Source organism: Dreissena polymorpha, chromosome 7, assembly GCF_020536995.1.
Source record: "Dreissena polymorpha isolate Duluth1 chromosome 7, UMN_Dpol_1.0, whole genome shotgun sequence".
In the NCBI taxonomy this organism is placed as follows: Eukaryota; Metazoa; Mollusca; class Bivalvia; order Myida; family Dreissenidae; genus Dreissena; species Dreissena polymorpha.
In genome coordinates, this window is record NC_068361.1 from 55,525,656 (window position 1) to 55,597,744 (window position 72,089).

General features: G+C 34.5%; 1 protein-coding gene across 1 annotated transcript; it reads left to right on the top strand.

Moving 5' to 3' along the window:
• The first annotated feature begins 2,474 nt into the window (after positions 1-2,474).
• LOC127839716 (uncharacterized) lies at positions 2,475-24,628 on the top strand. The gene is made up of 8 exons (XM_052368100.1): positions 2,475-2,630; positions 7,515-7,998; positions 8,210-8,368; positions 9,793-11,032; positions 13,244-15,004; positions 17,680-18,705; positions 19,219-19,289; positions 24,128-24,628. The coding sequence occupies exons 2-8, from the start codon at positions 7,516-7,518 to the stop codon at positions 24,626-24,628; spliced, it is 5,241 nt and encodes a 1,746-aa protein (XP_052224060.1). The 5' UTR covers positions 2,475-2,630; position 7,515.
• Positions 24,629-72,089: the final 47,461 nt, after the last annotated feature.

The following is a 72,089-nucleotide window of genomic DNA, read 5'->3' on the forward strand; positions in this document are numbered from 1 at the left end:
AAATACGTTTGACTTGTATTTATATTTTTAAACGTACTTGTTCAATAAAAGCAATATTAGATAATTATCATTTTAGAAATACAATTGTTATCATTAAATTTTAAATCAGATTATGTGTTTTGTTTTGTTTTCACTTAAAAATTGTAATGGTAATAATGCACGGACCTACAGGACTTACTGATATACTAATATGACTTGTCGGAGTTTAAAACAGTGTGACTAGCTTCAAAAGAACATTAATAATGAAAAACAATTAAACATTTGATAATAAACAAAAAGATTTCTTAAAACTCAAAAAATCTTATAAAGATTGTTCTGAAAATCTTAAAAGAGGTAAACATTATTATGTCGACGAACATGGCCATTTAGATTAATTGCGTATATACGAAATCATGATTCAACACAGACACTTGTTATGATAAATAAGGCACTAGTAAACATTTAAAGTTCATACCGCATCATTATAATAAATATCAAATACAGTGTATGCCACTGTGATGTATGGTCACATATATTTTTAACATATGGTCATAATCCTTTGTTCAGTAGCCGTGACGACCCGTTTTCTCATTCAGTTCCAGCTCCCTGTACTTAATGGTTAAAGATTCGTGGTGTTCTATGAGGTTGTGTACAATTTTTTTGTTGACATCAAACTCAAGAGTCACAGTAATAACACCTGAACCTCTTCATGGTGACGGTTTTCTACAAAAAAACACCCTCATTATATTATATTATAGCCTCGTTATATATATTATATAGGTATTACAATCAAGTTTATTGAACAGAATATTCATACACAACATAACCTACATACATAACCTTCTTTTCTTGAGAATATATTACAAAGGACAGTTTCGCTTCTCAATTGTGTATAAAAGTACAAAAAGAAGAGAAAAATAAACGAAATAGTTATTTTGACAATCTGTCATCTAAGTTAGCATTTTCTACAGCGTTTCTGCCATCAGCGGCATCATTTAAAATACATATCTGCCAACTACGGCACCAATTTTTTTTCGACGGGGTCAGTTTGGACGCCTGTAACATGTTCATTAAACAACTCAAAGGGCGGATATTTGGCTTACGTATCCCTAAGAGATAAATGCGTATGTGTATAACACGAAATCATGTCATTTATTTCAAATTTGAGATATTTTCAACAAAAATCAGTCATTTTTAATGATTTTTCGGAAACTGTCACTTTTAACTCGTTCACATTTCTTTAAAAACTTGAACTACGAGTCCAAAATTACCTGGTGGCGTCCTCAGTCAATGGACAATATGTTCGTAGCAACGATTTTGGCCTTACTTGCTTTATATAATTATATCGAACGAATTTGTAACCTACCTGTTTACGCGGTCGAGTAAAGCTATCTGTCATCGACGGAACATTCTGCTATCGACGTGACGCGTAATACGGTGTGGGTATACATATACGAATTGTATTCATTTACAAAGAGAGAATCAATGTTATTAAATATATACTAGAAAACTATTATGACTCGATGCAATATTCATACTGACATTTAAATCATTGTCCGACAATCGCACAGCTCACAACTGGCAACTTTACCAATTCATGCGCTACAATAGTCTAGAACAACTGTTAAAGAATAACATGCTTATGTCGATACAATACTTAAGGGGTGTTGCTGCAGTACGTTTTGCTGATTGTTTCCATGTAATAGATTTTGTCCAAAATTAAGATATATATACAAATACTATATGAAAAATGAAATAAAAACATAGGGTCACCGGCCTTGTTTTGATTTTATTCACCATTATATAATATGATCTTTTTCAATAAAACTGAAAAATCTCTAACTGCGTGAAAATAATTAATAACCTATGAAATTGGAAACATGTAGATATTATATAAGCTAAGATACATCATATACCATTTAATTAAACCACACACTACCAATAAAATCTAGTACACACGTTAAATTTTAAGAATTTTTTTTAATTTTTTTTTATGTCACCCCAAAAAACGTCATTTTTTACTATTGTAACCACAAAAAGGGAATCAATTTTTTCTGTCTAATATAATTCTGCGAAACTGCTCAAATATGTTCATCTACGTATTGTCATCATAAAACACAAATAAAAAAAGGGAGTCACCGCACTTTTAACAGAGATTTTTTGTTTTAACAATCCCTACCGTCTACGTCAAATTTCATAAAATACAGCACTTAGACAAAACCCAAGTACCGGTACATAGATTGTTAGAAATATGCATAAACATTAAAAATTGTTCACAATCTTAACTGTTATCACAACAGCTTACCAAAAGACATAAATAAAAAACAGTATTTAATCACAAACATAATACCATACAGTATCAAACATGTACTTGTTCACAGATTTCGGCATGTTTTTAAGTTTGTAGTTAAATGCTTTAACTTAATAAATGTAAACAACAGGAATGAAATTAAAGAAATAACAAAAAAGTAAAAAAAAGTTAACCCCACCTGGGATCGAACCACTGACAATTGTGTTATGAACCAACTCAGTCATTTCTGATGATACTGATAACAAAAATATTGAGTTGTGATAATAGCATCATCGGTGTTGCTATAAATATATCCTTGGTTAAATAAACTGCCGCAACGCCCCTTAAAAGACGTTGACAGGTTATTATTATTTTTGTCATATAAGTGCCATGGATTCAGTTACATGTTCTGTTAAGTGTACAGTCTATAATATTGCTAGATAGCTCGGCTGAATAAATTTGGATGATGTTAACGAATGTTGACGTTCTAAATGTGTTTTCAGGACGCTGTGTATACTGCTGTAAATTGTATTGCATTTATCTAATACTATTATTATTATGACGAGACAAAACTACTATAAATGGGCAAATGAAGATAAATTGGTTTGTATTGATGCATTATGGAGAGAAAGCGTAAGTGCTATATAAAGAATTCATCGGGAAACCTTGTGTGTTTTCCCGATATGTATTTGTATAACAATGGTACTCTAATTATAGTAACATGCTGGGTTTCCAATCGGGGCACAATCGTACATATTTAGCGCCGTCTGATGTTAAATAGCTTTATCAATTTATTAATCGGTACACATTTGATCATGTGGGTAAGCTATCATTTCAGAAAACAGGTTAAACTCTTAAAATGTCTTTTATACCTAATGATAAAATGACATTTCTGCAGTGAAACAACAGCAGTGAAAATAAACAAATTGTTATTTTCACCGGTAAAAATAACACATTTTCGGAACTACTTTTTCTATTTTTGGATAATCATATTAAGATTTACTTCAAGATTCATATATATTTTTATGATCACGAGTGAATTAATTTATTTTATGCTTTTTTCACCGTTTAGTTACATTGTAAAAGTGTTTGACCGGAGAATTTCGCTGGTATAATGACGTCATTTTGTGTATTGAAATTTATTGAGGCACGCCACGGGAGACAGGGTAACTTTTCAGCGAAAGGGAAACAGCTGTTAATTATTTTCTTGAAAAAGGGGCATTAAAGAAACAGAAAATGTGTTCAATGTCAGTGTAAGATCGTTTGTTATTTCACTCGTGATCATAGAAAAATAATATTTTCTATGATCGCTCGTGAAATAGCAAACGATCTTACACTGACATGAACAAATATCCTCTATGTAATCGATCAATTAATGAACAACGAAAACACAAACTCAATTAATCAACATGTTAAATGGTAGTCTATATTTAATATATGTATGTTTAATTAAAATACTTTCCATCCACCTGGAGAATACCAGTATATCTGATTTGCCTTTTTTTCGATTTATAGTCTACGGTAATGCTATTAGAATTTATGAAATGAATGTATCGGAAGTTTTCTCGATGTATCGTTGTAAGCTCTCCTTAGCACGAAGAGTTCGGAGTCAATTTTAGCTGGTAACCACTCTTGGGGTCGCATTTTTAACCCAATCTTGATGAAATATCGTCAGGCTGTATATCTGGACAATTTGTTAGCTTAGATTGAATCAGGGTCATGTGCGTTCTAAAACTAGGTCACCTGGTCAAATCTTGGAAATACATTGTACTGGTAATCATTATAGAGCCACATTGATCGCTCAGTCTTGATGAAACTTTATCATGAACATATCTAGCCAGAGTCTCAATCTGGGTCAGTTGTATCCAAAAACCAGGTATCCAGTTCAGACCCTGTTACCACTCTCAACATTTATTAATCTTGTTCAACTTTGGTCAGAATTTGCATCTGGGCAGCATCTAAGATTTGTTGGAATAAGGGTCACATGCGTCAAGAAACTTTGTCACAAAATGAAACCTCAGAAAAACCATGTTTCCACTCTAGGTGCGTCATGCTTTAATCTTGATACAACTTGATCAGAAGAATGAATATATTGGCGATATATATATATATATATATATATATATATATATATATATATATATATATATATATATATATATATATATATATATATATATATATATATATATATATATATATATATATATATATATATATATATATATATATATATATATATATATGCCAAGTTCCAATCTGAGTCACGTGTAGTAAAAAAGGAGGTCACTTGGACAAATCTTCAACAAAATTTGTTACTACTTTAGATATCACAGTTATGACTGCATATTGATGAAAATTTGTCAGGAGATTAATCTTTACAATATCAAAGCCGAGTTTGAATCATTGAATCATTGACATATGCGTAAAAATAGGTGACCAGGTCAAATCTAAAAAAACTACATTTTAACCTCTATAGGGGCCGAATGTATGACTCAGGCATGATTTATTTATATATTTAAAATATTTAGTTAAAGTTTGAATTTCTGTCAAGTGCGTCCCAAAATAAGTTCACCATATCAAATCTTAAAAAAAACTCCTCACCAATCTAGGGGTCGCATTTATGACTCTGTCTTGATTTAACTTTGTCAGAATTTTTCGGCATAGCTGTTTTAGACATTTTCACCTACATAACACAAGCAGACCCGAATGAATACCCTTCATTTATAATATAGGCTGTTTTATCATAATCACACAGAAGATTGGCAACATCACCGCGTCGTTTTAGTACAGGATGTAACACTATTCAGTGTAGGGAGATAGGGGCTCACATTTTGGCCAAGTTACAATTACTGATTCCTGTAAATTCCGTTTAACTGGCGTGGTACTTGGACACATTTTTTGTGTTTGATGGGTTTGTACCTTTCGCTTTCTAGAGCGGTGCACGAAAAGTCACGCTTTCTTTTTATAATTTTGGCATTCTCAATTTCTATAACTGGCGTCTTGTTACCTGAAAAAAGTAAGCATAGTATTCCGTTTAGTAAGCATAGTGTTATGTTTTAGGCATAGTCAAATAGAAGTATGTTAATATCTATTAAAATAAAATTGTAAAACGTACACCGTGTAAACAATACCGTCAAATGCCTGTTATTACGCACACTGGATGTTTGCGTTAAATGCGATAAAACATTCACATCAATGTATAGGTCCCCTTTGGGCTAATGACTAAAACTAAACAATTCCTCAAATATATCATACTGGGTCAACTGCACATGAACAAAAAATGTTAAACCTTGACCTCTAAGGAGAAAAAGTTCTTCAAAACATTCGCATCAGTGCGGAATTCGTTCACAACAATGATCCCGTGATAAAAAACATTCGAACATAGGTGTGCTAGTCATTTGAAAGTCACGTTTCAAAAAGAGCTTAAAAGAAAGTCAGTTCCCACAAGGGTGTCAAACCATTATAATTCGTCATTAAATGAATAAATATACTAAAACAAGCGTCAAAATAAAATAAAATAATAATATATTAAAATTATCGAGATTTATTTTATATTTTACTGTAAACATGCACAAATACTGTTTATTATACGAGAAAATTATATTCCAACATGCAAAATCTCGTAGATCAAGAATTTAAACAACACATTTAACATATTGGAAGATATATGTAGATTGAGATATGTAATGATAATATACTGTAAAAAATCATCATGATTGACTGGCATTTTTGTTTTTGGTTAAAGACACTCGTAATAATATTTTGTGTGTGTTTGACCTGTGTGCAAAGAAGGCCAAAGATATTCTACAAGAAATCTTGGTTTGACTTGATCATTTAGTCACATCATAATTTTACTTATAATCTAAGAATATACTGTGAGAAATTTGATTTTTATAATTATAACTATAGCAAAAATTCTTTTAATTGTTAAGAGGAAACTTTATTCAAAGACAACTGATGTCATGAGTATGTTTGTATGCTTAGTCCTTACACTTTAAAATGGCTTTTAATCGTTAGAGTTTATACCTTTCCTATTATTATTTTATCAGTTTCCTTTAATTTAAAATTTGTTTTTGATATTGAATTTCTACAAGTACTCTAACATATTAAACATTAACTCAATATAACTTTTAATATTGTTCTTGAAATATGAGAAAGGTTTGCTTCAAACTTAAACTTTAAGAAGGTTTATAGAAAATGTGTTTTTGTGTTGGTTGAAAACATCCGGTATCAATTCATAACACGTAAGTTTATTTAACGAAAACTGATATATGTTCAATTAACGTAATCTTTTAGAAACATTAATATTTCTTTTTCATTAAAGAATCATATTTAAGGTTAGATTTCATGTTGTGTTCAAGATAATATGATTTAAGGTCGGGTTTCAAGCTATTTTAAGCAAACCTTATTTAAGATCGGATTGCATGCTCTTTTGAAGACAAACCTTTTTGTTATTGCAAAAACTAAGATATTCATAAATCGTATAAAAATGTTGAATTCTGATTTAAAAATAGTCTTAGAAATGTTAAGAATACCACCACATGAAAGTTTGTGAACATAAACGCTTAAACTTAATTTTTGTAGATTGTATGTAATATAAATGTGAAAATATCACATTAATACTAACGTGTCAAAATATCTAGTTGACATTTTTAAACTGTTGAAACCAATTGTTTTACTGATAATTACACACTTACATTAAATCTTGGTTTTACAAGAGTTAGTTGAAATAATCTTTCCAAACACAAAGTCTGACGTAAAACAAATATTTGCGAAATCCGAAATTAATATTCTACTTCAAGTTCCGTTAATTTAGTGCATCCTTTACATCATTGTGTACTTACATTGTTTTCAAATAGAAAACCAAAATGTTTATTATAGATCGGTTAGTCTCAAATCAACATGGTTTGCTGAGCGTCTCAATTGAAGATATAATATTATATGTGCCATCAAAAATGCAACTATATCGACGACATAATCGAACTGTCATTAATACTGGATTTTCTGGAGTACGGATCATATGTATACATTCAGCCATAACTCCGTGAATTGATTAAGGTTTTGTTTATGAGCAATTACAATTATGTAAACACTATATGTAAAACGCCTATTAGTTGTGTACAGGCAAACGGTTTTATTGTAGATGGCGTATGAATACCACTTCCATATAAGGGAATTAATGTCTTTGTTTTTCATGTCCATCAACGAATTCACCATTGAGCGGTGCATATTATTTTTGCAGGATGGCCGCCAACACCAACCTGCTCACCGACAAGGAGACCATTAACTGGTTCAAGGCGTCCATAGCACTCAATGTGACGAAGCAAGGACTTACTCACTTTCTGGACACAGAATTACAGAATGTACACTGTGTTGTTGGTAGAATTTGTGGAAACTGCCCAATTGAAAATCTTTTACCAGGTCACAAATCACAGAAACCACAGCCGTGCCCAACATGTGATAAAGTTAAACAGAATATCATATCACAGCACAGATATGGTAGACCTTCCTGGAGGAACACTCGTGCGGAGAAATGGGCACTCGACTATTGGGAAATAGGCAAATGTTACCTCCCTCCGGATGGATATAGTAGTGTTTCATCGGTTCAGGAATCGGACTTCAACGGCGTGATAAGCATCATGTTAAATTGCCTTCATTTCCAGACTTGTCTCTCCTCCTCATGTCTATCACCTCCACCGCCTGATAAGCAATGTCTTCTAGAAAAGGTAAAAGCAAAAGTTAAATATGCAGTGTTGTGTCAATTTATATACGAAAAGTAAATAGAAGCTGTACAGCTGTAGTATATTCAATGTAATAATTTTATAGCGGATGAGTTTCTTAACTAACACGCATTCATTAGCGTGTCGTGTATTTGTTAAATATTTGAAAATATCAAAACATACCGCTTGTTAATTTACTAGGATGTAATGTTTGTAGGTCCGACAGATCGGCCGAGATGTACGTCACACAGCCAACTGCAACGTTACAGATGCTGACCTGCAGGACTATTTCAAGACACTGTCCACGCTACTGGCTGATCCAAATGGCTTACAAAATGATCATGCAGCAACTGCAGCATGCACGAGACTAAGTGATGTAAGTCTTAGGGATCTGTTTACATCTTAAAATGTAAAAAACGGTGCGTTACTTCATTTAAAAAATAAACCATATTTCAAAGTATTACAAATTATTATAGATGAGCAGAAATAAGACTAGGTTGCAATACAATGTTTTATGAAATACTGTTGTTTCCCTGAAGAGAAGATATGTCTCCACGTACGTGTGTATATACGTAAGGCTTATCAAACTCGCCTCCTGTTTATTTAATAATGTTGCTTTACTATTCATATCTAAATGCTCTAAATGTGGAGAAGAGGTTATTATGGCTGCGACTTTGTTTGACCGAATTATGGCCCCTGTCGGCTTCTTCTATAGATTGTATGAGCCCCCTAATTTGTCGACTCTGGTTCTATTTAACTAATCGATTAATTTCGCTCTAACATTCACGGCTAAATTACCGTAATGTGTCAGTTGTTTTAAAGGACGGAATTTAGCTGCAACACATTTATTTATCATAATAAAATTGATAAATGTGTAGACGCCATTTGCATGATGCACATGAGCAACATTTAATAAAACAAAATGTTTGTTTTCTGTTAAACATGGTGGACAAAGCTTTTTAGTTAGAATACATGATCAAAGAGCCAAATTATCTGAGAATTGGGCAAAAGAGCTTGTATTTACATTTATAGCTAATCGTATTACGGATACAAACATATATTCAGACTTGTATTTTGGACATTGATTAATACTATACAACATGCAAAAACTGATATACATTGTAGTAAGCTGGAACAAAAAAATGTTTTGTGTTTCATGTTTGCATCGAATGTGTTTGTTTTGAACACCGGTGGATTATCAAATATTATCAAGTTTACTGTAGTTAGAGTGTTATCATGGATAACGTTTGATCAGTTCACTCTGACTTGTTGCATTGATTTCTTTGGATAATTCTATACCTCATTGTAAATGTAAAATTAGACCTGTAAACAAATAGAAAACGTAAAACAAAATTCAATAAAATAATATGATTTAGCGACAAAGATGCAAAAACTTAAGCAATATTTTACAGGTACATCTCTATGCATTATTTATGTTATAAAATATGAGGTGGTATTTATTATGTCAAAATCCGAAATTCTTGTTACGCTCAAGAGAATATCGCATTATTGATAAATGTATCGTACATGAACATGCGATTAAAAGTTAAATACAATTATATTGTATTAAATTAATATTTCTGTATTCCAATGCAGAATGTTTTTTGATTTCATTGTAGTTACTGTAAAGAGATATTTTTACTCGGGGTTCTGCGACTCGGGAAAGCTAATATGACAAATAATGTTATGATAATACGATCTCGAACGTAAATAAACACTTATCCATCAAAAAGTAATTGGATATTTTTAATATTTGTTTTGGCAAAAAACAACACTATTACATTTTGGATTTGTATGCAGTTGCAGAATAATCGAATGTTCATGAAAGAATTACGTGAGTTGTTGCAAGAGGCCTATCAAACGCTCAAACATGCGAAAGAGGCGGGCGAACGTATTTCTGAGGAGGCAGAAAGGACCTTGGCAAAAGTTCTTGATGATGCTATTCAGTTTGGGGAGCAACGCATTCGAAAGAAGACTCAGGCTGGGGAACATCGCCTAAAAAGCCAGACCCATGCTGGACAACAACGTCTTATAAACAGGACAAAAGTAGCGGAACAGCGCCTTGAAAGCAAGGTACACTTTGGAGAAGAACGCCTTGAAAGGAAGGCACAAAGTGGCGAAGACTGCATTGAAAGCAAGATACAACGTGGAGAAGAACGCCTTAAAAGCAAGGCAAAAAGTGGAAAAGAGCGAATTGAAAGCAAGGCAAACATTGGAGAAGACCGTATTGAAAGCAAAACAAAACGTGGAGAAGAACGCATTGAAGGCAAAAGACAATGTGGAGAAGAATGCATTGAAAGCAAGGCAAAAATTGGAGAAGAACGAATTGAAAGCAAGGCACAACGTGGAGAAGAACGCATTGAAAGCAGGGCGAACATTGGAGAAGAACGCCTTGAAAGCAAAACGCAACGTGGAGAAGAACGCATTGAAAGCAAGGCACACATTATAGAAGAAAACATAGAAAAAAAGGCACAACGTGGAGAAGAACGCATTGAAAGCAAGACACAACATGGAGAAGAACGCATTGAAAGCAAAACAAAACGTGGAGAAGAACGCATTGAAAGCAAGGCAAACATTGAAGAAGAACGACTTCAAAGCAAGGCACAACGTGGAGAAGAACGCCTTGTAAGCAAAACACAACGTGGAGAAGAACGCCTTGAAAGCAAGGGAAACATTGAAGAAGAGCGACTTGAAAGCAAGGCACAACGTGGAGAAGAGCGCCTTGAAAGCAAAACACAACGTGGAGAAGAACGCCTTGAAAGCAAGGCAAACATTGGCGAAGTGCGATTTGAAAGCAAGGCAAACATTAGAGAAGAGCGACTTGAAAGAATGTTGCAACGTGGAGAAGAACGCACAGAAATTCAGACGCAGTTTGGAGAACAACGCATTGAAAGCAAGATACACGATGCGGAACAATGCCTTGAACACAAGATACAGGACGGGGCACAGCGCATTGAAAACAGTGTACAGGATGGCATTATTCGCATGCAACATGCAACAAACACAACTGCACAAGTAGACTACGAAAGAGGCAAAAAAGGTTCGTAAACAGGCTTGTTTTGCACTCGTCAGGCTGTATATATAATACTAACCTATATACATATGTACCGTGTTTGTTCTCAAATTTTGACAGATATTCTTTCAAGTATGTATACGAAGGCGTGTTCCGTTACAAATGTATTATCAAAATCTGAGTTGCAGGAGATACACTTCTCACTATTGTTTCAGATTTATATTTGGTTAAGCCTTTGTGTGCTTTTATTTCAATGTGTATGTTACTACGGATGGTATTCACGTATGGCTTATGTTTGGTCACCGAAAAATGTTCATAACTTGCTTCTGCAAATAGACATAATACAACAATTTCTTCAACTTCAAGTAATCCACATACAATTTTAAGTACTAAACCGTCTTATTGCTTTATGTATCTGTACTTAAAAAATACTAGATGTTACCCTTCCACCTATTTTGGGTGTATTTATTTAAGATCACTGAAAAATGCTTGGGTAAAATTTCCAATGCTAAATGTACATGTAATGTATCAATAAAAAAACAAACAAAACACAACTTTATATGAGTACATATTATTACGACTTTTCACATAAAACTATTGCAGATTACGAGTTGAAATCTCGCCTCTATGACTTCGGGGCCCTAATTTAGGTTTGATGACACATCATTTATATTGTATTATACAATTGTAATTAGAATAATACTCGATCGCGTTATTTAGAAACGCTTGATTTTCCGACAAGTTTAGCCCACCATCGTTCATCTGAACAGCACACTGCTTCATAGGTATTGGTGAAAAGATTAGTTTGAGGTTTGCAAGCAGCAACTCCAAATATCTGCTAACACTTTGTCTATTCAATTAAAACTTCGCACTCTAAGTTTTAGTTATTATAATTGGTCCCCGTCAATTAAGAAGAATTACAAACATGGTTGCCCCATTTCGTATAAAGAAATGTCATATCAACGTTTCGTGTGCACGATGAAATTAAGATTAAGGTTTACGTAAAACAAGCAGATTTAAAATACTTCAAATACATAGTTGAAAATAAGAAAAAATACATGTCACACAAGCCAAGGCTAATCACTCCGACTTGCTATTTTGCTGGCGATGCCGCTTTTGACACTTTCAAGTTTATAGTGATGTTTATGTGTGCGAGTACATACTGATAACATTGTAACGGATACTCATTGGAACTTTATTTGTACAAATTATATCCCGTTCAAACTCAATACATGTTTATGTTTTTGTAGATTTTATTTAAGTACTTGTATCAACGCCCATAATTCTGACAAGCATTTGAACAGTATTACTATTTGATTAGTTTATACGAATGTCCGGTTAAGGTGTGCGTGCAACACCATTATATGTGTGTAACTATTATGTTCTAATAGGCAACTGCTCCCTATCTTCCAGGTAACTGACCAATATATCTGATCTACAACTAGACCGAATAATATAAATTATGTGCATTTAAAATTACGGTTAATGTCTACTACAGGCATTACTTTCAAACTCTCCACGCGGCTTTCTGTCTCCTTATAACATTCACTTCAACGTATTATATAAATATTAAAAAGCGCTCTTTTCGCAAAGCTTATTCCATTTCTTTCTTAGTTGCGTTTAACTGTCAACAATTATATCCTTCAATATCTTGTTATATTTAGTTCGTTTGATCTCATATACGGCAATTACTAAAGACTCATAAAGAGGTCATAAAAAGGCAATATTATCATATTAATTAACTTGTTCAGCTGAAACGCGGCTCTTGTATTGATGTTGCATTATTTTGATGACGGCAATAGCCATATTTTAGATAAATATGACCGATACCTTTTTTAAGTCCGTGTTTATTTCTTCATGTATACAGTGTAACATAGCTTTGAAATTACCGATGGTTATATTTTATTGAAGTGGATGCATTCATTACACAAGATGTTATACATATTTAATTATCAAATTTTGTTATAAATCCTGCAAGTATAACAACACAAATTGATGTAAGTTACCAAACCGTACCTATTAAGGCAATTTAATTAAGGTCACACCATGTTTGTATTATTGATGATTACGATGATACAATACAGTAGCGTGCCTTCATTTATAATAACGGCCCTGTTGGGTACTTTAGACTGTATCGAACGACTTTGATTTCAAGTATCGCCATCGTGTTTTTTCTAAAAAGCTTAATAGCGCACTTAACTTGTATTAATGGAACGCATTGCTGTATTATCATTACAGATCTTCGTGGACGTTTGGTGGAACATTACAATGACCATTCGAGCAATGTGCCTATTTCAATATTGGATCAGAGTCTTGATAAACGTATTACAGATATATATGCAACGCCAAAAATACACCGAATCGAAATAGCAAAGGACGGGAAACGCGAAAAAAAGGAGCAAGTATGGACATACAAAGAAATCTTTTACACAGACGATAATAAGTCAAATCGACGTATATTCGTACAAGGCGAGCCCGGTAGCGGCAAGTCTACGTTTGCAGCCAAGTTAGTTCATGATTGGTGCGACGGAAATCCGCCTTCAGTGGACGCTTCTACCAAAAATAAAGCGTTTGATGACGTTATAATCATACGTAATTTCAAGTTCATTTTTTTCATCTCTTTGAGAGAATCTAGAGGTCAGACCGACGTAACGCATATGATACAGAAACAATTAATTGATACAATGTATTCTGGACAGAAACGTGATGCTCTGTACAAACTTTTACACCAGATAATAGAGACGGAATTCTGCCTTGTGGTACGAGACGGTCTAGATGAATGGGTGGCTCCTGACGGTAGTAACATGGCTGAACCTTCCATGGCGGGATTTCCAAATGACAAGTGCACGGTTCTTACAACTTCTCGACCATGGAAACTTGCTAATGAACGTATCAAGAATTCACAAGTCGACATCCTCCTAGAGATGGATGGGATTGACGATCCAGATGCATTTAGTGAAAGAATACTGCGGTGTATACTTGACGATAGCAAGGATCTAAAGACAACTGCGATGGACATAAGGAACTTTATATCGGTGTGTAAACTGACGGAATTATCATATTCACCGATGTGGTACACACTTGTTATCTGCACGTGGGTAAACAAGATGGAGGAGGAGGAACATTTGAAAGGGTCTTCCTTGTGTGCATTATGGACAACTTTGCTTGAAAGTCTCTGTAAAAAGGCAAACGATACAACGGGCTATTTTAACGACTTAATCCCTCCTCCGGTGAAGTGTTTTGCTAGCACAAGTTATCTGCAGCCGATCATTCAAATCATAAATGTCATATCAAAAGCTGCGTTCCATCTGTTGTTTTCTCCTGAACAGGAAACTTCTATTGTATTCAACGACCACATATTGTCTAACTATGTTTCGAAATCTGAAAGAGAGTTCGCTCTCAAAGCAGGAATATTATCACAACGAAAAACTAAAAACATTTCAAATGCGTCTATCTCATTCCTGCACAAAAGCATGCAGGAATTCCTAGCTGCTTATTATATCGCTCGCAATGCCTATTTGATTGACGACGTCATTTCCGGACACTTTAATCGTCATAAGGAAGCATATCTTGACATATCTCTGTTGTTCATATTCCTATGTGGACTGAACATAACGGCTGCCAATAAGCTATCTGGTATGATGGATGAACAAAATGACAGAATGGTAAATGAATATTGTGGTACTTTCGATTTATATAAAGTCTTAACGTTTGATGGTATCCAGGGCATCATAGCGCCAGGATACAGAGAAGCTGTTTTAAATGAACAAACTAACATTCGTCTCAGACTCAGTTACTTCATTGTCAATGGGAACAACTTAAGAGACATTTACAACATATGGAAAGAGAACACGAGCAATGCCCTGGCCTTAGACATGACAAATGATACTGACAGTCATAGTTCACCTGCACATAGAGATCAAACATGTCCCGTTGAGTTTGACCTGTCATCGTGCATCAAACTAAAAGTATTGAGACTTGAAGGATGCTGCATTAAAGGTAATATATTCAACAAAACAATATTGTAGATTTACGATCAAATGTGAATGTATCTTGGGAGCTTTTATTTTCCCAAAATATGCAATATAGTTAAATGTGATTATTTAATTACATCAGAATTCTTAGATTCGTGATATAATACGATTAAAATTGCTTAGTGATTGTAGACATAAAAACCAACGTGCTCTTGTCTGTTTTGTCAAATAAATTTACGATGGTCCGTATCAGATAAATGCATTTTACTTAACTAGGTCCAGTTTGTGGAATTCGTGGGTGAGAATTATTTCTCTGAAAATGCTGGTCCACTTTTCATACATATTTTGCTTTTAAAACCTTTGCATCATAGCATATGCAAAATATTACTTTTTTGAGTCACATTATCACACGCTTCTGCAGCTGAAGCAGTTTGATAATGCTCTTTCATGGACATTTCTTGCATATGCACACAGAAACAACATTGTCTGCTTAACTTATGGTTATAAGTAATGGTTACCTGTTCATTATCATTTGCGCAAGAAAAAAAGCTGATTAATGTTTTGATTGATTCCTCGTTTTAAATTCAAAATGCGGGACGTATTATATATTTGATTAGAAGTATATATGGTTTTCGTTCTCCTAACCTGTTGCAAAACCAATTATTATTTGTGTCCACAGTCTATGAAACTGTGTCGTTGATGATGCCCATGCCACCTGATTAAATAAAAAAACAACAGAAACTATGATATTGGATGGGATTATGCGCGTAACGTAGGAAATATCCCATCATTATTTTACAGTGATGTACTGAAACTAATTTCAAATCATTCAGAATAACAACTAAACACACGTTTAATGTGAGCATACAGCGTGTATAAATATAATTAAATTGATGTGGCTCAACAAACATTTTTTTGATGACGAATTTCTTTCGCCGTTAACATTAAGGATTGGTATATTTAGGTCAACTTATAAATTCGCCCTTCCTACTGTCCTTTCGATAATCAGTCCGTCCCGCATCATGTGCGAAGTAGGACACAGTCATGAAAAAGTGTTTCTATTTTTATAGTTTCTAATGTGTAATAGCATCATGGAGATGCTAGCAAGGTGAAAGTGTTTATAACAGATATCATTAAAAATAAATTTAACATCATTAAATAGCAGGCAATGATCAATATAATTTATTTTCATTCAGACGACAATTAAAATACTAATCGGATGTATCTGCATGAGCTTCTCTAGTTGTATTCATGTTGCGTGTGAATTAGTTATCAGTGTGAATATTTTGTGATATAACTATACGTTACGTACGTTATACATGTACATCGTACTATCGCATTGTCGCCATCGTACTATCGAACTGTCGCCATCGTACTATCGCATTTTCGCCCTCTGGATTTTTATGTGTAACCACGATTGCACTAACGGTATTTCGTTATTTTCAGAGGTTAAATCTGCCTAGTCGATTGTATTTCCTTCTTCATGTATATTATGGAATATACACTCATTCGTTATTTTATATAGACCAATAAACGCATAATATTTGGCATTAATACTTTTTGCTATCAACACAACATCTCACGTGTTCTGCAGCGCTGCAATGCTGTGGATGTTTAACTAAATACACAATTTTTAAGACTAGACACTGGATGAACTAACTGCTCACACTACTTTTGAAAGTGTCCCTTGTTTGAATCGTGGTTCATTTAAACTGCGTTATGATAGGATTATTTGTTTTAGCAAATTCAATACCAAATTAAAAACCACGACAACGAAAAAACGAACAAACAAGTGTTATTAAGATAGAAAAGGAAACATTGCGTTATTAGTGTTATATCTAGCTAGAAATAGTCCTGCATGTTTGTACGGTACGGCAAAACGTATTTATGCGGAAGCGCATGTATACGCGCCAAATTTAAATGAAAGTTAACATCAAAACATTATCCTGATGAATTAAAATCGAATTATAAATGCACATTTTGTCTATTACGTTTATGTGGTTCAGTTATTAAGTGATTCATGTGTTGAGGATCGATATCTATCTACGTTATATGTCGATTACCACGGAATAATAATCGATTCAAATTCTCGTTCTATTACTAAGAGTGCAAATTTATTATTTATATTCTTACCTTTTACTTTTTTAAATGCACACCGCATGTATAAATTTAAATTAACCAGCTATTTGCATCGATTGCATTTGATAAGACAAGTTAATAGTCCAACGGTTGTGACGAGTTGGTTATAAAACTGTTTCAGGCTATCTCCCATTGATCATGAAATTTATTTAAAAACGAATATGTGTTTATTAACTCGTTTTCAAAGTGTTTGTGAACAGATTTAACGACAAGAATACGGGAATGACTTGATTAAAAACATAAAAAACATGCATATAATCACATGTACGTTATACTCGACTATATATATCATAGTCGAGTTTACGTATTGTAAACGTTAGAGTATGGAAAAGTTTAAGAATAAAGTAACACTTATGAAAAAAATCTAAAAAATATTCCTAGTGAACATTTAAAATCAAACCATACTACATATTATCATATGTATTGTATTTTGTTAATGGAAATTCATAAATATCAAATGCTTTAAATTTATGAAAACTCATAAAATGTGGGCTACTGTTAACCATAGTTACCGTAGTTAATATTTTCAATACGGTTATGAATTTTATTGAATGTTTACAGATTCTGCCAGTTCGGTCTCATTCGCATATCAAGTCTACATTGTTCAAAATAGTGCAGATCCATCTCAATATGACGGCCCTCTTCAAAGTTTACCCTCCATAGAATACATTAGGTTGCAATCTGTCACATGTTCCTGTACCTGGCTACGCAGTCTGTTCAGCACACTGCAGAAACTCGATCATGAGGTGGAGTGTAGGCTTATGGAATGCAACATAACATCCTATGTAGAGGGCGCAGTCAGTGGGCCAGATATCAAGACAGGGGCAATTTTAAAGTTCTTGAAGAATAAATCAAACATGCTCGAAATTAACAAAGAAAGTCTCAGTCTGTGGAAGGCTGTCCATGGTATGAACATCAAAAACCTGAGGCTTCAAGGTGTGAACGTGAATCATACAGAGTCAATGTTGCAGTCACTGTCATCATTCACTCAGCTGGAAACGCTTAGTGTTCACATGTGTCATAACAGCCCCAATCTGTGGAAGGGTATCCGTGGTCTTAATATCAAGAGCCTGAGTCTGAGTGGTTTGTTGGGATTGATGGATGTTAATCAAGTAGAGTCGCTGTCGCAGTCACTATGTTCGTTCAAACATCTGGAAACGCTTAGTATTGGCATGTGTAATAACAGCCCAAATCTGTGGAAGGGTGTCCGTGGTCTTAATATAAAGAGCCTGAGTCTGAATGGTCTTTCGGGATTGATGGATGTTAATCATGTAGAGTTGCTGTCGCAGTCACTATGTTCGTTTAAACATCTGGAAACGCTTAGTATTACCACGTTTAATGAGAGTCCTGATCTGTGGAAGGGTCTCCGATGTCTGAATATCAAGAGTCTGAATCTGACCGGTTGTCTAAGACGGATGAATTTAAATAATGTAGAGTTGTTGTTGCAGTCACTGTCATCGCTCAAACAACTTGAAACGCTAAGTATTGAGATGTATGATGACAAGCCCGGTCTGTGGGAAGGTCAGGGTCTTCAGGGTCTGAATATCAAGAGTCTGAGTCTGAGTAGTTGGTGGGGAACTATGAAAGGTAATAGTGCAGAGTTGTTGTTGCACTCATCGCTTTTAAATGAAGCGTATAATAACAATTCTAATATATGGAAGGGTCTTCATGGTCTGAATATAAAGAATCTGAGTCTGAGTGGTGACCTTGTATGGTTGCATGTTTATCATATAGAGTCAATGTTGCAGTCACTATCATCGTTCTCACACCTGGAAACGCTAAGTATTGACTTACATTATGCCAACTCCGAACTGTGGCAGGTTCTCCGTGATCTCAATATCACGAATGATCAGTGTGGATGGTTGACTGTGAATCCTGGTGGGTCATTGTCACATTCACTATCATCGCTCAAACAGCTGGAAACGCTTACAATATATGTGCGAACATTTTTCGACATACAGCTTCCTCAATCACTGAAGTATTTGAATGTCTATTGTTTCGCATTGCTTCCATCCGAATTACGCAAACTTGTGGACACACTATCTGCACGTACTTGTACAATTGAGATTAAGCTGGAATTTGGTTGTGCTTCTTTCAAAGATTTCCGCGTAAAGCCAATTCCACCAGCGGAATATATTTCCGTCCAACAGGAACTGGAGACTCTGAAAAATGTAGCAGTGAAACGATTCCTATTATTAAACCGGATATGTGAAACCGAAATTTATGATGATTTAGATGTTTTAGAATCTGCCTGGTCTGCATGTGGCATTTGTTGTGTCGATGCCCATAATCATAATCATGCCCATGATAACGTTGCAGAAAAGGCATATAAATGCTTCATGAGAAATTATGATAATGAAATCATCAATCGAATTTCAATGCGATTTCTGATAAATCCAGCCTAAACCTCATGACTCATCCTCAAATGCGACTGCAATACAGGATTGTTATGATGTGACACATTGAATAATATATATATATATATATATATATATATATATATATATATATATATATATATATATATATATATATATATATATATATATATATATATATATATATATATATATATATATGTTTTGATCAGACATGTGAATATAATAATATGTCTCACTTGATATCATACATCGAATGATGCAGTCGATTACGTCATTAATTTTAGGAAGCACAAATTATAACTTTTTTGTGACCTTTTTGTTTTGTGCAGATATCATTGAAAAATATTTTATAAAATTCTTTCCTTTTTTTTAAGAATTAGAAATTTAGAAAAACCATAAGATTGACACATTGTTTCGAGTTTGCTTTAAAACATGTATTTATGTGTACACGTTTTATACATTCTCCCTAGCTATTTTCGGAACAATTTGCCCCGCCCATTACTCTTGGAGATTGACCAATACTTGACATTATTCATATACTATATAAGTCAAACCGCGTGTCGTGTTAGAATTCATCATATAGTAATTTGTGATACGTTTGAGTGTTGTTGATATTGCTTGTCAGTTATTTTTATCTTTAAGTTTGTCGTAACAATTCAATGAACATTTTGCTAATAGCAAGTAACCTAAAAGGATGAAACAAGAAAAAGTTGCCTACCTTTAGTTTTCACTTAGTTTCAGTTTGGCCCGTAGCTGGGGTTTTGAAAAGGGGGGTGCGAATTTTTGCCATCGATGTTTGTTATTGAGCAACGAAGTTGCGAAGGGGATATGTACGTGAAGGGATGTTTTCAATAACCATCTTCTTCTATCAGTCACGGAAATACATAATTTTATGCGGTGTTTAACCCGACACTAGTACGCGCGCACACACTTTGTTTATATATATACATGTGCAACAACAACTTTATAGAATGTAAAATAAACAATAAGAACGGTATAAAATAGCATTATTTATTTGAGTCTTGGAATCTTGATAAAATTGGTATGTTTTACCATTCTACCATTCTACCATTCATAAATCGAGCAAATAAAATGGAAATATTTGACTTTTTTTCAAATCAATTGTTTGTCTGCTACTATGGATAGTACCAGAGGTCTAGCATTTCTCTAAATGTGCTAATAGTGTATTGTACAACAAACATCGATTTACAAAATTGGGTCTTCTCTAATGTGCATCAATTTTAAAAAGGAATCAAAATTGTATAACTGGTAACTTTATGTTGTTTATTTTAAACTATTTTTAACAAATTAGTTATCTTTTTCTAAACGAATTTCAGAAACATATAACATATTAGGCTTCATTAAGACCCTTAAACCACACACTACTGGACCAGTGGTCTCAAAGTCATTGTCAATGTATACCAAGCCGTTGAAGAAAAAAGATGTGCTTATTTGCCCATGATATGCTCGATCCGGCACAGTTGATGAAAATTAAACGTTAACGTCCATCTGATCATATGTTATAACGTGTTAAATTCATTATAACAACTGTATACGAATAGGACATTCCTAGCGTCAAGTTTGACATAATTAAAACATTGTGGAAAGTTATATATGTGGAGCAGAACAGATGCCATTAAGTGTTGGTAAACTACAAAAAAAGCTTCATTGCTTTGTAACAATGATTTGTTTTCTTGTCATTCAACAAAACTTAATATCATGACTTGTGCGTAGCTGATAATTTTTGCTGGAAAACCCTGTAGGGGATCCGAAAATGGTTGTACGAGGATATAACAAAAACACAACTCAGTCTGTCGAAAATGCTTTGCACAATGTGTTCTTGTTATAAATCGTGGTATAATGCAAAGCTATTAACCATTGACTCATTAGTCTTCGGCAATAGTCGAAGGGTGTTCTTTGATTTCAGTCAAGTAAAGATTCAGTTGAAGGCATATAACATCAACTGGAAAAGAGACGCAGCTAATGAATACTAATAATTAATTATTTATTTGCTTTGAAGATATCTTATTTAGTTGTAACGTGGGTAATGGGATATTGGAAAGAGGCTGATTTAGAAAGCACCCATACAAGTATGCTAAAACTATGCAGTTTTAACACAATTTGTACGACGAGTGAAACCAAAAAGCTTTCTGTATCCTTAGTTTTCGGAAGCTGATATAACATTCCGTTAATTATCATCTAAAATGAATTTTCTTGTTTATAAGATTATGTATTTATTCAAGTTAATCAAATTGTTTTCCAGCCATTTAGACAATTGTCGATAAAGGTTATTGGACTGGGATTTCAACCCACAATAAGTAGGCTTCAACATTTTGATATGATATCAATTACAGTTATAGACATTAATAACGATGACAAAAGTTACGAAACAATCAATTAGTATCAAATATCTATAAATAAGTATCGATTTTATACGGATTAGAGTGCCTGTTTAATAAATTTGCATTATACAGAAAACAAATATCTATTTGTAACAAAGATTCCAATTCCATGTTGCGGGGACCAGCTTTTTAGATCTTCTCAAATTTTGCTGTCACAACTTCTGTTGATTTCAACAATTCTACGGTTAAAACGTGAAAATAAAAATCACGCGCTATCTTGGAAATGACTTAATCGAAAAATTAATTATATGGTGACCTGTCGGTTGCATATTGAATACAACATTATTTTAACGCTTAAATACGAAGGCTCACTTGGTTCCTGGAAAAAAAAAAAACCGTTTTTGCGTTCAATATAGTTGGGTTTAACTTATAGTACATTTTTTTTACTTGTCCAAAAACATTGGGTGCGAACGCACCAAACGCACTCCCCTGGCTACGGGTATGAATTTTTAAGAACTAAAATTAGTCAATGATATAATGCTAAACTGATTAATTTGGTATTTTTATTAGAATGCCTATCTATATTGCCTTTTCTTATTTAAACACATTTGGGTAATCACTCTGAGCCAAATATGACCCTTACAATACCAGACAAAACGACACGTAATTGATATATATATATATATATATATATATATATATATATATATATATATATATATATATATATATATATATATATATATATATATATATATATATATATACATGTGTGTTTGCCAATGTATATGTCTTTGAATATACATACATTTGAATTTATTAGTTGATCATATTTAACATTATTATTTACATATATAAAGACAAGTGCAAAAAAGCAGATTTTTCTTTGCCTAATATATTTTCATAATGTGATGGAAAGTGATTACTTTTTTATAAATGTGTCCAAATAAATTTACTTGAACATTGCATTGGAATTTACTTGAACATTGCATTGGACGGAATATTTATCATACCACTTCATTGAAATCTTTCTGTAATAATACTGCCTTTTTTTTAAATCACGTAAACAAGAGTTTGGTATTTCAGTCAATATTTGGAGGTAGGTCATATTACTCGTAGTCAACTATAAGGTCATCATTTTTGGTACAAAAGAATCAGATTCAACAAATCAAATTATTGATATCACGATGTATTTTAGACACAAAAGCTGCGAAAACGGCAAAATACATATTTTAAACGCAAGTGCCCATGGCGTCATTATTAACACGCCAAACGAAAAACATCATGTTCATTTCCGCTATAAAATACAGTGTCGAAGCGATCATTTTTCATTATTTCCTTTTAAAATTCTAAAATTAGAACGTAGAGATATAATAAAAAGAATAACAGGTTACTGTCCTATTTATATATATATATAAATTATTCTCTCTTGTAGTGCAACGGTAATGTCACGTATATTTTGTATACTATTTTGTTAGCCTAGTTTAGACAACATAATAGCCGTGACTATAATGCTCAGATTATTTTAATTTTATAGTAAAGTATAATAACAGCTGCGAAAACATTTTCAGTAAACATTGCCTTTAAACGTGTTGAAATGTTAAGATATATTGGAAATTGTGAGTGAATAGGCTGCACACAACGGTCTCTTCCCTCTGGTTGCTTTCAGTAAACTTCTCATTCATTATCACAACATTAATACGGGGTGGATACGACACCTGTAATACTGTAATCCATATATAATTAAACACGTCGCACAAAAAGGATCAACATTAAAAAGAAACGCTGTCAAAATAAAATATATAAAATAAACACCATGCATTTATGTTTGTGTTAACTGTATTACTTTTCATCTAATTTATGATTTTATAACTAAAATTTGAATATTTGTGTTGCATTTGAGTTTTTTATTTGTTGTACGAATATGTTTTTTTGCGTTTTGTATAAAATGCGGTCTGTTAATGTTTACTTGACTACATTGTCTGTTATTTGGTGCATGAATATGTCCTTTGATGAGTGTTGTGTAATTGTGTTGTCTGTTTTAAGTGCTTTGTTATGCGTTATGTTGTATGTCATATGTTGCATTACATTTTAAATGTAATGTATTGCATGCATATGGTTTGTGTTATGTGTTGCATGAATATGTTGTTTGTTATGTGTTGCATACATATGTTATTTTTAAGTCAGGCTTGAATAAATTGTTTGTTATTTGTTGCATGACTATGTTGTTTGTAATATGTTGCATGAATTCGTCCTTTTTAAAGAATTAATTAAAATACCAACAAGAAGGCAGTACCAACAATCAAATTCGTCAAGGAAGGACAAACTGCCAAGAAGGCAAGAACCGCAGCAACATCTATCCTTGATGAATCAGAGCGTTGGGAGATGAAGGTCGACCTAGGAAAACAGCTGGTATTCCCAGACATAGTCCATACCACACAGAGACCAGACATAGTTATATGGTCTCCCAAGGACAAGAAACTGGTGATGATAGAACTCACTGTACCCTGGGAGACTAGGTGTGATGAGGCCTACGAGCGGAAAATGGGAAAGTACACTGAGCTACAAGAACAGTGTAAAAGTCGCGGTTGGAGTGCCTGGCTGTTCCCCGTTGAAATAGGGTGCAGAGAATTTCCAGCCCAATCAGTATGGAGAATGCTCAGCAACATTGGGATCAAGGGAGGTGACAGGAAGAGGGCTGTAGGCAGACTTGGACAAGCTGCGGAAAAAGCATCCAACTGGCTGTGGATGATGCGAGAGGAGAAGAGCTGGACGCTAAACCACTGACCCGTAGTGTTTGGCCAACACTACGGATCCACTGCCCGGAGAGTGTCCTGGGATTAAAGGATAGAAACACTTGATGATAGGCAGTTCCCAGCTGATGAGTCAGTGGTTTGTGCAGTAGTATCTGTATTCTACACATCAAAGAATTAATTATATTTGTTGTGTATTGTTTGTTGATAAAATATGTTGTTTGTTTTGTGTCCCAGGAAACTGTTTCTGTTATGTGTTATGTGTTATGTATTGCACGAATATGTCCTTTGTTTAGTGTAGCTTGAATATGATATGCTTTATTTGTTGCTGGAACATTTTGTTAGTTATGTGTTGCATAAATACGTTGTTTGCTATGTGTTCATTGAATATGTTTCTTGTTATGTGTTGAGCTTGAATATCGTGTATGCTGTGTTTTGTATCAATATGTTGTTATTATTTTTATCAGCCGATGATGCACTTCGGTTTGTTTACAGGGTTTAAACGACGATGTGTATTAAAACCATACATCTTATTGTTTTGTTTTAATATCGTTTTGACTGCCGTAAGCGACCAGCCGCAAGCGACAAGCCGCTAACCTGTCTGAAATAAATTTAAAATAAATAACTACAATATTTTATGTCATTTGTTGGAATACAATATTAAATAAAAGAGTGTGAAGGCTATGCATTTCGGGATGAAAATACATTAACTTCTCACATGATATTTATTTATAACATTATTACAATATAGAAAATACAAAACTGTGTTTTCTAATAAGAAAATAAGACTTAAAACAAGTGAGGTTTACATGTTGGTACTAAACTACGATAGTTTATAAATCTATTGTTTTTTTCATATGCAAACTTTTACCAATCATTTCCAAAGTTGTAAAATAAAAGAGCACATTTTCAAAAGATATCATAACTTTTAATACTTATTTTAACACGTGCCATTTGTACGTCTTGATTTGACTTCTTTGGAACAGCTGTTGCGGTGTTCTAGTTCAGACGTCAGTTTTTAATTGTCACATTCAATCAACGCGTTGATGATTGACGTCACCTTGAAACAACATATCGCATATTTTTAATTTCATATGAGCTTAATGAACTAAATCTGAGCATTTATGTTCCACTTGCGTGGTTTGACGTTCCGAGCTGAATGTGATGTTTGGGAATTCATTTCAGCACCAATCTCTTTGCATTGACCTTTCAAATAATTGTTTATGTTAAATGTTATTTTGAACGTATATCAATATATTTTATACGCAATACGTAAATGGAGTTTTATTTTTCCAAAGTGTATACACATGGTTATAATTTATGCTTTAAGCACGAATACAAGCCGAAATGTCACGTGAATATTCTTTGAACACATATTCGCGAGATCATCTCGCGTGGATCGGTAAACAGGTTATCTGGTTAGCGCATTGTTTGGTATACGGCTTTATCACTTAGGAAACTCGGGTTCAGTCCCCGCTCCCCATGTGCATGGAAATTAGGTTGTTCGTAATCATACCAGGAAGATGGGGTTTGCTCTGGGTCCTTCGGTATCCACTCAGCACAATACCACACCATAGATTTATAATTCAGCTGTTATTCGAAATGAGTCCAAATTTTAGGGAGTCCAAAAGTTAATAAGGACGGAATGCTAGGACGCATTCCAGGTCCTCACATAATGCAGCTTCAGGCGAGGAATAATCGTATGATTATCTAAAATCTGATCTTATTGAAACAGGGAATACTTATGATAAAAATGCATGCATTTTGTACAAAGTACTTACATTACACCATACATTTAACTGGTTTTCATTGCTCATTTGGAAATACATTTTGAATATTGTTTGTCTAAATGTCTCAATCAGTCTGTACACTCAATTACTGAAAACAAACAGTTTAACTAACTGTTGATATTCACTGTCTTAAAAACTGAAAAAATACAGTTTGATAACTGTTGACATTTTCTATTAAAAAAACATCACGTTTGAACATTTACCGCTAATTTTAATTTACGATATCGATTGTGTCTTTAGCCTGGTTATGAAGACATCCATGAGAACATTCTCTGACTCAACGTTGTAATGTTGCTGTTTGATGGCTTGAACACGCGCATTGCTGATTTCAAAGGCACGTGCAAACAGCGCCCAGTCAAGCAACAGTTCGCTGCAGAGTTTGCAGACAAAGTCAACTGTAAGGGGCTCTAAAGTAGAGTGAGCAGAGACCTTTTAAATATAATGTGTCTTCATAATTTGCAACCGAACGGTATAAAAATGTATGTTTTACAATAAAGTCATGTGCATCCGTTTAGTCGTAAATAATCATTAATCTCTACATAGACAGTAAAGCAACACAGTTCTGATTAACGGCTTAAAATACAGATAAATAATAATCGATATTGCCTTCAAACCCAGAATTCACATGTCGTCCATATATGATTTACCATATCACCGAAATAGAGTCTTCATATGCTACTAGTTTGAATAAACAACATACTGCTGAATTAGCTCGCTTTATATTTGTATTAAATCGATAAAACTACAAAAGAGATAACACGTCATTTGCGACAATGGTGGAAATTATAATAGCAAATGTGAAATACTCGTAAATCCGGAAATAAGCTTGCACTTTGAAAGCGTATGGAAACGGAATTTATGTTAACAAACACCGGAGTAGTCTTTTAATATTTCGGTAGGGGTAACGGAAATTCCACTCTGGGCATCCATCCGTTCTTCGCCTTCGGTGTCAGTGAACGATCCAATGCTACGTAGCGTTAATCGGCAAACACAAACAACTTAAGAGCGCCGTGATGGAGCACTGGTTCATTGGATCTCAAAATGGCGTCTTATGCCTCTGTAGCCATGGAAATTTAATATGAGTTTTTCCTTAGAAGGCATGTCAAAATTATCTCAGAATACCAGAGCCATAACATCACCTTTTATTGAAGTCCTGTTTATGTTTATTCGCTGAAGGCGGATAAACCGATTTCTCAATTCCAGCTTGATATTGGCGGTTCGGGTGGTTCACTGCTGCTTTCACTACCCGAATACGTATGTCCTGTAGCATGCGTTTCTTCACCTTGTGTTTGACAATGCTCTCGATAAATCAACCCGTGGTCTGTTCGACATCGGAATACTAGAAGGACCCTTTCGTCTCCAAAACAATTAATTTACCAAAATATTTTTATTCGTAGAATTTCAACAAATAAATATATTTCGTATTTACCTTAAATTGCATTTGGTTAGTTACTTATTTGCGTAGTATCCATTAAAACATATTCCATAGGTATGTTCCATCATCGAAAACAATTTGTTTTGATTACACAGTAGACTGTATGTTACTCTATAAAATAGTAAATGGCCAAATAAACAAACTGTGGTGTATTTACGAAAAAAAAAGAGATAAATGAAAGAGAGTTAAAACGTTGGGACATATTCTGAAATGGTGGGGCATAAAATTGAAGGGGGCATATATTTTTAAAAGGTGGGGTAAAACAAATGAAAGAGCCCCGCTCCCACCCCTATGGGAATTGGAATAAGTGTAATCGAACCAGTATAAAAACATAGCAAAGGTACGGAAGCCCTGGAGGGACATTTTTGTTACTTGTTACAAGTTATTTGCTATTACTTATTAGTAATTACTTATTTGTTATGAGCAACTGTCTTACGCAGCAATCGGCCATTTTGATCATCGACACTCAAGACGTAGAACGTGAGTTTTCATTTATATTGTGAATGTGGTTGTATGTTAGTGGAGCTTATTTAAAATATAATTTTCAGTTTATGCATTTGAAAAGAGTGAGGAAAATGAAATTGGGAAAATGTCCGAAAGATAGCGAACAAATAACAAATTTGCTAGATCGAGCTTTGTAATGAGCTTGCTTCTGAAGTAGCCACCATTTTTATCTTTTCATTTAAGTGTGACTCTGGTCCTTCTGTTTGTAGTTTATGTATCATCGGCTGGTAAAATTGTTGAAAATGGGCATCGGCCAGTGGCTGTACGAAATCATTAAAATTTACTGTATAATTACCTTACTCAAGTGTTGGATCATGGTTACTTGTATGCAGTTTCTAGGTACGCTCAAGATGTTAAAAATGTGAAGATGTTTAAATGTGATGCATGTTTATTTTCAGAGATTATCACATAGTTGAGTGCAAGCGTATCCAAGAGGCTGAGAAACTGTTCAGTGTTGCTGCTTAAAACTAAAACCATGGCAAAAGCTATATTCATCAAGCTGTTGCTATATACATCTACAGTTTTATGCGTAGAGGGCGTAGTTCCGTCAAACACTCCACATTCTGGAAAGGGTCCCACCAGAAATGAACTAATTAAAATATACTTTATGGAAGGACTAAAATACATGGAAATAGTCCTGTTTTTGTTCTGCCACCACAACATTAAAATAAGTGTTCGTCATTTAAAGCGTATCTTACGAAGTTTAAATCTTCAGATACGCCCTACTCATTACTCGTCGGTGCACGATGCAATAAATATAGTAAAACAGGAGATGAAGGTTAGTGGAGGGTGTATAGGTTATGGGAACATGTGGAAAAGACTCACAAAGGATCATGGGCTGTCCGTAAAAAGAACTGAAATCATGCAAATAATGAAGCATCTAAGCCCACATGCCACGGAAGAACGAAAAGCACATAGGTTACAACGAAGGATATATACGGTCAAGGGGCCTAATTATTTGTGGCATGTCGACGGGTATGATAAGCTAAAGCCATTCGGCTTCTGTATCCATGGATGCATCGACGGTTACAGTCGCATGATAATGTGGCTTGAAGTAGCATCTAGCAATAACAATCCAGCAATTGTCGCAAAATACTACCTAGACTGTTTAAAACATTTTAAATTTGCTCCGCGAATTTTAAGGGCAGATAACGGAACAGAGAACAGTAGGCTGAGTTTTCTACAACCACTATTTAGATATAATTCGACAGACAGTATGGCCTGCATTAAGAGTTTTATTTCTGGAAATAGCACGGCAAACCAGAGAATAGAAGCATGGTGGGGGACACTTCGGAAGCTTGGAATTCATTGGTGGATCAATTTTTTCAAAGACATAAGGGATTCAGGACTGTTTCATATCCAGAACCCAGTGATACAAGAATGTTTGAGATTTTGTTTCATGGATGCTTTACAAACGGATTTGGATAGAATCGCTCAGAATTGGAATTCTCACAGTATCCGGTGCCAGAAACGGTACGCTGAACTGCCTTCGGGAAGACCAGATGCCATGTATTTTGTTCCTGAACTGACAAATGGGTACGACTTTAAGACACGTGTGAATCCTGAAGATGTAAACCTGTGCATTCAGTTGTATGGAAAAGAAAAAGAAGCTTGCAGCAAAGAATTTAAAGAGATTGTCAACATTATAAAACCTGGTGTTCGAATTCCTGTCCATCCCTTTGAAGCATTGCGACTATTCATTCAGCTAAACGATATTCTTGAAGGCTACGCATTTTAGAAAATTGATTAACATTAGTTAATTTGTTAGTACCGTTACGTTTGGATTTCATATGTGTTTTCGCTTTGTTCACGATTCTATTTTGTTGTGTTGATATAGCTTAGTAGTACCGTCATATAAAACGTTGAATTTTATCTAAATAAATTAGTTGTGTAAATGTTTCTATACCCAACCCAATTCATACACTTGGAACATCGTCCATGGGTAGCGTTTAACAATCCTACGAAAAGAACGCAACCAGTATGCGAATGTTATGAATGCTTTTTTTAAAAGAATTTTACTTATATTCAGTGAAAAATAGGAAACTGTTGCTGTACAGGAAAATTGCGTAATTAGTTTATCCACTTAATTGACAACACTGCAGAAAAAATATTCAAAATGCAAACTTTTTGTGAAAGCGCCCGTGCTAAACTATAAATTTTACGACTGCCGTATTATCTAGCCCTGGGATAATATAAAATCACTAACTATAGCAAAGGGTAGCTTAAAGAAATATTGTATTTGTCTAAAAAAATAGTTTTTCATCAAGTACGTACAAACTTTAAAAGCATATGACTACGTTTACTTGCCAAGTTGGAAAAAAACATTCAACCCACTACTTGCGGGCTTAATGTACGAATGCCTGACGAAGGAATGTTGTATTTTACATGATTTGGTATTATTTATAAATTAGTTCTAGGAATTATTATGAGTACGAATAAAGGCAACAGCACATTGTTATAAATCTTTATTGAGATATTTAAGGACTTCATCAATAAGCATTTAATTATCAAATACGGGTGAAGCTTGTGTTCACCTAAATTCTGAAAACAGCAGCGCCTTTTTCTCCATTTGTTGCTTTTTTTATTTCTTGAACAAATCCTTTTACAAACAAGATTATATATTAGCTTTACGCGCGGTATGATTGAAAGTTAACCAAAAAAAGATATTTTGTTTGATAATCAATTGAAACTAGTAAACAAATGAAATTATTTGTCAGCACCGGCGTGAATACGAAATATTATTTATCTTAACTGGTTTATTTATGAATCCCGTACGGCCAGGCAGTCCCCATTGAATAGTCTAGGACTACGTACGGCTCTCCCGTACGGCTAGACTGCAACACAATACACATTTTATTTAAATATACAACGAACATAAACTTTTGACCAACATAGATTCTAGCCGGGTCCGTACCTCTAACCACTCCAGACCATTGAATCATTTTAGTGCGTGTGTGTGTGGGCGGAGAAAACTTTGGAAAAAAATCACTTCACAATACCATGTGTAGCCCATGTACTTCTGCATTCTGTTCCTACATTTCATCACATGTACATGCAATTATTAACCCTGGATTACCGATGGATGATGCATGTGACCGGGTGACCTGAAACCAACTAACATGACCTCCGCGAGTCGGATGTGTCGCAAAGAACGAATATTTCTTGCATGTCATACCGGGTTATCTGCTATAGTAAATAGTAAATAACAATAGTAAAGTATGAACGTAAATTAAGGGCAATAACCTAAATTATATGAGAAGCAGAGTTCCAGTTATTGTGCACTGTTCTTCTTTTCAATAATATCTGTCCACACAATGCAAATATTATTAAATGATGTTTAAATCTAAGTTTTGAAAAGGAGGCGTGTCAAATGGTATGCACACTTTTCCTCGAACTTTGCAATATATGCACATCCGATCCAGTTGAAATATGTTTTAAACATTTGTGGAACTATTATTACATCATGGATTATGTATTATTATATATATGCATACATGTCTTTAAAAAAAGAAACAAGATAAACAAATGTGCGTTCTTCAAATATTACAGTTTATTTAACTGAATAAAACCAAAAATAATATTAAATAGCAAAAGGAATTGTACTTTGATGGTAAGATTTACAATACAAGTTTTTATCGAGAATAATACACACAAATAGATTTTTAATAAAATGTGGACTGAAAACATGTAGCTTGTGTGAGTTTTGCCAATCAAATATGAAACAATTGACCATTTATTTTGGGAATGTACCTTATTCAAGAAGTATGGACAAAACTGCACAATTTTCTGAAAGACGTGAATATTGAAATTAAATTAAGCAAAGAAATGGCATTCCTTGGTTTTATCAACAAAAAAGTATACAATCAGGTTCTGAATTCTATACTAATTATAATGAAAACTTTTATATTTTACATGAAAATAAAGAAATGCATCCCATACTTCATTATTGTTCTAAATTATCTCAAGACAAAATTACAGACAGAAGCAGAAATTGCCCTTATTCAAAACAAATATGAAAAATGGATCCACTTCTGCAACACTTTCTGAAAGACGTAAACATTGAAATAAAATTAAGCAAAGAAATGGCCTTCCTTGGTATTCAATCGACAAAAAAGTATACAATCATGTTCTGAATTCTATACTTTTTATAATGAAAACGTTTATATTTAACATGAAAATACAGAAATGCAGCCCAAATTTCAATATTTTTCTAAATTATCTCAAGACAAAAGTACAGATAGAAGCAGAAATTGCCCTTATTAAAAACAAATATGAAACACATAATAAAAAATGGATCCACTTCTACAACACTTTCTAAAAGACGTGAACATTGAAACAAGAGCACCGCATAACGGGTGCCACACTCGGCTGCGAAATCTTGTCAGATTATTTTTTTTAGAGGTCACAGTGACCTTGACCTTTGACATAGTGACCCAAAATTGGGTGTGGTGGGTAGAACTCATCAAGAGGTGCAGCTACATAACTTATGAAGTTTCAAAGCTGTAGGTGTAAGCACTTTTATTTTAACAAAATGTTAAGGTTTTAGCGGACGACGACGGACACGGACACAACGAGCTGGCTATGACAATACCTTGGGTTTTTACCGAAAACAGCCGAGCTAACAAAGTAAAATAAGTTGACGACTTAAAATGTGTAAAGGAAATATAGAAAAATTTCCTCAGACTTTAAGTATAAATGAAATTTATAAATATAATATATAGTAAAATTTTATGACCTTGACCTTTGACCCCAAAATGGGTGTGGCGTGTGGAACTCATGAAGGTGCATGTACATTTGAAGTTTCAAAGTTGTAGGTGGAAGCACTTTCATTTTAGAGCCAATGTTAAAGTTTTATATAAGAGGTGACAGTGACCTTGACCTTGACCAAAAATGGGTTTGGCGTGGGGAAGTAATCAATGTACAGCTTCATATGAAGTTTCAAAGTTGTAGGATGAAGCACTTTGATTTTAGAGCCAATGTTCAAAACCTTAACAAAATGTTAAGGTTTTAGAATTGCGGACGACACGACGGCGGACACGGACACGACGAGCTGGCTATGACAATACCTCGGGTTTTCACAGAAAACAGCCGAGCTAATAAAATTGAGAAAAGAAATTTCCGTGGTATTATCGACAAAAAAGTATACAATCATGTTCTGAATTCAATACTTATTATAATGAAAACTTTTAACATGAAAATAAAGAAATGCATCCAAATTTTCAATATTTTTCTAAATTATCTCAAGATAAAAGTCCAGACAGAAGCAGAAAATGCCCTTATTCAAAACAAATATGAAACAAATAATCAAAAATGTCCAGCTCAGTAAAATGTCTGCAATTATCAACCAACCAAGTAATGGTTATTTAAAAAAGGCATATTTTAGCTGAAGGGCACGTCAGAGTTCAGTTTATTGCCCAATGACCTTGTTGACTAACAGGTCATGAAAATAGCTAACTATTTGGAGAGCATGAGGTCTACCACCATTACTGTAGCTCAGTCCCTTATCTAAGATCTTGTAGATTTTACTCTCAACGTTTTCAGAGTCAGTATCTGCCGATGAGGCAAGTAACTCTAAAGCATCTGGTTTGGCCTTCAGTTTCATTCTACTCATTATGTACTGCACTGGATCACCAGAGCTGTTCCAGACGGGCATTTCAGTAAATACTTCCATTGTAATACATGCAAGGCTCCAAATGTCTGTCATTTCATTTGCACTTTGTCTTTCAAGAAGGATCACCGGTGCCTGATATGCAGGAGTTCCAGGCTGTAAACAAATCCCAGCCAAAGTTGTCATAATAGTGTTTGTTGTCTTTAGTTTACTGAGACCCATATCACATAATTTCACCACATGAAACTCGTTTGCAACAAGTACATTTTCAGGTTTGATGTCCCTATGTATGATCATGGGGTTTTGTGCATGCAGATATGCAACAGCTTGGGATATCTTCAAGCAAACATTTAGCTTCACAGACATGCTCATAGATGGTCCATCAATACCAAATAGACAGCTGTCTAATGTAACACCATTAATAAGTTCGGAAACCAAGTATAATCGATCACTTTCAATAGCAAATGCCATCAGCATGACAATATTGGGATGCCTTAGTTGTGAATGGACGCAGAGTTCTCGATCAATAATTGGTTTTGCGATCTTCATCCGCTTGATCTTGATCTCTTTGATAGCCACATTTGTGCCTATCCACGATCCTTCATACACAATATCAAACCCCCCTCTTCCAATTTCTTTACCTACGTTTATGTCAGCCAAATTTATTCTTGGTACTGTGCAAGATGTGACGAATGTCTGTGTCTGGGTGTTTAATGTCTGTGGCTGAGTGCTGCATTCCTGTGATTGGCTGTTCAATGTCTGTGCTGGAGTGTTCAATGACTGTGGTGGAGCGTTCCCTGTCTGGGGTGGAGTGTTCCCTGTCTGTGGATGAGTGTTCCCTGTCTGTGGTTGAGTTTTCCCTGTCTGTGGTTGAGTGTTCCCTGTCTGTGGTTGAGTGTTCCCTGTCTGTGGTTGAGTGTTCCCTGTCTGTGGTTGAGTGTTCAATGTATGTGGTGGAGTGTTCCCTGTCTGTGGTTGAGTGTTCAATGTATGTGGTTGAGTGTTCAATGTATGTGGTGGAATGTTCAATGTATATGACTGTATGTCAACTTTCTGTGAAGTGGCCAATGACTGTGTTGATGTGCAGAATCTCTGTGTTTGGGTGTTTAATGTCTGTGGCTGAGTGCTGCATTCCTGTGATTGGCTGTTCAATGTCTGTTCTGGAGTGTTTAATGATCGAGGTTGAATATTCAATGCCTGAGGTAGAGTGTCTAATGTCTGTGGTGGAGTGCTCAAAGTCTGTGGCTGAGTGTTCAATGTCTGTGTTGGAGTGTTCCCTGTCTGTGGTTGATTGTTCAATGTCTGTGTTGGAGTGTTCCCTGTCTCTGGTGGAGTGTTCAATGTATATGACTGTATATCAACTGTCTGTGAAGTAGCAAATGACTGGGTTGATTGTGTCAGTGTTTTCATTGTATCCAGCCGTTCTGTTACATTACACTCAGCCCCAAAGGTGTACAACTGCCTATCTACAATTATTCCAACAGAATATTTTCCAGGACATGTTACTTTCAAAACTGATGCATTCATCCCTTCAAGAACAAGACTGCCATCCTTATACCACTGATACTGTAAATTTCTGTTGTGCAATGGTGTTATCAATCCCAACATTAAATCACCACCATTCATTCCATGTATTTCATTTGGACCCTGCACAGGGGACAAAAATATTTATAAATTGCACTCGTCCTGCAGGACAAGTGCATTAAAATTTTCACTCGTCCTTCAAACACATGCACTTGTCCTTCAAATATGTGTGAAAGAAAGATTGCAAAGGACTGATATGACTAACAATGTTTCCTATATCACTGCTAAAATGCTGCTTACTTTGTTATTCATGCCAGCTGATCACAGAAGAAATATTAACTTACTTTATTTATGAGGAACACAAAATAAATAAATGAAGACAAATTAGTTTTTTTCTTTTTCTAATGCTTGCGTGCTTTCCATTTCGGATGGTTGAACATCGCTTGTGCCCCCTTAAAAAACGCTCGTATGTCAGACATTTTTCAGATGAAATTCAGACTGGTTTAAAACCGTACTTCGCAGTAAAATAATTCTTTAAAAAAATCAATACTTACAGTGAATGAAGTCAGATGGTTCCCTGTCAACATGGACGCGCAAAGTTTACACCAAAAAGCCAATATTTACTCGGGACACAGTCTCGCATAACAACGCGCACCTGCTGTATGAAATTTTCAATTACGATTTCTGGTTCATTATCGTTCTACTTTCGGAATAGATATGCTTTAAGAAATGATTTTATCTAATGAAAAAGAGTCTTACTGGTCAGAAAATATATATTTTAACATCAGTTTTTTTTCACTCGTCCTGTAGGACGAGAGCTTTAGGGAAATTCACTCGTCCTTCAAGATTTCACTCGTCAATAGACGAGTTAACGCGTGACGTCACACGCACCTTCAAAGTTTAGACTCCGCCCACTGGTTGGCAAAAGAGGTGCAATTTATATAATCGCATATAGAGAAGGTTGACGAAATCTTCGTTTTCAATGATAATCATGCACAATATCAAATATAATTTTACTAATTATGTCTGAATAAAACATTAGCATGCAAGGAATGCATCTTTGGAACGATTATATTGTTGTTATTTTTATTTGTTTTTACTGACAACGAACTCGGGAGTGGAACACAATCTAAGAGCTCGGTATGTGGTTAAACAAAAATCTCTCTACTTGACACTTCATCGCGACCATCTTTAGTTAAACACTTCTCAGAAATTAAATTCTTTCAGAATAAATTAAATTAAATGAACGAAAACAAATAAGGATAAAAACAAACAACGAATAGGTCAATTGTATGTACGCGACATAGGGTAACTGATTTGAACCTTTATGTGTCTGGAAAAACTTACCTTTTTACACATTCAATAAATTCTTTTGTTTAATGTAATTGTTTTATATTATTGTTTACACTATTTTTGGCACTCTTTGTTACAAAGAGTGCCAAAAATAGTGTAAACAATTATATAAAACACAGGGCTACAGCTAAGATTTCATGTCAATTAGTTTTCACTACAAGCTTTTTGAAGCAATTAGTTTTTTTCCCTCAAATTTTTTTGTCAATTAGTTTTTTACAATTTAATGAAAACTTACCTATATTTCAGGGAAAGATGAGCTCTTTGATTTACAGGTAGCCTAGGTATTGATAATTCTTAGCCAATTCTTGTTCCAGTCATTAATTCACAATTTTAAATGTTTTAAATGATTGATTGTTACTGTTAATTGTTTTTTTGAAAAATGGAAGATGAGTCATTTTATTTTAACACTCCTGCCGTTCAGTCTGATGGCACACTCTTTTAGCTCTGGTTTTGAAATCCTGTCTACCCTTTCTCCTTTTTTTCTTGCTAAGCCCCAGCTAAACTGATTTGTGTGGATTAAATGATGATATGTCACACTTGGTCATTGCAATGAATATCAGTGTGTCAAGATTTTCTGGCTTTAAAGACCCTCTGCACTTGTTCTTTATACGGTTTTGTGTACTAAAACTTCTCTCACACTCCACACTGGTAATTGAGAAGCAAAGAGCTATCTTGCATAACATAACAAATTCTGTCAAGTCTTCATGCATCAAGAAGACCCTTTTACACAGATTCTGCACTGAATAGTTTTTGTATGAGCCCTGTAGCATGCCCCTCATACTTGGCCACTGTTTTTTAAGTTTCTCTTTGTCTAACAATTTGTGCACCACTTTGGTTTCTATATCAATTCCTTCCAAAAGATTGCCATGGTATATTTGTGCATCTTTATCTTCTCCATAGAGGAAGCCAACTTTCTCCAAAGCATCTAGTGACTCTGTCTCACTGGACACAGTTACTACCAAAGGTTCCAACAACAAGCTCAAATCTTTAAATATTGCACTGTCCTCTTTCCGAAATATGTGCCTGATGTTCTTCTGCAACTTTTCTACATATCTTGTTCTCAATGATGAAAAATCATGGTTAATGTTTTCTGAATATCTTAAAAGTTTTTCTTCATCTAGATAACCACTGTCTTGGAATCTTCCTGTTTTAACTCAATGCACCGTTTCATAGCTTTCAAATTATCACCATCATTGGATTCCAAGTGTTTTAGTTGACCTAATGTGCCATCAAGAAAGGGTTGTATCTGACTAAAACAAAGATTTTGTTGCTGTAGCTGCTGGCTGAAAACAGCCACACACTCGTGCACATCTAACATCAGTGCAACAAGCAACACAGTTTTATAATCTGAAAAGTACTTGAAGAGACCTTTTGCTGTTGAAGATTCACTGGCGAAGCTCGTGAGTGTAGCTAGGAGGGAGCTGTACGATTCATATACTGCCTTAACTACATTTCTTAAACCTAACCATCTTATACTATAAGGTTCTTTTATAGTTAATTCTGGTTCTCTCAACACTGCTTGCAGATCTTTCAGGCGTTCCATTCGGATACTTGAGTTACTCATAAAGTGGTACAATGCACCAAACTTCTCTTTAAACTTTTCAAGAACTTCATCTTTCTTAATAGAGTCAATCACAGCCAGATTCAACCTGTGCGCAATACAATGAGTTTGTAACATAAATGGTGAATATTTGGATCTAAGCTGCACACCAACACCTGCCTTTCTACCAGTCATTACAGAGGCACCGTCTGTAGCTAGAGACACAATCTTACCAGGGTCAAGACCTAATCCCTCTAGACAACTTATTACTTCTTGTACTATGGTGTAGGCCTTACCATCTTTAATGTGAATGTTTCCTAAAAATTTTGTCACAGATTCCCCATTATTGACATATCTGACACAGATGGATAAGTGTTTCTGTACTGTAAGGTCAGTACTTTCATCCAGCATAACTGAGTACACATCAGAGGTTATAAGTTCTGCTACCAGATCTCTTTGAAATACAGTCTTGATGCATCCTTGAATTTCTGACACTGTATCCCAGCTTAGATTTTTATATTTAATGTCAGTCCCATTCAATCTCTGGAGTTCAAGTAGACTATTAACTTTCCACGAGGGCAGTTCCTCGCATGCAGCATAATAAACAGTGCGAAACAATTTTATATCACCATCTTCAACTTTTTCATTGGTATCTAAAGGCACTTCTTCAATACAAGAGGCCGAAGCTTCTGCTCTGGAAGTTAACATTTTTTTCTCGGCATCCCTGTGTTCGGTACAATTATTGTGCTTGACTATCGTGTCCTTTTGAATATTGCATGATCCAGCCCTAGCCCACACTGTCGTAACATTACCTTTCATACAAATGTTGCACTTAAGGCGCATTTCCAATCCCTAGCCTTCAACAACGAGCCAGTGAAAGTCAGTTTTCCACGACGCTATTTGTTTTGATGAGACAGAATCGCCGCGGTGTTTTGCGACGTCTGCTTCTGAGGTTATCACCACCTCCACTATCAAATCATGAATAACACTTTTGACAACATCTCTTCCCGATGGTTCGGACGGCGAAACAAACTTCAATATACTCGGCGCGCACGTCGTTGCTGAACTTTTACTAACCCGGCCGTGCTTAGCAGCCGACATTTTTCACGTTGTATTTACCGGAGGTAAATTGTTTATATAGACACCGGCCGAAACGGTGTCAACTATTACGGCCGCACTAAAATTACTTCGAAACCGGTTTAAGGCAGGAGTTGGCCGCTTCAGTAGTCGGAACAAAGAGTAGATCGATGTTTATAAACTTGCATTTATGTCGGCAATAATAACGCGGTACGAAAGGAAACAGTATAATTAAAACGATCATGAATTGATTGAAATTCGTTTTTCCTCCTTCATAATCGTTTTCTGTACGATCGGTTTTTTATTTCAATTCGTTTTCTGCCAAATACAAATCGTAATAACGATAAAACGATCCTTATCTGTAGCCCTGTTTGTTGCAGCATTTATATCCCGGTGTTTAATTGCACCTTTGTTATCACAAACCGATTATCTCGTTATGATCGGATACTTTCCAGACAATTACAAAGAAAACATAGTGTCATAAACCCAGGGACCTATAATTGGGCCCCTGCATAAACAACATGTTGCAGACGAGTGTCTGGTCAGTAAACATAAGTGACGATACCTTTATGTCATATCTTGGCATATTGAGCAATCATTTAAGCCACATTTTAAAGCTCAAAATACTGATAAGTTAATTTTTAAATGAAATATTTTAACATTTTAACAAAAATGAAGACATTCGTCGGAAATGTATTAACGGGAACGAGTGTATATATTTATTAGCCAGTTAAATTTAATAATACATTGTTTAATAACTATACATTTAAATATTGTGCAATTTTACTGCTATGCAATTAAGGTATTTAACGGGTACCGGCAAAAGTTAACTCCGCTATTATGTGTAAAGATTGTACATTACTGCAGGGTCCGAAACATGATCATGAACATAAGCTGTCACAAAAGGGGCCGTTAGATAAATTGAATATATGCATTTATAATAAAATGCTATATTTTTATCACTCCTTATTACTAATAGAGATTTCAATATACATGCAAAGACAGTTAAATTTGCGTAATTAATATGCAGGGTTTTTCCGTTTGTATGATAAATTGAATTTATATTCATTCAATGTAAACGAAACGTAAATTCATTCAATGTATAAGATATATTTAAAAATAGTACTGTATTCCGCTTTTTAGGGCTTTTTATAATTGATTAAATGCACCTCTGACTCTATCGATCGCTGATGAAATAAAACACTATCCACACCACTTAAAATTATAATACAATTAATAAATGTTTCATAAGTGTTTAAATATAATTTATTCAAGTCTTATTATCAGAAAGAATACGGCTAATTTATTGTTTTGTTTTGTGGAATTGTCAGTATTAAGTCTTCCGATCACGTTTACTCTATGCTAATAACTACTTCGTATTTTTATGAAGAGGAAATTTTATTTGTGAATATACATTTATTTGGTACTAAATATGCTATATTTGCACTTTTTTTTAAAGAATTTTTATGTTTATTTCGTTTTTATTATCAATTTATTGACTAAACAAAAGCCCTTTATACATGTTTTACGCTACTGTAACCAGTGTTTTTGCCAACCAGTCAGTGCGCATGCGCGGAAAATCCCGAATGTAAACAATAACAATTAACTCGTCTATACGAGCGGACGAGTGGAATTTTTGTCCCCTGCTGCATTATTATTTCTGGATGAGCAGAAGAAGTGTTACTGCTTTATTGGTACGACCCATCATTTAATTCAGATAAATACATCCGATCATCTTTTTCAACATGCACTAGTAAAAATCCATCATCTGTGATATAGTTATAATCTGCATATGCAATTTCATGCGCTGATGAATTATAACATTGTCTCATAGAGCCATAAGAAATTGTACACTCACTAATGTCATATCTAGATAGTGTGTTCCTTTTGTACTTAAGGTTCATATTTCCAGGCATAGTGTTGTTTACAAAAAACACTCTTGCCATGTCTTCTTCGGCATTTTCATCTGCTTTATCTGTCACTGTCTCTTCCACATTTAATTCTTCTTCATCCCTCTCATCCAAATGTCCAGCTGTTTGTTGATTTTCCATAGTACATGATGAAGTTTGTTATTTTGGCTTTGTTCTTATATACAAATGGTACTGTGAGGAGAAGAGCCCATGAGATTTCAGGTATTCTTGAAAAGAACATGCATTGCCTTCTGTGTTGGTAAATCTGTCTAAATTTTCAGCAGCAAAACTGCCTAGCGACAAATCCATGTCCTTCAAGTAACCTAACTGACTCTTTCCCTCTGGGAAATATTTCTTTACACCACTTTCGATAATTGTTTCCACAGTTAGATCTTCATCTGCATTGTAATCCATTCTTCGTACACCTCCTCCTTTTGTCTTAGTGACGACTTTTCATTAGAAAAGTGCTGCCACCCAATATATTCCTCTTCCACTTTTGCCTTGACCAATATCTTGTTTCTTCTGAAAAAAAAAGAAATGACAACATGAGCCAATTTATAAGAAAATGACAAGAGCTCCACGGTCGGAGGCTGATGCCCCTAAAACAGGACCTTGACACAGGATTTTTTTCAACAAAACTAACCACAGAGTTAATCTTATCATATTGGTGTGACTTAGCCACTGAAATAGGGGTCATCTATTGTCCAAGGTAATACACATGGAAATTTTAAGGCCAATCAGTCAATTCGTGGACAAGTAATTGACAGGAATCAATTTTCACATTTAATGTGACAGCGACCTTTGACCTCGTGACCCAATTTCAATAAGGGTCATCTACTGTCCAAGGCCAATGCACATGGGAAGTATCAAGTCGACCGTATCAAGCCAATCAGTATATTATTGACAACAATTATTGACAAGTTATTGATCGGAAACCATTTTCACATTAAGTGTGGCAGTGACCTTGACCTTTAACCTAGTGACCCCAATTTTGATAGGGGTCATCTACTGTCCAAGGCCAATGCACATGGGAAGTATCAATTCAATTCGTCAATTTGTTGACAAGTTATTGATCGGAATGTTCTGGTCTACTGACAGACAGACAGACAGACAGACAGACAGACAGACATCCAGCAAAACAATATACCCCCTCTTCTTCGTAGGGGGGCATAAACATTGGGACAGTTTCAATGAATGCCCTTGTTTGCAAATAGGTATGCCTACTTTAGTGAGTCCAATTTGAGATAGGAATGTCTCCATTTAAGGTACTTAAGAAAACAAACAAGGTAAACAGGTGCTATCAGATGGGAGAGAGAGAGACAGAAAGACAGACAGAGATAGAGAGGCTGAGAAACAAAAATATAAAGAGACAGACAAATAACACGTTTTAATCCGAACTTCATTAAACTTATCTAGGTCAAGAAGTCCTTTTACATATTACTTTTAATACATTACCAACATACCACCAACCTGTAGACAGGAGCAACAACTTCACAAACCTTCTCAAAATAACTGCTTTTTTATACATACTTAATAGTATAACATTAACTTTCCTTGTCCATATATGACTAAAACAGTAATAGAGGGGACAATACTCTGGTGTACAGATAGACAGACAGGCCGACATTTGCAAACTAATATAACCTGGCATATCTGATGGAGGGCATAATAAACTAAAAATGGCGCAGCAGAGGCCGACGCGTATCCCCACGCCGCATGTTTGACCCAGGGGCGCCCCAGGGTTGGTAATGGGGCCATGCATAGTTGAGATTGACCGTATTGTCGTAAGAGAAGTTCAGTATCAATTAGAAGTGAATCGGTGTAGAAATGAAGAAATTATAGTAAAAGGCAATTTTGGGTAGGCGTGGCCTATGTGGGCGGAGCGCCCCAGGGTTGGTAATGGGGCCATACATAGTTGAGATTGAACGTATTGTCATAAGAGAGGTTCAGTATCAATTTGAAGTAAAGGGTGTAGAAATGAAGAAATTATAGTAAAAGGCAATTTTGGGTGGGCGTGGCCTATGTGGGCGGAGCGCCCCAGGATTGGTAATGGGGCCATACATAGTTGAGATTGAACGTATTGTCATAAGAGAGGTTCAGTATCAATTTGAAGTAAATGGGTGTAGAAATGAAGAAATTATAGTAAAAGGCAATTTTGGGTAGGCGTGGCCTATGTGGGCCGGGCGCCCCAAGGTTGGTAATGGGGCCATACATAGTTGAGATTGACCGTATTGTCATAAGAGAGGTTCAGTATCAATTTGAAGTAAAAGGTGTAGAAATGAAGAAATTATAGTAAAAGGCAATTGTGGGTGGGCGTGGCCTATGTGGGCGGAGCGCCCCAGGGTTGGTAATGGGGCCATACATAGTTGAGATTGAACGTATTGTCATAAGAGAGGTTCAGTATCAATTTGAAGTAAATGGGTGTAGAAATGAAGAAATTATAGTAAAAGGCAATTTTGGGTAGGCGTGGCCTATGTGGGTGGGGCGCCCCAGGGTTGGTAATTGGGCCATACATAGTTGAGATTGACCGTATTGTCATAAGAGAGGTTCAGTATCAATTTGAAGTCAAGGGTGTAGAAATGAAGAAATTATAGTAAAAGGCAATTTTGGGTGGGCGTGGCCTATGTGGGCGGGGCGCCCCAGGGTTGGTTATGGGGCCATGCATAGTTGAGATTAACCATATTGTCATAAGAGAGGTTCAGTATCAATTTGAAGTGAATCGGTGTAGAAATGAAGAAATTATAGTAAAAGGCAATTTTAGGTGGGTGTGGCCTATGTGGGTGGGGGGCCCCAGGGTTGGTAATGGGGCCATGCATAGCTGAGATTGACCGTATTGTCATAAGAGAGGTTCAGTATCAATTTGAAGACAATCGGTGTAGAAATGAAGAAATTATAGTAAAATAACCTAAAAAATGAGTAAAAATCTCTTACCCGGCCCCACCCCAATCCCCAACCCCCATAACTTTTTACCCAGGAGTCAGATCAAAATTCCAAATAGTGCAGGGTCGCTCATATGCTCATAGCTACCATGTGTGTAAGTTTCAAGGTTCTAGTGCTAATCGTGTAGGAGGAGATAGTGGCCAGGACGGACGGACGGACAGACAGATGGCGGAGATAACCACAATATCCCCACGCTTTTCAAAAAGCGTGGGGATAATCATGTCAACACAGAGCATTTTGTAAATTTTACCAAAAATCAAGATTATCTTTTATTGCCATGTTAATTTTTACTTTTTTGTTATTTCGTATTCGTTATATCTTGTTATTTCTTAGTTGTTATTTTTTATTTGTTATTTCTTATTACTTTTTAGTTATTTCTTATTAGTTATCACTCGTTACTTATTTTTTATTAGTTATTACTTATGTGTTATTACTTTAAGTTATTTCTTATAAGTTATTTCTTATTAGTTAACAATATGCAGGGTCAATATGTCAATATTATGGTTCAGTAAATGAGACAAGAGGGACATGATTGAGATGTTGATTGCCATTAACATCTCTACGGACAAATTGACTGCAGTTTTTTACCATAATTATTTTACAAATGAGACCCAGATTGAAATTGACCAAGAGGACAAGCATTTTGACCATAAATCATCAAGGTTGGACCAAACTTCAGTTCTCAAAAGCATTAAAAAAGACTAATAAGTTTAAGCATTTACCTAAAAACATAATTTCTTGCCCCAGGATTACATGTCCTAGTATCAGGTAATACTCATGTCTTATAGTGCTAAACCATGTGATGACACCCAACTGAATGAAAAATAACCATGTGAATTTTGTACATAAAATCTGAAATAAACCCAACAATAAACTATAAGAGCTTATAGTAAATAAGCTGTACCGTATATAAGAAAACAAGAGGACAAAGATGGCTCTGTATCGCTAACCGGAGTCCAAGAGCTACAAAAGTACCTTTGTCAGCTATTAATTTTTAACCAGACAACCGTTTCCAAACAGGCTAGTGTTTGATTTTTCATGTTTCTTTTATAATAATATTTTCCCATTGGTAGCTATGGCATGCACTCTTTGATATGAATTTCAATTTCTTGAGAAATGTTAGTAGAGGACTACCCAATGATCAATTCTGTGAAATTATTTTCAAATCTGGCTGGTTATGATACCTTAGGAACTGGTGTAGACTTTTTCTTTCTAGTTTCCTTGCTCATGTTCATCCTCCCTGACTGTATTTTGTGAACAAGTTCTTCCATTCTTCGTTGTTTTCTTGCCGATGATTCTTCAGCCTGAAAATAAAGAACAGTGAATTGTTAAAATATTTTAAACAAACAAGAGGGCCATGATGACCCTTGTTCCATCACCTGAAAACAATGAATTGAGGTATCCAGCAGCAGGGCGGGGTCTGATCGACCTTCTATACTTCAGATGCCTCTCTCATGCTGACAATTAGGGCCGGACCCCCACCTCATGGAATAAAAGTGACCCTATCAGAAAATGACCAGAAGGGATGACAAATGCCTGACTTTGTATACATAAAAGGGAAGATCTAATAATTTTGGTTTGGACCATCCCCCAACAAAGGAATAATTGTCAAAGTTGGACGCCCTGGAAAAAAATATCTTTATTATTAAGATAGGATATTTCATTCAAAACAGTCAAAACATCCAAAGTCTTTGAATGCACTGTTCTCGGCTTACTTGATCATTTATTATCTGCCTACAGTACTTTTTATTATTTATTATGTAACGACAATGCCCCAGTCTCTCGGGTTTCCTTTGTAACAAACATGTATGCCTGACGGGGATGTCAGCTAGAAATATAAAATTACAAAATATGGCAATGAATTAAATAATTGGTAAATCGGATGGCAATGATTTAATAATTGTTAGAAATATGTTTCACATAAATGCATAGGAAAATACATGTATTAAGTTATTAAATTTAGCAGTTATTTGAGTTGATCTATCTGCAATTAAACATCTGGTTATTTTAATGGTATAACCCGGGTGAATATTTATAGCATAAACACCTTGATCCCAGCAATGAAACCAAGTTATTTTACTATAATATTATGTAGCCAGTAGGTCCTATAAAAAAAGAGGAGGTCCTGTATTTTTTCCCATTTTACAGGACCTACTCACTGTCCAGTAAATATTTGCCTAGTTTGGATTTCACTGAGCATGTTAAAATTGCGATTTGTGTTTGCAAAGTACTTACTCAGATACTCAAAGGCAATAGATCTACAGTAATTGCAGACTATTAGCTAAAGAAACTTCAGCATACAGTTTATATAGTACTGACATACCTGTACGCTGAAGCCAACCCCGTATCGAAAGTCAACCAGAATCGTTACATATTTATGTCACGCTATAAATCAAAGAAAGCTCTTTTTCATGGATACATTTCTACGTATATTGGTGAATGAATATAAATTACTGCATCGGGGAATATTTTAAGGTTCAAATATTAACTGTCAACTTTTCGGGAATTTCTGGTTGACTTTCCTAATGGGGTTGGTCCATAACTATAAAGTCGCGCCTGTCAAAAATCATAAAAAGCGACAATATTTAAAGTTATGGTAGCCAGAACTAGCAGACTGTAAGAATAATATACGATAATAATAACAATAATTATAATAATAATAATAATGTTAAGGAAAAACTTACAACATGAAAGATAAATGATTTCGAGCCAAGTTTACCATGTGTACTAGAACGAGTGGCGTGAACTAAACAAGGGAGAATACTATGCGCAACACTACCGGTTAACGAACACTGAAATTCTTTCTTTCTCACTTGAGGTATCTTCTAACATTCAAATAGAGCCACTCCTGACAGAATAATTTTGAAGTAAATGGAGCTCTCTTAAACACAATAAATGGCTGCAGAATGAATAGTACATCAATCCAACATTTTAGATACACATATCTATTTACATGTTTATTTGCAGAACGTTTCACATGTTTCAACTGTGACAGCTCATGTGTATCAGTTTATCAATTTAAGAATAAATCAAATAAATATGTAAATAAATACCGTAGAATCGCCGTCACTAGAGTTGTCCTCCATCTCCATGCTTCTGATTTTTCGCGCGTATAAAACTCGTAGCTATTAAGTAATAAGTAATGACTAATAAGTAATAACAAATAACTAATAACAAATAGCTCAAAACAAGTAACAAAAAATGTCCCTCCAGGGCTTCCGTACAAAGGTTATATTCGATTTGGGCGGATAAGTTTTGGTTTTGAAACTAATGACAACCGTATAACATATTCAAGAAGAAGGTTCGGAACGCTTTAAAAGGCTTATATGCGTCCCTCAGAGAGGCAAAGAGCGAGTATTAAACGATAGTTTAAACGAGGCTTTCAGAAACATGGAAACAAGTGATGATAATATTGAAAATAGAATGCTATGTTTGATATATAAACGTATGTTGGGCTTGACTTAAATAACAAACGTTCACATTATGTATTAACTTTTTTTCAACAGTCAATATTCGGTTCAGCTAAAAAGCTAATTATGTATTGAACGAGGTAAGCTACGTTTGGGTATGCACACGAACGATTATGGTGTTACATAACATATGAAGTTGAAATGAGGAATGATAAGTAAAGAAATATCTTGAGTGAGATTGCAGTGTGCTGCGCCTTGCTCAATTTTGACCCTCCCACATCATCTCCTCTAGGTTGGAAAACATAAAGTGGTGAACAATATGCAGAATTTAAATGTATTTTGACCAGCTACCCAAAGCAAATGGGATATATATTGATTTAAAACCTTATTTACAGTAGTTTCACTAAGAAATGTCCTAGATTTAATAGATACATTGATAATGACAATAACGTGTTTCCATTTTCCACCCTGCAATTTTGAGAAGCAAAATGTATTGTTTGCTGTCCTAGATCTTTCTTTATGTAAACTTATCGACTGAATATGGGTAAGGTACTGAAAAGCGTTGACCAAATAATTCAGTTTAAACATTCAAAATAATTGGAAATGAGATCTTAAACACTAATTATTTTGATTCTAAAAAACTGATATTATTGATATTATTGCGATGTTTAAAATATTCTGATTTACCTCTAGAAATGCAAAATAAAAGCAAGTATCTATTTGAAAAGAAAGCATGCATGTTTAAAAAGCTTAACTGTTGTTAACCATACCTTTCAATATGGAAGTCGATACTGAAAGTCGACGTGTTGCTGTTGGTGTTATTTGAACACTTAAGTACGGCGCTGGGCGTTGGCTGACGGCAGGTGGAAGAGAGAATACATCGGGGCGCGTCCTATCGTTAGGTGACGTCTTGTGTATACGTATAACTAAACCAAAGAATAATTGGCCGATGATTTCTTAATAAATTTACATCGCGGACAGAAAGCAAAACTGGTGTTACTGACTTGTTTGTTTAAAAAAAACAACATTTTTTGGGAAATTTGTACTGGAAAATACCATGTCCATCATCTGTAAAATTATAAGCTGTAAACAATTGCGTTTATTTTAGTTTAAGTTCATGGTAACAAATAATAAGCTAAAATATTGAACATAAATCTGAACTCCCTTACATCAACACAATAATTCTAGAGTGGCAAGAAAATTTTATTGTTTGACTTGTCAATAAGTATGGCTCAGAATCAAACTCGACAAAGAGATTGTCACGATTCAGATTTTGCCAAAACTTCATCAGGATATAATTAAAAGGATTTATGCATAAGAATGTCTATTTCATGAACAATTTTTGTGTACTTAATTGGATTGAATTGTCGTTTGCTATTTAAATCATTTTATGACGTTGTTTTTTTCAGTCAACAACTTTACAACGTTAAAAGAATATAATTAAAAACCAGTGATTTTGCCCGCAAAATCAAAGCAAAGTTCATTACAAATCATTGACTAAATATATTAATATTGGCCAATCACTATATAAGATTAAGATAAAAGCGTCGCTGTCTAAACCGATCATCCTTTACAACAATTGTAAACACATATAATGAATCTTACACATAGTAACTGAGCATTCCCAGTACTTATCACGTAAGCAGCAACTGAATAGCGATGTTTGCATATACTAAATATGATTACCATATTTGAATGAGGAGCATGGGCAAAACGAAAAACAAAGCGCGGTCATAAGTATTTAATAAACATTACTTAAATTACAATAATTTTACAAATAACTTAAGTAATGCCCACATGTTTACGCATATGTAAATTCGTCGACACTTAAAAAATTGTTATTGTGTAATATGACAAGACAAAAGATGTATACATTGGTCTCTGCTCGACGATTTAAGTAAGTAAAAGACAAAGCACTGAAAATACTAAATGAAAGATGCAGAGTTTCGACTGCGTGTATGGCTGATTATATTTCCTTAAATTCTATTTTCATATTGAAAACATAAACGTCTAAGGTCAGATTATCACACAGCTTTGGCAGCAGACATTCTAAAGGCATGGCCTCTAATATTTCGTCTGATTCAACAGAAAATATAAGCACAGAATTTTGAATCAAGTTGTTTAAAATTATGTTTCGAACAGACGGTCGAATCATCCCAGCATGATGGTCAATTTCTGGAGTATGTTTTTCTACGTCTAAGAACATTAATGTTTTCGTTTGCCTGGATTCAACTATGGGCTCGTTCACACCGGATTCCGGAATGCTTGTTGTTCTCTCCACTATAACGTCAAGCGACCAGTTAGCTGCGCTTGTGATACCGCGAGGAGTATTTGTAAACAACTTCACCGTTTACGTATCACCTACAAAAGATGCTTGTGCTGTAAATGGATAAACATTAAAGTAAGGTATTTTTTTTTCTGAATTTCTTCGTTGAAAGCACCATTACATTTTAGTGTAAAACATATCCTGGGTCAGAAATGAGGAATTCACGCGCATTATAAATTCTCCTTAATATTGACGTCCTTGAGAGTTGCGGGTATATAGGGATGTGCCGATTTTATGGGATGTGTTTTTCGACTACAATTATCGATATGGGTATGGTTTTGAGCATCTAAGTATAGATATGTGTATTGAAATAAGAAATTTGCTTGTATATAAATGCATAAAGATTTGAATGTATCAGTATCACAATGATTATGGTAAATTTCATTCTTGTATATAAATGGGTATAACAAGTTTTATGAAGTTGTATGATACATATATGAAATTTACACATAGGCATAGCAAATTCAATAAGTGTACTGTATTGATATGATAGAGATTAAAATTCTAGTCTGAGATGTGTCCACTTTATCAAATTCTAGTATTGAAATGGGTACAGTTTATCAAAATTCTTGTATTGAAATAGGTCCACTTTATCAATGGTGTCGTATGCAAATGGGTCTGCTTTTTCAAAAATCTTGTATCAAAATGGGTCTTCTTTATCGGAGTTCCGGTATAAAAATGGGTCACATTTGGAAGTCTCAGCGGGACACCCCTACCAAAAAATTTGGGAAATTATCCCCGCCCCGTGCTTGCGTCTCGAAGTTGTGTAAACATGTGTATACTTAGAAGTCGTCCTTTTCTTCCAGATATATTCCGAAATTGCTACTTCTGCCTGCAAATATTATGCTGCAATGCGAAACGATAACAGACAATGGTCAACTTCTACAAAGTCAATTTCTATAAAAAAAAATGTGAACGTTCATGGAATGGGCAAAATGATGCCAGCTCACACTTATAACACAGACGCTAGGGCAATTGTAGCAAATATTAAAAAAACACAAACGCCTTTGAAGGATCACCAATTGCCGTTTTATAGTAGCCAGTTTTGCAAGAAAATACACTATTTGTTTGGCTTGCTTTGAATTTATCAACGTCTTCATATTGATCAGTCTATATCGTTATTGAAGCACGTATTCTCTTTATGACCACTTACATATTTAACTGGAAAGACATACGGCTTACTCGCTCGGAAAGAGACGTTTGTACATTTCAGCGATCTTTCAAAGGAACTTGCTGACCCGTATCTTGATAGTATTCATGTGGCTTTTCTGTGTAAATTATACCTTCTTAAAGAAACAATTGACATAAAGTACTCAAAACTGATAAGCACGAGTTAAGTTTTAGTTTCAAATAACAAAGTAACAACACATATAATCTCCTTATAATTTCCATTCTAAATTAATAATCGAGATGGAATTTATTTGAGTGAAATAAATCGAAAGACTCGACGCACAAATAGTTTGCATTACTCAAAATGTTTTATTATTCACATAACAAAGTATCAGACAAAAACACGGATTTCGTGTATTAAGGAAAACTTTGGGTACAATTGAAGAGAGAAATTTTATAAACTAGCAGTCCCATTACAAATTACGTACATCAGTTGTTGACACTATTATGAAATTTACGTTTATAAAAGATTTATACTTAGAAAGAAGATAGAAGAGTATTGTATTCTAAACAAAGAGTAAATCGTGCTTGAACTCCAAATATCTTTTAACACTTTGTGTATTTAATTGAAACTTCGCACACTAAGTATTAGTTATTGTCCTCTACCGGTTTTACCGGAGGCGACTAATGGTTTGCGCTCTGTCTGTCTGTCTGTCGATCTGTCTTTCAGTTAGTCACACTTTTCTTGATCCTGCGATAACTTTAAAAGTTCTTAATATTTTTTCATGAAACTTGAAACATGGATAGATTGCAATATGGACATTATGCACGTCATTTCATTTATTTTGTTCCTACGTTAAAAAATATGGCTGCTATGGCAACAAATAGACTTGAAATACTGCTGAAAATGGTGGTTTTCTGGATCCTGCGATAAATTAAAAAGTTCTTCATATTTTTGTCATGAAACTTGAAACGTGGATAGATAGCAATATTGACATTATGCACGTCATTTCATTTTGTTCATAGTTAAAAAAATTGTGGTTGCTATGGTTACAAAAAAAAATATCTGACAATGGTGGAATTTCTGACAATGGTGGAGCCGGTAGGAGACATATATTGCTTCCGGTTTTACCGGAGGGGACTTATGGTTTGCGCTCTGTCTGTCTGTCTGTATGTCAGTCACACTTTTCTGGATCCTGCGATAACTTGAAAAGTTCATAATATTTTTTCATGAAACTTGAAGCACGGAAAGATGGCAATATGGGCATTATGCACGTCATTTCATTTGTTTCTACGTCAAAAATTCTGGTACCTATGGCACCAAATAGACTAGAAATACTGCTGAAAATGGTGGTTTTTTGATCCTGCGATAACTTTAAAAGTTCTTCATATGTTTTCATGAAATTTGAAACATGGATAGATAGCAATATAAACATTACGCACGTCATTTCATTTTGTTCGTACGTCAAAAATTCTGGTTGATATGGTAACAAATAAAAAAATCTGACAATGGTGGAATTTCTGACAATGGTGGAGCCGGTAGGGGGCATACATTGCTTGGCAATAGTCTTGTTATAATTGGTCTATTTCTATTAAGAAGAATAACAAACATGTATGCCCTACTTCGTGTAAAGAAAAGTCATATCAACGTTCGCGTTCACGATGAAATTAAGATTAAGGTTTACGTAAAACAAGCGGAATTAAAATACTTCAAATACATAGTTGAAAATTAAACAAATACACGTCACACAAGCCAAGGCTTATCACTCCGACTTGCAATTTTGATTGCGATGCCGCTTCTGATACTTTCAAGTTTATAGTGATGTTTGTGTGTGCGAGAATATACTGATAACATTGCAACGGGTAGTCCTTAGAGCTGTATTTGTACAAATTATATCCCTTTTAAACTCAATACAGGTTTATGTTATTGTAGATTTTATTTCAGTAAGTGTATCAATTTCCATAATTCTGACAAGCATTTGAACAGTATTACTATTCGTGAACAGTACTATTCGATTAGTTTATACGAATTGTCAGGTTAAGGTCTGCGTGCAACACCACTATATGTGTGTTACTAATTTGTCCTTATAGGCAACTGCTCCCTATCTTCCAGGTAACTGACTAATATATCTGATCTACAACTAAGCCGAATGATATATATTATATACATTCAAAATTAAGGTTTATGTCTATAACTTTCAAACTCCCCACGCGGTTTTCTATCTCCTTATTACATAAACATTCAACTTATTATATAAATATTAAAAAGCGCTGATTTCGGAAAGCTTTTTCCATTTCTTTCTTATTATCGCTTAAGTGTCAACACTAATATACTTAGATTTCTTGTTTTATCTAGTCCATGTGAGCTCATATACGGCAATTAATAGCGACTCATTTTTATGTGCCAGTTTGATAGATGTCATAACAAAGGCAATATTACCATAGTCGCGCACTAACTTGCTCAGGTAAACCGCGGCTTGTCTATTAATGCAGCATTATTTTTATGACGGCAATAGCAATATTTAAGATAAATATGACCCTCTTGTTTAACTGTGTATCGATAAACACGCGTTCTGAGTGATGTTCTTTTCTATTAAATCAACACTTGACGAAAGAGTTTTAATCTGTTTGAAATCGGCTTTGCATTGATACAATTTAGAGCAATTATATCTCCCAAAATAATGTATTGCCCAGCATTTGTGTTGATGCTATATTTTGAATGTAAACGCAGGTAATACAAATCGGTATCGAATTGCTGTACTCAAATTTGACAATTCGATTGATGACATCATTTCTGGACACCTTAGTCGTCATAAGGAAGCCTATCTCGACAATTCTCTGTTGTTCATATTTCTTTGCGGACTGAACATATCGGCTGCCATTAGGCTTTCTGGCATGATAGATGTACATCATTGTAGAATAATAAATGAATATTGGTGTACTTCCGATTTATTAAAATACTCTACGTTCGACACCCAAGACATCATAGCGACATGATATAAAGAAGCTGTCTTAAATGAACAATCCAACATTCGTCTCAGACTCAGTTACTTCAGTTCAGTGTTAATAGGGACAAGTTTAGGGACATTTACAACATATGGAAAGACAACAACAGGAATGTCCTGGCCTTAGACTTGATAAATCATTCTCCTAGTCATAGCTCACCTGCACATAGAGATCAAACATGTCACGTTGAGTTTGACCTGTCGTTGTGCATCAAACTGAAAGTATTGAGAATCGAAGGATGCTGCATTAAAGGTAGTATATACAACAAAACATTATTGAAGATTTACGACACTTTATACTTACAGATATGGGATGAGAGTATGCGCTTAACTTATGGAATATCCAATCATTATTTTTAGTGATGTACTGAAACGTATTGTAAATCATTTAGGCAATAAACGGCAATCAAATACTAATCGGGTGTATCTGCATGAGCTTCTCTATATGTATTCAATTGAACTTAATTTACAATCAGTTGTTAATCAGCTTATCAACCAAGAGTTTGGCTCATGTTGCGATTGAATAATTTCTCTGTGTGAATATTTTTTAAAGTATGGCAAAGTATAAGAATAAAGTAACACTTAAAAAATCGAACAAAAATAGTCCTAGTGAACATTTCAAATCAAATCATACCACATATTACCACCTGTATTGCATTTTGTTACGGAAATTCATTAATATCAAGTGTTTTATATTTATGAAAATTTATCAATGTGCGCCACTATTACCATAGTTACCTTAGTTAATATGTTCGATACTGTTATGAATTTAATTGATTGCATTGTTCTAAATAGTGCACATCCAGCTCAGTATGCCGGTCCTCCTCAAATTTTGCCCTCCATAGAATACATTACCTTGCAACTTGTCACATGTTCCTGTTCCTGGCTACGCAGGCTGTTTAGCACACTGCAAAAAATCGATCATGAGGTCGAGTGAGAGCTGAGAAAATGCAACATAACATCCTGTATAGAGGGCACAATCAGAAGGCAAGAAAAAAAGACAAACGCAATATTAAGGTGCTTGGAGAATACATCAAACATGCTCGTTATTAACAAAGATAGTCCTGGTCTGTGGGAGGTTCTCCATGGTATGAACATCAAGAACCTGAGGCTTCAAAGTGCGAAAGTTTATCATGCAGAGTCAATGTTGCAGTCACTGTCATCATTCACTCAGCTGGAAACGGTTATTATTTACATTGGTAACGGTAGTCCCAATCTGTGGAAGGGTCTCTGTGGTCTAGATATCAAGAGCCTGAGTCTGAGCGGTTTTTCGGAATGGATGTATGTTATTAATGAAGAGTAGTTGTCGCAGTCAATATTTTCACTCAAACAACTGGAAACGCTTAGTATTGACTTCCATTGTTTCAGCTCCGGACTGTGGAAGGTTTTCCGTGATCTCAATATCAAGAGTGGTCTGTTAGAGTGGTTGACTGTGAAATATATTACATGCGCTTCCAGGCCTGTGGAAGAGTCTCCGTGGTCTGAATATCAATAGTCTGAATTTGAGGGGTTCGTTTGTATCGACGAATGTAAATGATGTATCGTTCAAACAACTGGAAACGCTAAGCATTGAGATGCATGATGACAATCCAGGTCTGTGGAAGGGTCTTCAATGTCTAAATATCAAAAGTCTGAGTCTGAGAGGTTGGTTTTAAAATTGCAAGCAGCATGCAGAGTTGTTGTTTCAATCATGGCTCGAAATTCAAGAAACGTGTGTTACTTATGCGTATGGTAGCGATTTTGATCTGTAGAATTGTCTTCATGGTCTTAATATAAAGAGTCTGAGTGTTGACCTTGTATGGTGGAGTGTGCATTATATAGAATCAATGTTGCAGTCACTACCATCGCTCACACATCTGGAAACGCTAAGTATTGACTTCCATTGTTTCAGCTCCGGACTGTGGAAGGTTTTCCGTGATCTCAATATCAAGAGTGGTCTGTTAGGATGGTTGACTGTGAAATATATTAGGTCATTGTCTCATTTACTATCATCGCTCAAACAGCTGGAAACGCTTACTACATATATTCAAACATTTATCGGCATACAGCAGCCTAAATCATTGAAGTATTTAAATGTCTACTGTTTAGCATTGCTTCCATCCGCAAACTTGTGGACACACTATCTTCATGTACTCGTACAGTTGAGAGTAAGCTGGAATTCGGTTGTGCTTCTTTCAACGATTTCCATGCAAAACCAATTCCACCAGAGGAATACATTTCCATTCAACAAGAGCTCGAGACTCTGAATCATGTTGCATTGAAATGGTTCCGAATATTAGACCGATTTGTCGAACCGCCTGGTCTGTGCGCTGTATTGGTGGTGTCCAAGAGGATAATCAGGATGATGATAACGTTTAAGATAAGGCATATACAACATTCGTTAGCAATTTTGATGATGAAATCATCCATCAAATTTCAATGCGATTTCTGAACACTCCAGCCTCAAACTCATGACTCCACCTTAAACGCGACTGCAATACAGGATTGTTATGTTACAAATTGCATTATATATGTCTTGAACAGTTATTATAAATAGAATTATATGTCTCACTTGACATCATGTATCGAATGATGCAATCGGTTATGTCAAACATTAACTTTACGAAGCACAAATAATAACATTTTTTGACGTTTTTGTTTTGTTTAGATATCATTGAAATATATATTTTATTAAATACATGCCTTTTTTTCAAAGAATTAGAAATATAAAAAAAAACATGAGATTGATACATTGCTTTCAGTTCGCTTTAAAACATGTATTTATGTGTACACGTTTGAACATTCTCCATAACAATTTTCGAAACATTTTCCCCGCCCATAACTCTTGCAGATTGACCAATACATAAGTTTATTCATTTGCTATAGAAATCAAACCGCGTGTGGTGTTAAAATTCATCATATAGTAATGTGTGTTCAGTTTGATTGTTGTAGACAGTGCTTGTCATTTTTATCTTAAAGGTTGACGTAACAGTTCAATGAACATTTTGCTAATAGCAAGTAACCTTTTTGGATGTAACAAGAACAAGTTTGCGTACCTTTAGTTTTCACTTAGTTTCAGGCAATTTTCAGAGACTAAAATTAGTCTATGATATTAATATGTTAAACTTTTTAATTTTGTATTCTTTACTAGAATGCCTATCTATATTTTTGTCTATTATTGCCTTCTCTTATTCACACACTTTTGGTAATAACTCTGAGCCAAATATGAAGTTGGATCTTTACAACCTGTTCTGCGTGACCACAGTTTTATTCATTTGGGTGTTTTGTTGTCTACATGTGCATCTCGTCTAATTTCAGACAAAATGTATAAAAATTTATAAGTTGATCATATTTGATATTATCATTTACATGTATAAAGACGAGTATAAAAAGCAGATTTTTCTTAGCCTAATATAATGTATCATTATATGAGGGAAAGTGATCAATTTTGTAGAAATGTGTCCAAATAAATGTATTCGAACATTGCATTGGAAGGACAATTTATCATACCACTACATTGAAATCTTCGTGTAATAACGCTGCCTATATATTTGTATCACGTAAACAAGAATTTGTTATATCAGTTAATGTTATGAGGAATGTCATATTACTCGGAATCAACTATAAGATCATATTGTTTTGTAAAATAGAATCAGATTCAACAAAACAAACAAGTTGATACCAAGTTGTAATATATTATACACATAAAGCTACAAACCCAGCAAAATAAATATTTTAAGCGCAAGTGTCCATGATGTCATTATTTACACGTCAAAAGTCAGACATCATATGTTCATTCCCCCTAAAATACAGCGTCGTAGCGACAAATACTGTGTTTATGGAAAAGTCTGATCTTGATTTGACAGAAGCTGATAAACAAAACAAATTTACGGTTGACTTTTTAGAAATGTTTAAGCGCAAATATAATTAATAATTATTTTTAAAAAGTGTTTTGTATATAAATAACCAATAATTTGATATTAAACAGGTTGGGAAGTTATTTTTGAAGACCCCGAGGAAGTGTGAGGTGTATGGAATCAGCTGTGAAGGATCTGGTATTTGAATTAATTTAATATCATTGCTATTCACAAGTCTAAATGTAATCAACTACCCATTGATTATTTACTTTTTATTGCTGTGTGTGTGTGTGCGTGTTTGCGTGCGTGTGTGGTCTGGATAAATCAATCTTTTATCATAAGACAATAACCATGCATTATCTAAATGTTTCAAACCACCTATTAATTAATTGAAAAAAAGGAACTATTTGGGTATCTCTAGTAAGTTATTACGGTTTATTTATGAGTCTTCTGTTGCACAGCAAAGCAGGTGATTTACCTCAAAGACGAAGTCCAGTCACATGGTATAGGTGCAAATGCTGTGGTCAGCCAGGTTCACCACTTCCTCAAATCATACGGACTTGGCGAACAGCATGCTCACTTTCAGTGTGACAACTGTTGCGGACAAAATAAAAACAACATAGTCATAGTCTCAACAAGCCCTTAGTTATTGTGTTTCTGATAGCTTTTTTTTGTGTTGAGAAATTAATTCAGCTAAACCTGTTGTTAAAAATATTTGTTTGCAGAAATGCAATTGCAAAATTGTAAAGCGTGTGATTTGAAGTGAAAATGTTAAAAAAAAATTACTCTGGTATTAATCACAAAAGGAAAAATCTTTTAAAATAAGATACTGAAATGAGTCAAACCATTTTTAAGTCAGTCAATTACTACAAAATACATATTCTAAATTGTAGCCTGACCTTTTTTTAAAACTTATTTTTTTTATTTCAGGTTTACACAGAAGCATCACACTAAGCTTTATGTCGGTAGGACAAACAAAGTTTACACCAGATTGGCACTTTGGCATCTGGAAGTCTAAGTGGAGATAAATTCCTTATCACAGTATGGTGTATGTGACCTGCATGACCCTTCTTGATAAACCTTGTTTGCATTTCCATGTCTTCGACTTATAGACACAGACTACCTTTCCGAAAAACTGGAAAAAAGCAGTGTAAATATTGTATTTATTTATGTTTTACAAAGAAAATCCTATAATTTTGTTTGTTTGCATAACACAATTTTTATGTTTAAGTTATTGTTCATTTTGTCTATTTTTCAATATCAGAAGTAATGATTAATAATGATAATTACATTTACTGAAACATTTAGTATCCAAGTGTACTTTCAACCAACACCTTTCAATGCTGTTTTTTCCATTCTGTTGTGTTTAAGGTTACATTATACTTAAATACACATGTAACTGAATTAAATGGAAATTGTTCATGGAACACAAAAATAATGATTGTTATTGTTTAACTAGTTACAAAAAAAGTGAAATTAATATTTTGTTTGCCTTTCAACGAACACTTGATACAATTTGATGTCATTTGATAAAAATACAATTCATATATTTATAAAAGACGTGATTGTGTGCTCTGGGGATTATTAACATGTAGATCGGTTACCATAGCAACACAAATGGTACATTTTATATGTCCATAATGCTGTTGTCAGTTTATTGCACTATAATTATGTATTTGACTTAAGAAAGATTATTGTTTTAATAAAACAGTTTGCTTGTTGTTTGAATAACGTTTTCGTTGTTTTTTTGTATTAAATGATAACTTTTAGTGACAGTAAAATGTAGCGTTAGTCACTTTGGAAGGTCATAAAATTAGATTTGAATGTGATAAATAAACAATCAATATCATTTTTGTGAACTACAATGTTCAGAGAATCGAAAATTGCCAAAAAGTCAAAATGTGATTTTTTTGAACACAAGACTGATTTTCCCAGCTTTTGTCACATATAATTATACTAACATTTGAACATTTTTATTGCATTTGAGTTTTGTTATTTGTTGTACGTATAGGTTTAACTTGCGTTTTGTATAAAACTTTGTTCTGTTATTGTTTACTTGACTATACTGTCTGTTATGTGTTGCATGAATATGTCCTTTTTTAAGTGTTGCTTAATTATGTTGTCTGTTTTACGTGTTTTATTATGCGTTTCTTTAATATGCTGTATGTTATATGTTGCATTATATTTATAATATTATTTGTTGCTTGAATATGTTTTTGTTATGTGTGTGTGTTGCTTGAATATGTTGTCTGGAAAGTGTTGCATGAATATGTTATTTTTAAGTCTTTCTTGAATAAGTTGTTTGTTATTTGTTGCTTGAATATGTTTTATTGTATGAATTGCATGACTATGTTGTTTGTTATATGTTGCATGAATATGTTTTAATTATGTATTGCATGAATATGGTTTGTGTTTTATGTGTTGCATGAATATGTTGTCTGTTATGTGTTGCATGAATATAGTGTCTGTTATGTGTTGCATGAAAATGTTATTTTTAAGTCTTGCTTAAAATAAATTGTTTGTTATGTGTTGCATGACTATGTTGTTTGTTATATGTTGCATAAAGTTGTCCTTTGTTAAGAGTTAATTGTATTTGTTGTGTATGTTTTGTTGATAAAATATGTATTTTGTTTCGTGTCCCAGGAAACTTGTTTTGTTATGTGCTATGTGTTGAACGAATATGTCCTTTGTTTAATGTTGCCTGAATATGCTATGCGTGATTTGTTGCTGGAACATTTTGTTAGTTATGTTTTGCACGAATAAGCTGTTTGCTATGTGTTCCTTGAATATGTTTCTTGTTATGTTTTGAGCTTGAATATCGTGTATGCTGTGTTTTGTATCAATATGTTGTTATTGTTTTTATCAGCCGATGCACTTCGGGTTGTTTACAGAGTTAAAACGACGATGTGTATTAAAACCATAAATCTTATTGTCTTGTTTTATTATCGTTTTCACTGCCGTAAGTGACAAGTCGCTATCCTGTCAGAAAATATTTGAAAATAAATAATTACAACAATTTATGTCATTTGTTTGAATACAATATTAAATAAAATAGCTTAAAGGCTATGCATTTCGTGATGAAAAGACATTATCATCTCACATGATATTTATTTATAACATTATTACAATATAGAAAATACAATACTGAGTTGCCTAATAAGAAAATAAGATTTTTTTTTAAGTGAGGTTTACCTGTTGGTACTAAACTACGATAGTTTGTAAATCTATTGGTCTTTCATCTGCAAAAGATTACCAATCATTTCCAAAGTTGTAAAATAAAAGAGCACATTTTTAAAGATAACATAACTTTTAATACTTATTTCAGCACTCGTTCGTCTCGTTTTGCCTTCTTTGGAACAGCTGTTTTGGTGCTATAGTTCAGACGCCAGTTTTTGTTTGTTAGTTTCAATCAACGCGTTGATGAATGGCGTCACCTTGAAACAACATATCGCATATTATTAATTACAATAAAACTTATTGAATTAAATCTGAGCATGAATGTAATGACGTGAACGATGTTCCTTTGCGTGTTTTGACATTTTGAGCTGAGTGTGATGTTTGGAATTCATTTCAGAACTAATCTATTTGCATTGACCTTTCAAATAAGTGTTTATGTTAAATATTATCTTAAAGGTATTTCCATATATTATATACGCAATTCGTTAATGGAGTTTTATTTTTCCAAAGTGTTCACACGTGGTTATCATTAATGCTCTATGCACGAAATATATTGACATTTAAAAGCCGGAATGTTACATGAATAATCTTTGAACACATATTCGCGAGACCATTTCGCGTGAATCGGTAAACTTGTTATCTGGTTAGCGCATTGCTTGGTAATATGGCTTTCTCACCTTGGAAACTCGGGGTCAATCCCCGCTCCCCCGGTGCATGGGAATTAGATTGGTCGTAATCATACCAGGAAGATGGGGTTTACTCTGGGTCCTTCGTTATCCCCCAAGCACAAGACCACACCATCACTGCATGCATTTTAGTTAAACAAATAGCTTGACATTGCAGCTGTATTTCGAAATGAGTGCAAACTTTCGGGAGTTTAAAAGGTTAATTAGGACTCCAGGTCATCACAAAATGCTGCTTCAGGCGTGGAAGAATCTTTCTTATTATCGAAAATCTGATCTGATTGAAACAGGGAATATTTATGATAAAAATGCATGCATACTGTACGAAGTACTTAAACATTTAACTGGTTTTCGTTGCTGATTTAGATGTGCATTTTGAATATTTTTTCGTAAATGTCTTAATCAGTTTGTACACTTTACTGTGTATCAGACGATGACAGAAAACATACAATTTGACTAAACTGTTGATATTCAATATCTAAAAACCTGAAAAATACAGTTTGAATAATGTTAACACTCTCTATTTAAAACAAAACGTCAATTGTGAACATTTACCGCTAATTTTAATGAGCGCTATCGATCGTGTCTTTAGCCTGGCTATGAAAACACCAATGAGAACCTTTTCTGACACAGATATATAGTTTATTTCAGACTTGTACATGGTACATCGTCTATAACACAAGAAATAGTTTACAAAGTGACAACGTGAATTTTACACACTAGCACCATTTCATTTAAACAATGGTGTATAAGAAATACATTACAGCAATGGTTATTGAATAAACATACAGTTTATAAACAGTAAGAAAGAAGTAAGTTTTATTCATGTAACAATAGTTAATTAGAGTCGGCTTATTAATGACTGCCAATTGGCAGTGGAGATAAACAATTACACAATATTGTTATAAAAGGCAGAACGTACACCTAATGTTTCTTTTATAAATAAAGATAATTTGATAAGTTCAGTTCTATTTACGCTTTTCAATAATTGTATATATTTAAACACTGATGGTCGAATACATATTTCTTATTCATATACTTTTTTCTTAAATCGGAAAAGCAAGGACATATACATACAAAGTGGTATTCGTCTTCTATATCAAATGTGTTGTTATTAAAACAGTACAAGCAATATCTTTCATTTCTAGGTTTATTTATGTGACTCCCAGTCTGGATTAGTAAAGGATTGGCAGACATTCTCAATCTACAAAAATAATATCTAAGGCTTCTAGGGACTTTTTTTAAACAGGTTTCATATTCTAAGGTAGCTTTGAACTGCCTATACATATCGAGCACAGAGCTACGTTCAAGGGAACGAGACCATTCTTCTGGAAAGTTATCTATTACCCTATTTTTAAAGGTACATACACATGAATTTACATCTAAAAAATTTGCATTATCAAATAAAAAAGTAAGTCCGTATTCGCTAAGCAAATTTTTACATTGTGTACCCAATTTCGGTTATCATCGTCACAATCGGCTACAGCCTGGTAATAGATACGCTTTAAGATAATATAATGAGTCGAAATAATCCAAAAATTTAAAATGCGAACGTAGCGATTTATATACAGAGGGTATCTACCCAATTCTCCATAGACTGCGGCAGTGTATGTATTTATGGGGACATTTAGTAAACGCTTACAAAACTTTAAATGGATCCTGTCAATTTGTTTACTTTTTGTGTAGCCCCATATCTCTGACCCATAACTTAAAATAGAGCCAACGAATGCATCAAATAATTGACATAGAACTTTTGGTTTTATATCATAAATTTTACATTTGTGTAATAAAAGGTTCATCACTTTAAGAGCCTTTCCGGCTAGATGCTCTTGATTTAGATTAAAGTTTCCTGTATATTTAAATACCAGCCCAAGGTAATTAAAGTTATCTACAGCTTCTATTGGTATGCCGTTATATGTCCATTTTTCGGAGCGTAATAGACCACCTCTTTTACGAAAAAACATAATCCTTTATTTTGTCTGTGTTTACTTGTAACCCGCAAGTTTTGCTATACTCGTATACATTATCAAATTGAGTCTGAATTTCCCTCGGTGATTTACCAACAATAGCCATTTCATCGGCAAAAAGTAGAAGTATAAGTACAATATCGTCAATTTGTATGCCAGATTCAATGTCGTTTTGTAGAAACAACTCTAGGTCCTCCACAAATAACAGAGGTGACATTACCTCACCTTGACGAAACCCTACTGCATATGAAAAGATATCAAAATATGAGGAACACTGTTTTACTCACGATTTTACTTTACTATACATATCGCGTACATTTCTAAGAATTTTACCGGAAATTCCGGATTGTACAATTTAAGCCACAGGCCGTTTCTATAAATAGAATCGAAGCATTTCATCATATCGACGAAAATAACATTCATGCGCTCGTTTTTATACCAATAATGTTGAATTAAAGACATAAGAATAAACGCCGCATCAATAGTAGATTGCCCTTTCTGAAATCCGAATTGTTCGTCCGAAATAATGTTATTGTCATTACAGACTTTCTCGATACGCTTATTGGCGTCGCACTGTAATGCGGCGACTAGTATATAATGCATTTTTTTCGCTGATGGGAGGAGAAGTTATTATACGGATCAATGTATATATTTTATGTATATATTTTTGTTTTAAGAATATCTTGCATAGTGGTGATTTTTTTGTGTAAATTAGTGTAAATAAGTACTGCATTTGTGTCTATTACAATAATTACAACATGTATTGCCAATAATGCAAAGCTAATTGTTTTAATTAATAACTGATCACAGGGGAAAGATCACAGGGACTAGACAAATACGCGAAACTTTCTGGTTTTGTATAAAAACAAAACATAATCAAAATATATTTATTTTGTGGTTTTTCTAACAATAGCGCAGACTTTTGCTGTTCGAGTTTTGGTCAACGCGTATTTTCTTCAATTTAACAAGACGACAGCGATAACACGGTTTATTGCTTTATTTATAACCGTTACACTACAGTCAATTATTATCTTAGTTAGAAGGTGATTTTTCAAGCGGTTCCGTAGTGTAGTGGTTACAAACTCGCTTCACATGTGAGAGGTCCAAGGATCGAGCCCCAGTAGAATCAAATTTATTTGTGTTCTATGTTAACTTTTTGTTTTGATGTAGACATTTTAGTTTAAATAAATATGCTGTTTTTAGCTCACCTGAGCGATAGCTCGGGTGAGCTATTGTGATCACTCAGCGTCCGGCGTCCGTCCGTCTGTCTGTAAACAATTTGTAAACATCTTCTTCTACTAAACCATTGAGCCAATTTCAACTAAATTTCATGTGGAGCATCCCTAGGTCATGGGACAAAAGAATTGTTAAAAAAAATTGATCACATAACCAAGATGGCCGCCATGACCATATATGGTAAAAACCTTAAAAAATCTTCTTGTCAGAAACCGCTCATCAGATTTTCAAAAAATTTCACAGGGATGACCTTTGAAGGCTCCCCTGAAAAAGTTGTTAAAAGAAATTTGATTCGTCAAAAAACATGGCCGCAGGAGCTCGTTGAACTTTGCATGTTTATTCGTTTTTGCCTATTTTGTGAAAACTTTCAAAAATCTTCCACATTTTTTGTCCGATCCTTTCCAAATTTGCACAGTGTCTTTATATCAATGAGGACACGAACCCTACACAAAATGAGCATTATTGGTCCATGAAGTACAGAATTACCTCCCCTTGAATTGAGAAAATGGTGTTTATGCAATAAAGTCCAAATTTTTCATCCAATTCTTTCCAAACTTGTTTATATATCAGATTAAAGAGAATAAAATTTTCTTTATTATGGTTTTTCTTTCATGAAAATCCATAAAGGATAAGTGTTATTAATCGTTGCTTTATTAATGAACAATGCGAATTATCGGTATTGAATTTTTTCCTGACATGCCGTCCCAGATATTAACCGCTTTCAGCTGTAGACTGTGCATCAATACATCGCCGCGTTATTGACCTGAAAAATTCATACGCATTCGGCATTAACACTGGTCATCGAGACAAATTACTGATGTGAAAACAAATCGTAAACAAATCGTACATCGTAGAGGATTAAATAAACAATTACATCTGATTAAAGATTAAAGATTGCTGCCGATTTAAATCAATTTGAGTACTTTTTGCGTGTATTTGATGCCGAATGGGAAGCTGTGTTTAGACTTAAGTTGAGAAAAATGGCAACGAGATACTTGCCTGTTGGTAGCTAAAGAAACTTCAGCGTACAGTTTATAATGGGTGGCCATTCCCCGCTGTAGTCTACGGGCGGGTAGTGAACTGGTTGAGAAAAGTGGAAGCTTTGTGGAAAAGCGGTTTGAGAAGTTTGTAAGAAAACCCTGAATTATCAGTCTTGTGGGAAGAAGGCATTGCGTCTCCACGCAGAGGGCCCTTATCACATAAAGAATATAAGAACCATCAAGACCAACCAGGTAGGCTTTTTATTTTTTTAAACTAACACCCCGAATTTGGTCGTATTTTCTGTTGCTAAAGTTTACTGTTTAGGTTGTTTTGCATCAAAAATCGGCAAGATAGATCTAGCAAATTTGCCAATTTGTTTTTATTAATAACGTATGATTCATTGATTGTGAGCTTTTAAAACATTTTGACCTTTGAATAAAGCATAAATCAGGAAAAGAATTTTAACAGTAATTGAAAATACGATCAAATACGCCATTTTTGCTGACTGGGACAGGTCTTTTTTAGTTAAATAAAATGTTTTATTGTCCCCAACATATGAGCCCAGCAGCAAGAAATGTTTTTTTTTACTTTTTGTAAAACAAATATGGGCAACCTACTGTAATCCAAATTCGCCGACACCTTAATTCGACGATGTTCTATTTTTATCGATTAAATGGATGATTGTTGTCTTGGAATCATTTCAAAGAAATACAGCCGAGTTTAAAATTATTATTTTGTGCTATTAAACATTCATTATTATGCCCCCCTTCGAAGAAGAGGGGGTATATTGCTTTGCTCATGTCGGTCTGTCGGTCTGTCGGTCTGTCGGTCTGTCGGTCGGTCTGTCCGTCCACCAGGTGGTTGTCAGACGATAACTCAAGAACGCTTGGGCCTAGGATCATAAAACTTCATAGGTACATTGATCATGACTCGCAGATGACCCCTATTGATTTTGAGGTCACTAGGTCAAAGGTCAAGGTCACGGTGACCCGAAATAGTAAAATGGTTTTTGAATGATAACTCAAGAACACATACGCCTAGGATCATGAAACTTCATGGGTAGATTGATCATGACTCTCAGATGACCCCTATTGATTTTGAGATCACTAGGTCAAAGGTCAAGGTCACGGTGACCCGAAATAGTAAAATGGTTTCCGGATGATAACTCAAGAATGCATACGCCTAGGATCATGGAACTTCATTGGTAGATTGATCATGACTCGCAGATGACCCCTATTGATTTTGAGGTCACTAGGTCAAAGGTCAAGGTCACGGTGACCCGAAATAGTAAAATGGTTTTCGGATGATAACTCAAGAACGCATATGCCAAAGATCATGAAACTTGATAGGTAGATTGATCATGACTCGCAGATGACCCCTATTGATTTTGAGGTCACAAGGTCAAAGGTCAAGGTCACGGTGACCTGAAATAGTAAAATGGTGTCCGGATGATAACTCAAGAATGCTTATGGCTAGGAGCATGAAACTTCATAGGTACATTGATCATGACTGGCAGATGACCCCTATTGATTTTCAGGTCACCAGGTCAAAGGTCAAGGTCAAAGTGACAAAAACATATTCACACAATGGCTCTCACTACAACGGAGAGCCCATATGGGGGGCATGCATGTTTTACAAACAGCCCTTGTTTCTTAAATTATTTGCTAAATATTGCTTCATGTAACCGTTACATCGTCAAATTTGGGTCACACCATGATACAATTATTTAGCATTCAAACAACGATTGGGATAAAGACTAGGGGAACCCATGCTGAAATTTTCAATTTTAACTGTTTAGCAGAAGCCACCATACCCAATTTTCTTAGGTGTATGTGGAGGCTTCTGGCAGCATGATTCTGTGAATATAAATGGTGACATTTGATTCTGCATTTATTAAACATGTATTATTGACTTTTTTAAAGTATGTGTGAAAAATATAATTTGTAACCACTGTTACAGGTTTTATCTGGTTCTTCAAAAGCAACACCTGCAGTCGAGTCCATGCCAGACAGAGGGTGCATGTGAATGAATTGCCTTTTGACTAACTTTGTTTTCTTTTTCAAATACATGAAGAATTTTAAATATATGTGTATGTTGTTTTTTAAAGAAAATAGAATCACCAGAACAGGTACAGGCGCCCTTTAAATGTGTCGAATCCAGGAGCTTCTGGGGACCTCTGGCCCCCTTGTCCCCTGGATCCACCGAGGGCCCTGCGGCCCCCTGGCCCCCAGCTTTAAGTTCAGGATTTTCAAAATATCCAACTTTGACCCCTGCAAATGCTTTGCTAAAACTTTGGCTACAGTTTCTAAAATTTGGCTACACAAAATTCCATTTGGCTAAAATGTTGGCCACATAAATTTTTGGGCAAGAGGAGCCCTGTTTGGATTGTATTTGGGTCATCTGGGGTCAGCAACTAGGCACTAGGTCAAATAATAGAAAAACCTTGTGTAGACTATAGAGGTCACAGTTTTCATCAGATTTTATTGAAATATAGTCAGAATGTTTGTCTAGTTAAAATCTGGATTGGGATTGAATTTGGGTCATCTAGGGTCAAAAACTAGGTCAGATTAAAAAAACAAACTTTTGTAGACAGTAGAGGTCACAGTTTTCATTAAATCTTTATGAAATTTGGCCAGAATATTAATCTTGATGAAATCTGGGTTGGGATTGTATTAGGGTCAACTGGGGTCAAAAACTAGGTCAAATCATAGAAAAACTTTGTGAAGACAATAGAGGTCATAGTTTTCATATGATCTTAATGAAATATGGTCAGAATGTTTATCTTGATAATATCTGATTTTGGATCGTATATGGGTCATCTGGGGTCAAAAATTAGGTCACCGGGCAAATTCTATTTAAACCTTGTGTAGATGAAAGAGGTCACAGTTTTCATCACGTCTTAATGAAATTTTGTCAGAATGTATTAATTAATGAAATTTGGCTTGGGATTGTATATGGGTCTAATAAAATTTAAGTTCATGAAGCAAGGTTAGTCAGGTGAGCGATTCAGGGCCATCATGGCCCTCTTGTATTGTAACCATTTTTTGTTTTTATTATGCCCATGAAATATATGTGTGAGAGGGTGGGGGGGGGTTCGTTAACACATCAAAACTTTTACAGTACATTTTTATTAAAATCAATGGATGCCGCTTGGTGACAACGTCAATTAAAATTTCTTACATCACTTAAATATCTTATAAAAAAAATACACGTGTTTTTATTTAAACAAATAAATGCAAACAACACATCTATTATCCATGTTTTTTTGTTGTTGTTTATGGTTGTCTATCATAGGCCCTAAGTACTATCCCTACCACATATAGAGCGCGAAACGCGACACGTATTATTGATTGTAACCATGAGTTTGTAAGTAGCCGCTTATCAAGAAGGAGCTGTGTCCCAGCAACCCGTTTCCCTAGAGTAAAGCACTCCTCGGAGTTTTTTTTAAGAACCACATATAGAGCGCGAAGCGCGACACGTATTACTATCCTAGGTGGAATGGACCCTTTGGTATGGACTTTTTTACGTGACACTATCAATGCGCATTTTGTGAGATGAAGCAGATTTTTTAAAACCTACACAGTTCTGTTCCATTAATGAAAACTGCAAATGGATGCCAGTAAAAAAAGGAAATCAATGTAAATAGAATGAACAATGAAATATGTGGGGGTTACAACACAAAATAATAGGCCATGGTCATTTGGGGTTATAACACAACATCATAGATAATGGTTGTTTGGGGGTTATAACACAACATCATAGATAATGGTTATGTGGGGGTTATAACACAAAATCATAGATAATGGTCAACCAGTATATTTTTCTATTTTGTTAAAAATAATCGGCCAAAATATTCATATTAACAGTAGAAAAGAATCGTTCCATGTAACTTCATGGAGTGCCTTTTACACTGAAATTCCCGACGCCCTTAGATGCTTTGCATCAATACTTATGTTGTTAAATATAATTGTAAATATTTTGGATAAACAACTTACTAGGGTAATGCCTCGATAGTTATTGACGTCATTTATTGACCCTTTTTAGGGTCAATAAATTATTCCCTCAGTCAACGCATCTGGAAAAGCACCTGAATTGATAATTGCGTTAAACATGTAACACATGTGAGCCGATAAAATATCAATACTTTCCATAAAATATTCGTTTAACAAAGTGTCTTTGCCACATGATTTACTGCGTTTCAAACATTTTACGGCATTCATAATTTCGTCAATGCTAATCTGCCTTTCAAGTTCTGGATATACACCATTAGGCAAATTAAAATCATTATAAACATTAATGGCTTTAGATTCCTCATTGCTACTGTTGAACATGTCAGTACTCATATTTTCGAAATATTTGAGGAAATCATCCAAAGAAATATCTCTTAAATTTGTACATGATTTTGATTTAAAATGTTTCCAAAAAACCTTAGGTCTGCACTTTTTCATCTGCTCAAGTTCACGCATGCTATTTTTTGTAGTATATACGCTTTTTTTGGTAACACTATTTTTATACTCCTCTTTTGTTTACAAATATTAATTCTACAAGCATCCGTCTTTTGTATGTTAAATAATTCAGGGCTTCTAAAGAGCAAACACGCGCTTCTTTGCATTCGCTATCAAACCACTTATTTTCCTCATGTATATTTACATTAAAATTAACATCATTTTTAAAATAGCCGGCTTTACAAAAAAGTGGCTCGGCTACACTTCGTATAGTATTAGTAAAATCATTAATCATATTATTAACAGATTTTTTGCTTTCGCAGTTAATATTATTTACTATGGAATTAAATTTTGTCAGATTACCAATAATACCTGACCGAAATTGATCCCTAAAATTATCGTTCCATTTACATTTATTTTGTTTAAGACAAGTGTTACAAGCTTATTATAACTGCAGCTTAATTTAATGAGTATTGGGGCATGCTAGCTCCATTCATTAAAATCTCCAACAAAAAAAGCATGAAATTATGAAAGATTACTATTAACGGTTAGCAAATAATCAATAACTGAGCACCCGTTGTTGGACAAAAATGTACAGTCGATTGTCGTATAGCGGATTTTAGAGAGTAACGGATAGGTAAAACGTTTTTTTGCTAAATACTTTTATTTATGTTAAGATTTATAGTTTTCTTTGAATTGAATACAAAAAGCCTATCATTGTTAAGTCGATTCATGTTTTTGTTGACGTGTGTCAATGTTTACAACTGGTTCTTTTTTCGAAAGCATAACAAGGTCACGTTATGTACGCACCGTTTTTGTGACGACAGGAAAAGTGCAGACGAATGGTTTCCTGAATTTTGCAGATTTTGTTTGGTAAACATAATGTTCATTGATGTAATATTTTAGTATTATGTGTCCTTTACAAATGTAAGAATGCTCAGAAACCAATTTGATGCGTACCATATAAAATAAGCATGAAAGCTGCAACTCGGGATTTAGTGAATAACGGACATGTGGTGACCCATATTCAGGAATGTGGGGATTGTCTTAAAATAAATATTAACTCAATTGAAGTTGTCCAATACACATGTGGTTAAGCGTGTGTCTATGATATTAATTAGTGAAAACATCATTTTTAATGAAAAATAATCACATTATAACGAAAAATCGATTTCTCTGAAAACATATTTTTCACTATCAAATCTATATATATAACAAGGTATTCAACTCAACATGACCCGAATATAGGGTGCATCGCTTTGAACAGCCATTACTTCATCAATTGTGCAGCGATTTCCAGAAAACTTGGTCTTATTTAACGCAGAAATAAATTTCCTTTCTGGAAATGTACATATATTGCAATTATTTTTTACAAATGCTGTGTCAAATTTCAAGAAATAACACGATACACATGTAATCCGATAAAGACCTAAGCGATCCGGTAATGGCTGAATCAGTGTACCATGAAATTCGCGCTGTAAACAAATAATATTGTTTCGGAAATTTAAAACCGCTGGCATGTTTCAATAAGAAAGACATGTGTCTATCTAGGTTTAATGGTATAATTACTGAATGCGTGGTGTTTACGTTGAAATGAGACTCGAAGTCCTTAGCTATCCGTTATACACCAACCGACTG

What these genes read in the sequence shown, in the direction of transcription:
- LOC127839716 (XM_052368100.1), top strand. Translation starts at nt 7,516, where the DNA reads ATGGCCGCCAACACCAACCTGCTCACCGACAAGGAGACCATTAACTGG. An exon ending in TTGGTGGGGAACTATGAAAG is followed by an intron (nt 18,706 to 19,218) that starts GTAATAGTGCAG and finishes CTTCTTTCAAAG; the next exon opens with ATTTCCGCGTAAAGCCAATT. An exon ending in AACTGGAGACTCTGAAAAAT is followed by an intron (nt 19,290 to 24,127) that starts GTAGCAGTGAAA and finishes AATACCAACAAG; the next exon opens with AAGGCAGTACCAACAATCAA.